We start from the raw sequence: 72,089 nt of genomic DNA on the forward strand, positions 1-72,089 counted from the left end.
AATTTAGGTGAAAAAACCATAAAATATAGAACTGTGCTACTTATAGATTTCTTTCAAAAACAAATAATTCCCTTCTGAAATTACTTTTAATGACCCTAACAGTAATGTTAACTGAACACGCATATTCTAACATTTACTGCTCTCTGATATTAACATTTTACATAATAGGTTTTTACTTAAATTTGGAAGTTGTGTTAGTATTGATTTAACAGCTACAAAACTTCAATCTAAACACTGGCTACCAAATGAATAAGGTAATTATAATGCTTGAAGGTATACTCGCAATAAGAGTTTGATTTTTAAGTCCAAAATATATCATAAAATAATTTTCATTACTTGCTTTATAATATTTGTACACTTACTTCATAATATTTAGCTTTCCTGTTTTAAAACTATAAAAGACAATCGCCATATTGCCAGCACGTGTTTTAACAAACTCTTCAATATACTGACACGAAACCACTTAACTTAAAGTACATCTTTTCGTTAACTAAATTAAAAAATATTAATTCGTAATACACACAAGAATGTTAAAAATATCAAATGAGAAGATCAGCTAAATCACATGGTACAACAAGATTGACCGCCATGTTAATTAACCCAACCCAGATAACATTGTTGCCATTGACAAATATAACAAAATAAACAAAAAGTAACATGTGGAAAATTAAATTAATATTATAAAAGTCCAGTTTATTGTATAATTCTTTTTGTCTAATATTCTTCAGCAGATAAATTAAATTCATTATAATTAAGCAAACATGTATTTTTAATTCCACTTTAACAAAACACTAAGTACAAAATTGCAGCATTGTAATTTGTCTATTATGTCTAGAAATCTTGGTACAATATATATTTCTGTATAAAATATACAAATTATGGTTGGTACACAAAATTAAAATAGTAATGTGAAAGCAAGTTTGAATCTTGTAACATAGAAGCAGCCTGGGAGGGTCACGCCTAAACGTAACGCGGAATGAACTAATGCCAGTTCTAGCACCAACAGCCAAAAAATGTCTATGTGTGCAGGCAAAACTTTTCATATGGGAGTCGACCACAGAACACATTTACGACAGACAGACCCTGGTGAAAAGTTAAGCGTGCGACCGCGGCTACTTAAACTATTCTCAAATCTCTTTCTCGTAGTTTTGTGAGAAAATAGTACAAGTTTTACATAACAATAAAACTTGTATTATTGTGGAGAGACGATGCACAGCATCTGTGAGAGGGCGCTGTATACTTCCCTTTGATTATCCAATGATGTTCACTTCCGGTTGCTGTTTTGGACCAATCAGCGATTCGCCGGAAGTCACGTGGTCTCAGGTGGTAGGGCGCCGGAACGTATAAAAGGCGACACTACGCTTCTTACCTCATAGCAGATTCTCACCAGGAGCCTTAAAATGATGCTGTGCATCGTCTCTCCACAATAATACAAGTTTTATTGTTATGTAAAACTTGTACTATTATTTGGGATGTGACGATGCACAGCATCTGTGAGAGACGTGTTTATAACTCCTGGTGACCACGTACGACACTATGTGATCTAAATCAGAATGATTGTATAAATTGATTCTGATACATTCAGATAAATTGATCTGTAAAACCACAAAAAACATGAGTAACATTGTTTTATTTATAAGCAAACAAAGAATTGTAAATTGCTTAATTTTTTAATTCAATTAATAATCGCTCTGTCGGAAGCTGAGCCAAAACAATCTAACTTCAATTATTAGATTTACTTATAATCTGCTTACAAGCAAATTTTAGATGAAAAGATTTTAGAAAGATGTTTCGCAACTCGCTGATAAGCATGAGTAGGAAAGGAAGCTCTCATAACCGTCTAAATAATAAGCTTAGACGTGCTCACTTCTTTTGATAATAATTTACTAACCTGTTTATATAAGTATCGATTATTATTCCTGAAGCCCTTGCGTAGCCTCCCCTCTAAATTACACAAAATTGTTACCTTTTGTAGCCTGTTTCCGGTGGTCTAGCTAGATTCTTAATGTAGAACCTAGAAAAACATTTTTCTTAGGATGACACCACCGTCTCTAGAGCGTAATTTTCAACAGGTCTCACCTGTTTCACCGAAATATTTCTAAACGAAATATGATATTAGAAGTACGAGCAGGATCGAAATGCCCATGAAAATGTCGTCCGGTCTATTGAAAATTAAATCCGGCTCAGACAGCAGGTCCTAGATAGAACCGGCCAACTCCATACTTTCTTACTACAACTATAATAAATTTATAGTAAGTAGAGACGCGTTCTAGAGTGGATACCACGCCTGATACCAAGCGTAATGTAGGACGTCTTCCCGCTAGATGGGGTGACGATGTCCGCAAAGTGGCGGCAACGTCCGGATGCAGAGAGCCGAAGATTGAGCCCAGCGGAGCGCCATTGAAGAGGCCCACGTCCAGCAGTGGACGAAGACAGACTGATGATGATGATGATGATGAAATAGTTACCCGAGTTAATTTTTACCTTGTAATTGATGCCATTAGTACAACATATTAGTAACACTAGAGCATTTAATAGAATGCTTTACAAAATACTATGTACTCAGCCCAATAATATGTTCCAATTTTTCCAATTTAGAGTTAAACTGGTCAAACCTTTGAACACCTTTGTAAAATTTAAGTCCATCATCACACACTTTGAGTATTATAACTTCATAAAAGCATCAATGAATACTCACCAGAACCGCGACCCGACCGACAATTCATGATGTGAATGTCCTATCTGCTACTTAGGTACAGTTTTGAAGAAAACTGGATTTGACATACGACGCGTTAGAAAATGTGAGTTTATAAGCTCATTAGTTTTTCAACCAAAATTTAGGCCGACTAATGCTTATATCATTCTTCGAAGTGTAATAAAGTTATAAGTAATTGATACTACTATACATTGACATATAAAGTTATCAATTTTATAATATTTCAATTATCGCTTCTTAGCTGTATTTTAGAACTACAATAGTTCACCCTCTGAAATTCGCCTTTAGAAGTAACTTTACAGTGTCAAAATTTATACGATTTAAATACAGATGTACTCAATTCAAACGTCCGATTTCCCCGGACTTGATGTCGTAGACATCCAACATGCTCACCGCCATATTGGAGTTGCGACTACGTGTACACCTCGCTAGCCAGGTTCAGATTATGCAAAACTCAAGGCAATAAGCAGCGGAATACCTACGTTACGCACGCGGATATCGCCCAAGGTCTATATGCAGACATCATATAACAAGACTGTTGACAGTAATAATTAGCACAACTACCTTTACACAGCCCTCATGTTCCATGAAGATATTATTTTCATTAACTTTTCCCAGCTCTGGAACCAAAGTTACAAAAAATGAATGAAACTTTTTGATAGTCTTTTTGCATTATTATTGTGTATCATACTTTATGGTATCCAACAACTTAGTAATAAAAGGTTGTCGTCTGTAATTCTTGGAGACTAATTTCGTCTTGATTTGCCTTCTGAATTATTTAATGGCTTTTCTTTTCCACTTTCTCCTGCTTCTTACCAACATTTCCTTCTATTTAGATGCAAATTTTTACTTCTTCCAAATATTTTCTGCTGGATTACAGATTTCTTATACTACATCAGCTTCAATTCTGATGGTTACTGCGATACACAACAGGTATAGACAGTTTCTAATATATAGTACGTCAGGTATTAAATACTTTTGCCGAGGTACTCATGGGGATGTGCACTCACTGGCACGAGGATAATGCCAAATTAGCCGAAGAAACCTTCGGTGACTTTTTATAATACTTATGTGGACTTTAATTTAGTTTTAGACACATTGTTTCTTTTTATCCATTACTTAACAATCCATATATCGAACTTTTTATTCTTTTTTGATAAACCTTTCGTTATCTATTACAAAATTTCCTATTGGTTTGCTTTATCAGTTGTCGAACGTGAGTCGAACTATTTTCTATTCTTGCTTTCTCGAACCGCTTGAAAATTCTTATTGGATAAAGCCAGAGATAATATGGAGAATGCTCTTTATTAAGTCGAAAAGAGTTTTCAGAGCCCCAAACCATCTACACCCGTCTCCGATATATCCAGAGGCAGCCTCCGTATTTCTCAACACAATGTATACAGAAAGATACAGTGTATCTGTATCTGTTTAAATAAAGTTATTAACAATCATGCAATACCCTTGTACTAAGTTCTGGGCTTGTGTTACCAGTCGGCGGGTTCTCACTCCAAACTACCGATATCCGGTATGCACCGATACCTGAGAATTGCTAATGTATAATTAAATGTGCTAGAGTTTTATACTCAACGCATGCTTCTCAATTTTGATGCATGTAGGGTTGACGAAGGTCTAACTGCTTCAAATAATCTTGGAAAAGGATTATTGGTGGCATGGAGGTAGATGGCTAGATGCATTCCCGCGATTAAACCGGGAAGGGCCTACGGAGCCCAAACCATCAGCCACTGCCTCCGATACGCTCAGAGGCAGCCTCCTTATAACTGCCCCCCTCCCGTACAATTGAGAGCATTCCTAATTAAAATAGTACCGAGATTTTTTAAATTCTAATGTACGGATAAATGCACTTTAAATAATTGGACATACCTTATGTCAAGTAATAGTCCGAGTCCCCCTTAAGGCAACTAAGATAAGGTGACTGGCTAGAATCTTTGCCGAAGAGGCCATACAGAAGATCCCTTGATTGCCAAATACTATGACGCCCACTGCTAAATGTTATGACGTTCATAGCGATGGCAGTAACCACGAATAAGCAGGAAATCCACAATTCCTTTATCCTCTCTCCTCCAGGATTGAGACACATTTTTTAAACACTTTTCCTGCCAGGAGGCTTTGAAATTGTCTTCGAATCCTTGTGTCTAATTCTTCCGAGTATTCGCTTGCAATTGTCAAAAGAAGCTAAAAGAAACTCACACAGATATATCCATTGTTATTCGTTAACTCGCTTAGGATACGCTCCCGAACATTTCAACAACGTTAGTAATTATCCTATTACAAATAAATAAAAGGTGGTTGGGACCGGAGCTTGTTCCGATCCCACTTCCGATCGGTGTCACGTCAGAGTGACGGGCAACGCCATCTAGTTTTGACAACTAGCAACTATTAAATAATCTGCTTCCCTGATATATATGATGAGAACAGTTTTTTCAGAACTCGCTCAGGATACGCTCCTAACGAATTTATCGCATTGAAACGAAGGTAGTATATTAATAGATAATATACAACTAAGTAAACTCGGTGAAAACCGATTTATTTAGTAAACTCCGTTTACATCGCATGATATTATGCTGAGAACGTTCCCAAGAGCGTGAAACAAGCGATGAGTCCTCTTGCTTTTTGCAATGCCCGTTAACTGAATAAAATTGGGCCATAACTGCTGAAAATCTGAGATAACCTAACCTAACCTTATTGTAGGTTATAACACAGCCGTGTTCGGTGAAGCTCAGAATCCACTACTGTATTGGTATATATGATACCAAGCAATAGAACAGAATTACATGCATGTAGATACTTGTTAAACAAGAGGTTCAAATGACTCACCCGTTGTCCATTTTTTACCTTTGATTTTCACAAAAACAAATTCTCTGATGAGGATGAACATCTTTGCTGGAGGCCTTCCCAGGAGTAGGCCCGATGTAGAAATCCGGTTCACGATGTGAAGAAATTCCACCTCCAACACTTACCACGGCACTTTCACTTTTAAACAATGTTACTCTGATGGGAAATAACGACGCTATGAGGTAAGAAGCGTAGTGTCGCCTTTTATACGTTCCGGCGCCCTACCACCTGAGACCACGTGACTTCCGGCGAATCGCTGATTGGTCCAAAACAGCAACCGGAAGTGAACATCATTGGATAATCAAAGGGAAGTATACAGCGCCCTCTCACAGATGCTGTGCATCGTCACATCCCAAATAATAAATTGTTTTTCGCGACGATATAATTTTATCTGGACTATATACGAAGTACAATCTATATTTTTAAGATAATGAGCGACAACGATACATCTTTGTCGTCTTTGCGATGCCTCCACTGCGTCCACGCAGGCAACAAATTCAAATTCAAATTCAAAATATTCTTTATTCAAATAGGCAATTATTATAAGCACTTTTGAATCGTCGAATGAACATATGAACAAAAAGCTACCACCGGTTCGGAAGGCAGTTCTGCTGAGAAGAGCCGGCAAGAAACTCAACAGTTGCTCTTTTCAAAATCAATGGTACAATCTATTACATTAGCTGGCAGCTATCCTGCATTACATTCAGTAGACATTAATTCCATACATGCTTATCCTCTAGATATTCTTGAACAGTGTAATACGCTTTACTTGTTAGAATTTTTTTTACAGATATTTTAAACTTTTGTAGTGGCAAACTAAGAATACATTGCGGAATTTTATTATATACACGTATAACATATATATTATAACATACATAGTATAACACTCAGACCCATAAAGGATTTATTAACTTTCTGGAGGCGAAAACTTGGTGTAACAAGCTTATCTTTATTTCTCGTTTCTATCATATGATTGTCACTGTGTTTACTATGACAATGTATATTTAATGACAACGACGCAGAATACCAAGAAATCGACCTGATTTCTTCACGGACTACAGTGAAGAAGTATTTAAGAGTCGCTTCCGATTCACCAAAACGTCAGTCACATTTATTCTGAACAAAATCAAGCCAAAGTTAGTGCGTAACATACAACGACGGGATTGCATTTCTCCTATGTTGCAGTTATTGATAGCTTTGCGATTTTATGCAACAGGAAGCTTTCAGACAATAATATCTGAGGAGACGTATCACAAACTGTGGCTCACCCCCCCGCTTTTGAATTCTACCAATTTAAAACTCATGACGTGGACTCATGACCCCTTGAAAGTGTTAAGTATTGCGAATGTACGCGCAGTACTCGGAGACAAGGCAGCCCAATGTGAGCTCGTGGTGGTCTCCGGTCGTGAACCAAGCCTGTTGGGGAGAAATTGGTTTCAGGCGTTAGGACTGCAGATTTCAGGCCTGTGTTGGTCCGCCGAGCAAGTTAGGCCTTATAAAGAAGAATTCCCTGATTTATTTATGGAAGGTCTAGGGATGTACAAAGGGCCGGAAGTTTCGTTAAATGTTAAGCCAAATATAACGCCACGTTTCTTGAAAGCACGCCCCGTTCCGTTTCCATTGAAACATCAGGTTGAAGATGAATTGCAACGCCTGGTGCAACGCGTTCAACGGTAAATGCAGCTATAGACACGGATACTTACCCCCTACCAACATCAACTGAGGCTTTCGTGAAACTTAGTGGAGGGCGTATATTTACTAAATTGGATTTGAAACAAGCCTATACTCAATTAAAGGTAGATGAAGAAACTGCGATGCTCTTGACACTCAACACACCTATTGGTCTGACGAAGGTGAATAGGCTAGCTTTCGGTGTGAGTGCAGCCCCGGGTATTTTTCAGAGAGTGATGTCGTCTGCCCTCGCGGGGATGGATGGAGTGGCATGTTTATTGGATGACATTGCCATAGCAGGAAAGACATTACATGAACACAATCAACGCCTAAGAAATGTGTTATTGAAACTTAAAGAGATGGGCTTGCGTCTTAACTTAAAGAAATGTGTGTTTGCAGCTGATAGTATTACGTTTTTGGGACATATGATTGATGCAGAAGGCCTGCACCCATCCCCTGCAAAGGTGAAAGAGATACAAGAAAAATCGGCGCCAACTAACAAAGAAACTTTAAGGGCTTTTCTAGGCTTATATAACTTTTATGAAAAAATTTTGCCAAACAAGGCAACCGTGTTGGAACCTTTATATCGCTTGCTTGAGTCAAAGAGGCCTTGGGGATGGAGTAAAAAGGAACAGGAAGCATTTGAGATGGCCAAGGGGTTACTATCGTCGGATCGAACGTTGGTTGGCTACGATATCAACAGAGAATTACTCCTTATATGTGATTCGTCGGAGTATGGTCTGGGGGCTATCATAGCACATGTCATGGACGACGGTTCAGAAAGGCCGATAATGATGGCATCACGAACGATGCAAGCGCATGAAAGAAGATATGGCCAAATCGATAAGGAGGCACTGGCTATAATTTTTGGATTGACAAAATTTCATGACTACTTAGCGGGCCGGAAGTTCTCTATTGTGACGGATCACAAGCCGTTGATCGGTTTGTTCAACCGGGAGAAACCTATACCGGATCAGATTTCACCGAGAATGTTGCGCTGGTCTTTGAAGCTGGGGTGTTACGATTATGACACGAAATATAGACCCGGGAAGCTGATTGGTAACGCAGACGCGCTAAGCAGATGTACAGCCCCGGATACATCGACAGCGACTAGAGACATGGTTAGAGATGTTTTACTTTTGGAGGAGCAGCCTAGGGGTTGGAATTTGGACGTGCGCAAAATTGCTGAACTCACCAAGAAGGATCCTATATTGAGAAGAGTTTCGTTTCATGTTTTACATGGTTGGCCACCACGTAATAGCGACCCTGTGCTGCAACCATACTGGACGCGAAGAGAGGCTCTTTCACACAATAAAGAGTGTTTATTGTGGTGCAATAGAGTCATTATACCTGCGGCTCTTCAAGACCAGGTACTTAAACTATTACATGCCCCACATGCGGGGATCGTCCAGACAAAGGCATATGCTAGAGGGTACGTATGGTGGGTAGGCATGGATAACCAGATCGAAAGAACGGTGAGTGCATGTGAATATAGCGGTTGAGATGTGATACCACTATTTAATATGATCTTATTTATTTTACACTAAATGAGTAAAATTAAAAATCCAAATTTTGTGGAGAAATTGTCCAAATTTATTTAACTCACAGATACGTGAAGAGAAAATGATCACAGAAGGAAATAAAGAAATTTAAATAAATACCAATAGAAAATACAAGCTAAACTAGCACGTAATAGCAAGAAGTTAAGGTTGAGAATTGAATGCAAGCTAAGAGAGCAATGGATACACAAGTGAATGTCGCAAGCGATTCTAGCCGACTCTTTAAACGTGGCGATGCTAGCTAGCAGCCTACGACACGCATAGCAAAAAAACTCGGAACAGGTTTGAATTGTTCCAATGCGCTGCGTGCGGATGTTTTTAGTAAATGTAGTAATATTAATTTAGAATAAGTAATGTTCCCTACAGTACTCCCCCCCAGAGACCTGGTTAAGGGCGATAGTAGTCTGGAAACTTGACTCTTCTTCCGCTTCTTGTCCGCCTCTCAAGTGTCTGCTCCACGTCAGATTGAGAGATAGCCTTTGGTGCTGTTATTATCTTCTTTGATGCAGGAACGGCCTCTCGCGTAACATATGCGGGTATTTATTGTAGTGCTCACCAATTTAGGGGTCACCAATATAGCGGTTGAGATGTGATACCACTATTTAATATGATCTTATTTATTTTACACTAAATGAGTAAAATTAAAAATCGAAATTTTGTGGAGAAATTGTCCAAATTTATTTAACTCACAGATACGTGAAGAGAAAATGATCACAGAAGGAAATAAAGAAATTTAAATAAATACCAATAGAAAATACAAGCTAAACTAGCACGTAATAGCAAGAAGTTAAGGTTGAGAATTGAATGCAAGCTAAGAGAGCAATGGATACACAAGTGAATGTCGCAAGCGATTCTAGCCGACTCTTTAAACGTGGCGATGCTAGCTAGCAGCCTACGACACGCATAGCAAAAAAACTCGGAACAGGTTTGAATTGTTCCAATGCGCTGCGTGCGGATGATTTTAGTAAATGTAATAATATTAATTTAGAATAAGTAATGTTCCCTACATGAACTATGCCAGGTAGTCAAAAATAATCCACCAGCAGACCCACAAACGTGGATTACCTCAGATAAAGCGTGGAACCGTGTTCATATAGATTTTGCAGAACCATTCCAAGGAAAAACTTTTCTTGTGTTGATTGATAGTTACAGCAAATGGTTTGAAGCTGAAATCATTCCCTCAATGAGTGCATCCACAGTCGTCGTAGTTTTGAGGAAAATATTTGCTGCACAGGGACTTCCAGAGGTTTTAGTGTCGGACAATGGAAGAGCATTTAGCTCTGATGAATTCAATTCATTCTTATCTAAAAATGGAATCAGACATTTGTACTCACCGCCGTATCATCCGGCAACTAACGGGCAGATCGAACGTGCCATTCAGACGTTCAAGAATAAATTAAAGAAAATGTCGTCGTCTGAGATGCCTTGGAGTGAGAAATTGAGTAAAGCTTTATACTATCTTCGTACGGTGCCAAACAGCGTAACAAATAAAACGCCTGCAGAGTTATTGAACGGTCGTAGATATAGGACAGCAATATCATCTCTCCACCCGGACTCAGTACCCTCTACTACTGAGATGCAACTGGAGGCAGCGGCACACAGAACACCCGCACGCACTTTTGCTGAGGGCCAACCAGTGCTAATACGGATGTATGGTCCAGGTGAGAAGTGGAAAAGAGCTACTGTCGAGATGATTGAGGGTCCTAGCTCCTACAGGGTGCGAACGGAAGATGGTGAGCTGCAACGTAGACATGCTGACCAGATCTTAGCACGTACTGTAACATCACCAGTAATTGACCAGGACCCGATTGTTGATGACCGTACTGCTCGCAGCTCAAGATCTGGAACAGCTACACCGGATATGCCTATTGAGATACCACCACCAGAATTGTGGCCAGATATAATTGGAATCCCAAGCACTGATTAGATTAATATTTTGTAATTTATTATTTTGTTAACTGTTTAATTGTATTGTAATGAGTATTTCAATATGTATGGGTATGGGGGAAAGATATGTTATATATAATTTATAGTGGTTACATTGTGTACCTACATTGACATTTATATTTGATAATTGTAGTGTGGGGTACTTTGAAAATAAATCAGTTTTGCTTCATACTTGAAACTTGTGTTATCATTTTAATATATATTTCACATTATATAAGTGTATTATTATTATTAAAAATGTAATAAAATACCTTTTTACATAGATTTGTTACTTGTATGTATTAAAATTATTTTACTCATGCTCTTATGAGTCATGGCTCATTGTATTAGATTAAATTTATATCAGTATAATATTAAGTGTTAAATAGTATTTGTATATAGGTTCTTTGTAATTTTTTAACCGACTTCTGTAAGAAAAGGAGGTTATCAATTCGACTGTATTTTTTTTTGTTAAATAGTATTTGTCTACATAAAAGGCTAATAAATAAAACAATTTTTTACATAAAATTAGTTTTTTTAATCCTAATTAAAACCTAGCAGTCTCAAAAATCACAGATATTGATAATAATAGTATAAAATTTTAACATAAAATTTTCATTTAACATTTAGGAACATATTATTTGTAAATATTTCTATAATAATATCAGTCCACACTAAAATTAAAGAAAAAAAAACTAAACAAAATAAAAAAGAGTAAAAAAATTAACATTTATAAGTATGATGTATTCCTTTAAATTAAATCCTTTTTGGCCTTTTCTAGTTTAATCTTTAATAATTCAATTTCTAATTCATTTTTCTTTTTTTCAGACCTAAACCTTTGCATTTCAGTTTTTTTTTGGTAATAGGCCAACTCAATTATTTTTTTAAAATAAATTCTTTTTAGCGCTTCTGCTGATTGTGTTTTTAATAAGGTAGTTCTTTGCAGTTTTTGTTTCCTTTTCCTATCTATAGATGGATTGGATTTTTGTTCCAACTCTTTTTTTGGAATTTTCTTCAACATTTTCACCTGAAAAAAATAATTTTAATAAATATATCAATATACTTTTTGGTTAATTGTAAAATTTAGGATCTAGGCCTACCAAAATATTCAGCTGCTTCATCATATGGGTTTACATTGGGGTGTATTTGGTTATCCAAAACTGAGAGTATTTAGTACCACCACCTGTTTTCTTAATATTTTTCTGAAAAAATATTGAGGCAGTTAAAAACTATTTTAACATAAATTATAAGCTTGTATTACTATTTATTTGGTAAACATATAAAAATAGGATTTGAACTGGCATGTATTGGAAACTGTTCAACCGCCACAAGAGGTGATATTTTATGTTTCCCAAAATATTTTTTTTTCCTATAACACTTTAAACCTGATCATCAGCACACTTCTTGAAATCTTTTAGTAGATTTTCACTTATAATAATCTGTAAACAAAAAAAATATTAACATGAAATTCCCACAACTCTTCTAAAAAAAATGATCTGTTTAGACATTATTAAAGTTTATTTTATCATTTAAATGAGGTATATTGTAACATTATAGATAGAGTTATATTATAAAAAATATAAATTATTTAATCATTTTAAAGTCTACATACACTTTCATTATTTGCCACTTCAACAACCACAGCTCGGCTTGGCTACTAGTCGATGGTTGTAAAGAAAAGTCTTCATTTGATTGAACAGACAATTGCTCCAAGTATCGTTTTCTAAACATTTATGTAATATTAATAATAATAATAATAATAATAATAATAACTCTTTATTGTACACCCAAGAAAAGACACAAAAATACAATAACATTATCTAAATGTACAAAAGGCGGCCTTATTGCTTAATAGCAATTTCTGCCAGGCAACCTTAAGGCAGAGGACATAGCAAATTAAGATAGGGGTAGGGTGCAAAAAAAATATAATTAAGGGTATAAAATAAATAACAATATATTTACCATACATAACACATACAAAGCATAAGTTACGGAACCCTAACCCTACGAATATGCTGACGTACCAAAGTACTCGCCTGATCTCAGGCGACCACCCAGCGATTTCTTCGAATTGTCCAATGCACCTGTGTTTTAATTCTCGTAATTATAATATCTTATTAGAAGTTAAAAACACTCTTTATTCTCACTTCGATTAAAGCAGTCGTTAGTTTTAAGAATAATTGTATTAATATATAATTAATAAATAATTAATAATTATTCGGTTTTTTTTCAATCCCTCGACTGCCGCAAACGTAATTGGCGCAGTCGGTAGGATTTTCGCGGGCCGGTTCGCGATCGGTTTAAATTAATTACTCGATAATTATCATCGCGTCGCGTGCCGCCCGGGTGGCTATCGAGCACCGTTCGAGAATCCAGAATCTACGGACCTGTGGCAGCCGGGAGTAGAATCCAGCCTTCGATTCAACTGAGAAGAGACCAGATAATGCAATTTATGTGAGTACATAAGAATTGTTCTCGTGTGGCTCCTTCCTATTCATAAGTTACCAAAATTTTCCATCCTAACACATCTAGGACCCGAGAGCCTCCATCTAGGCAAGCCCGTCGGTTAGGTATAGATAGATTAAGAAATATTAATTCGCAAGAAATAAAAAATTTAAATTTAGATTGTAGTTATTCTAATTTAATTAATTTAGTTAACATGTCTCACGATCCGGACACCATATTTAAGGCCCTCCGCCTTGTCCCGGAGTTCGACGGGAACCCAAATATTTTAACTCGATTTATTCAAATTTGTGACCATTTAGCGATCCAATATCTTAGTGAATTACCTGGTAGTGAATTTTCTAACGTATGTTTGTTAAATGGAATTTTAAACAAGATAACGGGCACAGCAGCAAGCAAAATTAATTCAAACGGAATACCCGATAGTTGGCTAGGTATTAAAACACTTTTAATTAATAACTTTTCCGACCAAAGGGATGAGACCGCCCTATACAATGATCTCTCCTTAGCCACACAAGGTAATAGAAGCCCTCAAGAATTTTATGACCATTGTCAAAATTTGTTTAGCATGTTAATGACCTATGTTACACTACATGAGACACTATCCACCACTATCGAAGCAAAGCGCGATTTATATAAAAAAGTAACAATGCAGGCCTATGTTCGTGGTCTTAAAGAACCATTAGGATCCCGCATTCGTTGTATGCGACCACCAACTATAGAAAAAGCTCTGGAATATGTACAGGAAGAACTTAATACTATGTACATGCACAGCCGTTACGAGGTTTCAAAATTTAACAAAACCGTAACGCTAGACCTAACGCTACTCACCACACATTCGCACCACGCACATTTCCACTAAGTATACCTATATACCAAAATAGATCTAACACACAGCCTTTTAAATTTAATAATGAACACCAACACCCTAGACTACCCACGCACACACAAAGAATGTTCGGTGCACCACCTCCGAACTACAACCCTAACAGTCATATGTTTAAGTTACCGCCTCGAAATAGTAACACACAGAAGCCCAATCAAGGCAATGGATTTCCTAGACCTATGAGCGGTGTGAGCCACTTTGTGTCTCGACCACTGCCACCAACACAGCATACACTTACAGGACATAATTGGTTAAAATACGGTAATCCTCCCCCGAGAAATTATTTTAAATCAAGGGAAATAAATTTTAATAACTTTGAAGACGATTACTCGTACGATTATTACACAGACTTTGAACCGTATTACAGTAACGAATACATAAAATACCCCTATGACTATGACTATGACTACTATGAAGCTTATCCCCAAAACTATACCGATAATCCCACTACGTCACAAATAGAAACCATTAATGAGATTACATCTGACGATAATGAGCAGGATTTTCAGAAAATCTCCAAGTCCGACACCTTAAGATAGAAATTAATCTACATACACAACGTCACCTTCCATATACAGGAGCCAATCAATCCTTTTTAAGTCCAACTGTTGTAGAAAAATATCTTAATAATTTTCCTTTAAACTACGATCCATTTGAAGTATGTAATGTTCATGCCAAAACTAGAAGTGACTATTCAATAACTATACCGAGCTTTAATGAATTTAATGACCCGCGTAATATAACATTTTATGTATATTAATTTCATGATTTTTTCGATGGACTCATAGGAACCGATTTGTTAGACAAATGGGAAGCAGTAATAGATTATAAAAATAAAACACTTATTACCAAGACTGCTTCAAACCCCATATACGTACATGACTCCCGTAATGTAAATTTATATGAAGATATAATCCCAGCAGGACAATCAAAATTGTTAAATATTCCTATTAATATACACGATGGCGAAGCATACGTAAAAGAACAAAAAATTTCAAATTGCATAATTAGTGAATGCCTTACGTCCGTTAAGAATAGCAGAGGTATCGTAGAAGTAAAAAATCCTAGTAGGAATGACGTAATATTCTCAATGGACCGAGCCGTCTATGCAAAAATTAATAATATCACTTTTAGATGCAATGAACAATCGCAACGTGTAAAAGACGTTCTGACGCGACTTCGTACAGAGCATCTTAACGTTGAGGAACGGAAAAATCTAGAAATACTATGTAGCCAATACGCTGACGTATTTTATCTAGAAGGCGAGCCTCTTACTTTTACAAATAAGTTAAAACACTCGATTAAAACCACCGACGAAGTCCCCGTCCACACAAAAAGCTATAGATACCCATATGTTCATAGACATGAAGAAGGAAGACAGACAGAAACAAATAGGTCAAATGCTCGATCAAGGAATAATAAGACCCTCTAATTCGGCATGGAGCTCACCTATTTGGGTGGTGCCTAAAAAGGTCGACGCATCCGGTAAAAGAAAATGGCGAATCGTTGTTGATTTTCGCAAATTAAACGAAAAAACAATAGACGATAAATATCCTATCCCCAACATTAACGACGTATTAGATAAATTAGGAAAATGTCAGTATTTTACGACTTTAGACTTAGCCAGCGGATTTTATCAGGTACAAACAGATCCTCAGGACATACATAAAACGGCATTTAACGTAGAAAATGGACATTATGAATTCCTTCGTATGCCCATGGGATTAAAAAATTCTCCGGCGACCTTTCAGCGAGTGATGGACGATGTGCTGAAAGGCCTACAAAACTCTATTTGCCTAGTCTATATGGATGATATAATGGAGAATAATCACTAATTTTAAATTCTAGCTCATCGTATTGTCTTTTAAAAACAAAAAATACTTGTGAAAGAATTATTTTGATACGTCTATTAGTTTTTGAGATATTGTCCTTTAAAGTAAGCGCGCGACGCGAGATTCCGTCGGGCCATATCCGACTCGCGTGACGTCACAGGTCTTGCAAAACTCGCTCGCTCAGTTCGTCTTCGTTCACTCGCAGTTCGCGCTCTTCTTTAGCTGGCGGTCCACCACAAATTTAGTTTCGTTTAATAAATAATATATAGGTATATTTTAAAAATCTTTTCTTTTCACATACATAATGTAATAGCGAGCATTGTATTTTAAGATATTGAAGTTTTGATAGTACTTTGTCAAAAAAACAGTTCTATCCTGCGCGGTTTCATGGCGTGTTGTACCAAAATCTTTAGCTTTGATTATTTTTATTGTAGTATCGATACTAGAAAGCTTGATTTTTTCCAACAACACTTGGCTTGGCTTGCGTTACCACAAACTTAATCAGTTTAACTTTTTACTTTAATGGAGAGACTACTCAGAACTTTGATGGAGGCATACAGGAAAAAAAGGAGAGCTCTGCATTAGATTTGCGGCCTTTTTAGATTTGCAGAAGGCCTTTAACTGTGTGCCTCGTCAATGTATTTGGAGGGCATTGCGATCCAAAGGGATCCCTGAGGCCTATATTGAGATTATCAGAGATATGTACCACGATCCCGCTTTGCGATTCGCGATGGTTAGGATTGCTGTTGGCGACACCAAACCCTTTAGATTACAGTAGGGGGTTCACCAAGGCTCGGCTTTTAGTTCGTTCATATTTATTGTAGTGTACTGTCACGGCTCACATCCAGGACTAGCCTCAATGGCTGATGATGTATGCCAATGACATTACACTCATTGAAGAGAAGCAACTAATGCTGGACCGTAAAGTGAACCTCTGGAAGGGTGCGCTTGAGAACAGCGGTCTTAAACAAAATGTGTCGAAGACCGAATACATAGCCTGAGGGAGCCCGAACTCGAGCACCGTCCTTGTAGGTCCTGAGCCCGCCGTTAAGTTGGAAAAGTTTCAAGTACCTTGGATGCATGAGTCTGGAGGCATCGATCACGATGTCCATGGCTGGATAAGCGCTGCCTGGGCCAAATGGTGGGAGGTTATTGGTGTCGTGTGCGACCGCAGAATACCACCCAAGCTCAACGGGCTGATATATAAGAGCATCATCTGACTGGTTCTATTATTCGGCAGCAAATGTTGGCCAGCACTATCTCGGCACGCTGAGGAGCTTCACGTCACGGAAATGAAGATGCTGCGGTCTGACGCATTCGAGGTAGTCTTGGGGTCCATGACGTAGCGGATAAGCTCCAAGAGCGTGGCTTAAGATGGTATAGCAACGTTGCGCGCCGGCGTAGGAACTATGTCGGATGCAAGTTCCTTGCTATGTCTGTCCTGTCCCTGGAGCTGGACCTCCGAACGCCCAAGAATGCGGTGTTTGGATGTCGTGATGCAAGACATGAGTGCCAATGGTCGAACCACTCAGGACGTTACAAATCGTGTAAAGTGGAGTAGGTTAAGCAGGAAGGCAGACCCTGGCAACACACGCCGGGATTCGACGATGTAGCCCATTATAAATGCCATGGTATGTTTACAATCACCTCTGCTGGCGGCACAATCTTCGCAGATTACGTATAAACTTATTGCTTCTTTTCATTGCATTCCAAGCTGCAATAATATAGTTTAATACGTGCACGGTGTTCTGCTGTAATCTACATTTGGCAATACATACATAACCTACTCTTTTAACTTATACGTACGCAATAGCACGCAATAGTACGCATCACGACCATAACTCTCTCTTGCCGATCTTCAATAATCACAATAGAAATATTATTCAGATATACATACGAGTATATAAAAATATTAAAAATGTACATTAAAAAAAAATTGTGCATGCTCAACTTACTCCATGAATTTAGTTATATTATTATTATATTATTTTCACTTATAAAACAATCTTACTACTTTGAACTTGAATAAAAAGTTTGGTACTTTTAACGCAAATAGCGTTACCTACAATATGAAACTAGTTAGGTTAGGTTACATTACAGTTTTAAATAAATAATTTCAGATTAAATAACGTAAGATAGTTATTATCTATATCTATACCCCAAATTGAATTAATATTACTAGTTAGACAACAAAACTTATCTTCGCATTTTTACTCCTCGCATTTCTGTGGCGACGAAATCACTATTTTCCGATAAATAATCGGCAACCATAAATCTATCTATTACAGGTAGGTTATCCGATTGACATTTTTCGAATCCTTCATCCATTTTAATTAATTGTATTAACACTAAATACAATCGAGTAACAAACAAACAAAGTACTGCGCGAGATCTCCTATCACCGTTGGCAGACCCTGTTAGCGGCATTTGAAATTTTTGCAAACTTCAAATGCCTGTAAAATCATAACTACTTGGTTTTTTTTAATGAAACACAAACTAGTGTATTTGTATACGTAAAAACTTTACTGTAACGAACTTTGAAGTATTATTTCATACCTATTACCATTCCTCATTGTCTATAGTACATCCTTACAGGAGCATATAGTGAATTTAAGTAAAGTTTTTCAGAGACTACGAGAATCCAACTTTAAAATCCAAATGGATAAGTCAGAATTTTTAAAACGAGAGACAGCTTTTCTAGGTCATATTATAAGTGCAGACGGAGTTAAACCTAACCCCGAAAAAATAGCTGCAATAGAAAAATATCCCATACCGAAAACATCAAAAGAAATAAAACAATTCCTAGGCTTAGTTGGATATTATCGTAAATTTATTCCAGACTTCGCAAAATTAACAAAACCCCTTACACAATGTCTAAAAAAAGGTAGGAAAATCATTTTAAATGACGAATACATATCTAGTTTTGAAAAGTGTAAAACAGTTTTAACAAATGACCCAATACTTCAATACCCCGACTTCAATAAAGAATTTAACCTCACAACTGATGCATCCAATGTGGCTATAGGTGCTATTTTATCACAAGGCCCTATAGGATCCGATAGACCAATTTGCTATGCCTCTAGGACCCTTAACGACAGTGAACAAAACTATAGTACCATAGAAAAAGAATTATTGGCTATAGTCTGGGCAACAAAGTACTTTAGGCCTTACTTATTTGGAAGGAAATTTAAAATAGTTACAGACCATAAACCATTGCAATGGATGATGAACCTAAAAGAGCCAAATTCACGGCTTACGAGATGGCGTTTACGATTAAGCGAATTTGACTATACAGTGATATATAAAAAAGGTAAGAGTAATACTAACGCGGACGCTCTCTCTAGAATAGAAATACATGCAAAAGAAACAAATTCATTAATAGACGAAATCGACGAATTAAATTCCCTATTAGGCAATCCGTCCGATACCTTACGCAGGGTATCAAATTCCTCTACGGTATCGGTTCCTGAAAGATTAAACTCTTCAACAATAGCCGCCTCTCATCGATCTAATTCCTCTACGTTAACGGCAGACAGTAGTCACGATAGACCTCTTAATAAATTTCATAGACCTTTCGATCTATTAAATGGACATTTTGACCCCCGAGACTGTCTTGACCTTGACCTCATTCGACAAATGTTACAACAATACTTACAGACCTATAAAGAGCGGATGAAAAAAGAGTACGACATCATTAACTAATCATCCCTTAGTGACTGAACGACCCTTATTGAAAATAGAAATAATACACGCGAACCTGAGATAGAATATGCACCCGATCCATTAGCTGAAAGACAGAAAACAGCCCCTAGATATACACAAGACACTGTCCTTGTCGATTTACCCATACATATTTACACTAAAAAGAAACGTGGTCCTATGGCAAAATCGCGACTAAAGCGAATCCCTAAAGCAGCAAATTTGTTACAGGATCCTAGTGTTTGCGATGCTACCCCTGGTACATCTTCAGGACATTAAATTCGCGGACATTAAATCTAAAAAGATAGCACACACAGTCTACAGAATCATTTACACAATTATAAAAATCAATTACTTAGGTACATGCCATTAGATATTATTCAGTATATGAAATACAGATAAATTACTTGCTTAACAAATTAGACGAGATATTACTTCAAATTAAATCCTTACAACCCACTAGATCTAAAAGAGGAATCATTGATGGATTCGGAACAGTTATAAAAAGTATTACAGGGAACTTAGACTATACTGATGCTTTAAAGTATAACGAAGCTATAAAATTATTAGAACATAATCAAGAGAAAATTACAAATAAAATTAATAATCAATTAAGCATAAGCAAAGAATGGATCACTAAATATAATAGCGTTTTGACTCAACTAGTAGAAAATCAAAGTAAAATTAATAGTACCTTAATGTTAATACTTTCTAACAAAATGAATAATGGTTTGACTTTAATTAAATATGCGAAATTTGGCCAACTATTAGTAATATTAAGTGAAAACATAGACGATTTAAGGAACGAATTATTAAGAATAGAAAATAGTTTAGCTTTTATACATGCATCAAGCATGCACCATTCTATGATTAGTATAGATATATTAAGTTCAATGATAGACAAGCTTAAGACTATCTACGGAAAAGATAGTATTTTAAATTTAGAATTAAGAGAATATTATAATATAATTCAACCGGCTTCTTACTATGCTAATAAGCAAATAGTTTTTATATTCCGATTTCCTATTATTTCTAAGGATATTTTTTTATTATATAGATTAGCAGTAGTACCTAATAAAAAATCACAGGCTCTTATCCCATCCTCTCCTTTCATTGCAACAAACGATAATTCATTCTTGTACATAGAGGCCGAATGCCCGAAACATAGCAGCTGGTATCTCTGCCAAGTAGAACTCAACCATCAGATACGTACAAATTCCGATTGTATCCACGAGCTAATTATTAACCAAATATTGAAAGAATCTTGTCACTTAACTACAGTTAATCTTTTACGAGGATCTATGGAGAAACTAGACGATATGCACTATATTATATCGTTTCCTGAGAATCAAAAGATACAAATATCATGCAATGAACACGAATTTACATCATTAAAAGGCAGCTACCTTATAACTATTCCCCTAGGATGCCAAATTATATCCGAAGAATTTACGTTAATCAACGACAACAACGAAATAAGAGGACAGCCCTTAAAATTGATAAAGATATCCGATGAAATTGCTCACCTAGATACAACTATTAATATATCATCTATAAATCTTCATGGACTCCATAGACTCAAAGATAAAATTGTGATGCAATCACCGCTACACATTGAACACGAAAAAGATACTACAGTATATCATACAACCATACCAGTATACGCAATATTATTCAGTGCAGGTGCACTTATCATTTTATTACAATATAAAAAGTATAAGAAAACTATTGGAAAGAATGAGGAAAGTTTGGAAAATGGAGATAACCCAGAAGATCCTAAGGAAGCGTGTACTCCGGCAACTTTTTCACTCAACATTCTCAAATAGTTGCCTCTCTAGGGGTGGAGGAGTTATGGAACCCTAACCCTACGAATATGCTGACGTACCAAAGTACTCGCCTGATCTCAGGCGACCACCCAGCGATTTCTTCGAATTGTCCAATGCACCTGTGTTTTAATTCTCGTAATTATAATATCTTATTAGAAGTTAAAAACACTCTTTATTCTCACTTCGATTAAAGCAGTCATTAGTTTTAAGAATAATTGTATTAATATATAATTAATAAATAATTAATAATTATTCGGTTTTTTTTCAATCCCTCGACTGCCGCAAACGTAATTCATACATAAATAAATATAACCGTATCAATATACATACATACAAATACATACACACATATATATATATATATACTACATACATACATAGATAAAGATAAGAACTAAATGGTAAGAATAAAATGTAAAATGGCAGAAAAAAAAAGGAAAAGAACCTAAGTCTGGTATGGTTCTTTAAATCTGGCGTTCCGAGCACGCCAGTTGAGCACATATCACTTCGCCAATGTCACGTTGTATGGAGAAGACACGAAGGAGGTTGTACGGTAAAAAATAGACAGTGTTACACGATAGGAAAATGCATGTAGAAAAAAAAAAGATCCAGTTAAAATTGCCTTCACCTACAAATAAAGTTAAAATTAGTATAATAAATTATATACATAACACAGAGATTAGTAATAAGAAATATAATACAAAGGTTAGCTTATAATTTAATTTTGTTATATCTAATATATTTACATAAAAATTTACAAAGAGGACTAAACACAAACATTAACAAACATTGAACATTAAGAGGACGGGGAACTTTATGAGGAAGGACGTCGTATAAGGGACGGATTAGCTTCGGGCAAGTGAAAAGGATGTGAGGAGGGGAACCGTCGTCTAGGCCACATTCACACAGTGAGTGGTCCCTGACCCTGATCTTAGCTAGGTGCACAGGCGTACATGCATGTCCTAGGCGCAAGCGACAAATAGTTGATATAATCCTCCGTTCAGTAAATCTTTGGGAGAAAAACCAAGATCGCCTGGGGATATTAGGTTGAATAGCACCATAGAATTTACCTTTCTGAGATTTTGACAATTCCCAGAATTCAGACCATGACACATCCAAATGAGTTAATGCAAGAGACAACAGATCCTGGGCCGAAATAGAAGAGTGATCTGAATTACCACACTGGACGGCCAATTTTGCGCACGAGTCTGCAGATTCATTCCCACTTATTCCAGAATGACCTGGAATCCATGCCAAAGTAACATCCAAACCCTTTAAATAACATGAGTACAGTTCTTCAAATATTCCTTAAAATAATTGAAGACCTTAGTTTACTATGAAATGGATTTCCCTTTATAGCCAATATGCAACTTAAAGAGTCAGTACAAATAACAGTCTGTTTAAAGTCATGGGAGTCTGTGAAACGGATTGCTTCTAACAAAGCAACAGCCTCTCCAGTAAACACAGATGATTCGGGAGGACATTTAAATTGTAATATAATTTTGAATTTTGGTATCCAGCAAGCTGCACCAACACAGCTTTCTTTTGAAAGCTTTGATGCATCTGTAAAGATGAGGATGTGATTTGAAAAATTTTCATTTACTATGGATTGAAATTTTGTGTTGGTGTCAGCAGCTCCCTTGGTTAGACCAAGATTAGTGATAACAGAAGGATGGTGCACTAAAGCTTTATAAGGTGTACAGAATAAAGGATTAGATGGAGAAGAGGACAAGGGATGGGGAAGAGAAGTAAATTTCAGGAAACTATTGAGCAAGTAGGGTAGGGGCCTGCCCGGAGGAATGAGGTCCGCTAAATCAGATAGCTTGGACCATAGAGGGTGGGATGACAGCTGTAACATTTTACCAACAAACCGATCACACAGGAATTGGCGACGGATAGGATAGGGAGGATCAACACACTCAACCTGCAGTGCGTTGGTGGGAGAAGACTTCATTGCACCTATAATAATTCGTAGGCATTTGTATTGGATTCTATTGAGTTTTTCAGTAGCAACTTTGTTAAAGGGGTCTAAAACAAATAATCCGTGGTCAATGTGACTACGGATAATGGCATTGTACAGTAGTTTGAGAGTATAAGGGTGTGCACCCCACCACACACCAGACACAGCTCTTAAAGCGTTGATGCCGTTTTCACATTTTTTACTGACATGTTCAGCATGGGCAATTCCGTTCAGTCTTTTATCGAGAATCATGCCTAAGAATTTAACATTTTCTGCTAATTGGATAATATTATTACCGCAATAAATTTGAAAATCAGGAGTTACTCTCTTTTTGGAAAATACTACCGCCCGGCACTTTGCTACTGATAGTGCCAAGCCATGATCAGAGAGCCATTGGTTTAAATAGTGTAAAGCAGTATTCAGACGATAAGTTATGTCCTCCACAGATTTTGAGCTGTAGTAAAGGACGATGTCATCAGCGTATTGAAGAATGTTACAAAAACTATTGACAGACAATTCAAGGTCATGAGTGTATAAATTATACAACAGAGGACTTAGAGCAGAACCTTGAGGCAAACCTTTCCAGACAAGTCTGGGAGGTATAGTAAGAAGTGGATGTTTCACAGATATTGATCTACCGGTCAGCAGATTACATACGAAATGAGCCATCCTCGGCGGAATACTCAGCTGGTGCAATTTTTGCCTGAGTACCGGAAGAAGAACATTATCATATGCAGATGCAACATCTAGAAAAACACCAACCAAATACTCTCCTTTGGCATACGCTCGTCGAATGTCTGTAGTAAAAACACTGAGACTATCTGTGGTACTTAACCCCTTTCTGAAGCCAAACTGAGAGGGTGCTAAGATATTTCTGCTCTCCACTATCCACTCCAAACGATTTTTTATAAGCCGTTCCATAATTTTTGATAAAGCAGAAGCTAGAGCAATGGGTCTGTATAAATTAGGATCAGAAGGAGATTTTCCAGGTTTTAGGATGGGAATAACATTTTGGAACTTCCAAGATTTGGGGATGTTACCTGATTGAAATATGTTATTGATTAAATTTAAAAAGTGCCTCTTAGACTTCTCATTTAGTCTAGCAATAAAAGAGTAAGAGATACAGTCCTCACCTGGACTTGTATCTCTTAAATCCGTTAAGACATTTTTGAGTTCTTCGAACGAAAAATTTGCATCCATTTCATCCGAAGATTCAATCAGTTGGGATACAAATAAATCATAAGATGGTACAAAGGGAGGAGCAAGTTTGTTAGCAAAATCATTAAGCCATAGAGAGGGATTATTGGAAGTAGGACTGGAACTATTGTTAAGAGAACGACGAAATCTCCTAACATTCGTCCATACAAGTGAGGAAGAAGAACGAGGACTAAGGGATTCACAAAAATTAGTCCATCCAAGTTTTTTCTTTTTCCCAGTTAAGTTTCTAAATTTCGCATCTCTGCGCTTGTACTCAATGTAATTCTCCATAATCATACAGGCAGCATATGATTCTTCGGCAAATGTTCGCCGATCGACAGAATCAGAGCATTCCTGATCCCACCAGGGATTGAAATGCATCCAATTCTGAATGGAGTGTTTTTTAGGGATATGCAAGTCAGCTGCAGACAAGATGGCAGAGACAAAACGATCATAGCAAAGAATGATATTCTCAAAATTACCGAATTCAGGAAGATTGCCCAGCATGCAATCCACAGAGTCGGCATACTCATTCCAGTTAGCTTGTTTTAAATTATATTTAGAGGAAGAATTTAGAGGGGGAGCAGGGGAATGTCTATTATGTATAGAGAGGAGTATAGGGAAGTGGTCACTACCATGGGTAGAAGGAAGAACAGACCATGATAGCTGGGAAGCAAGAGAAGGAGAAGATAAGGAAAGGTCAACAGCGGTCTTAGGATTCTGATTTGGATTAACCCTACGAGTCGGAGAGCCATCATTGAGAATGCAAAGAGATACATCATCAATCATGTCTACCAACGAAGGAGAAAATCCATCACAGTAATAACACCCCCACAATGAGTGATGAGTGTTAAAATCACCCAGGACCAACACAGGACTAGGAAGAGAAGAGATAATAGACTTTAGCTCAAGGAAAAGAGAGGGAGAGGTGTGAGGGATATAAATCGAGAGGAAGGAGATATTGAAAGCCCTCACAGCAACAGCATTAATCTGTTGGCTGTGAAGAGGGATAGGGATAAGGGTATAAGGAGAGGAGTGCTGGATAAGGATAGCACAACCTCCATACCCGTCACTTCTGTCTTCCCTTAAACAGGCGAAACCTGGTACCCTAAAACGGGAGCCAGGCACCAACCATGTTTCCGAGAGGGCAATAATGACAGGATTATACAGAGAAATAATGTTAAGTAATTCGTGCTTTTTGGCACGAATACTTTGACTATTCCACTGTAGGAAGCTCAGTGGCTCCATTGTTTAGTATTTTATAAATTGTTAGTAAATTCTGGGCAACGTTGGACGGTATAGGAAGTTCATCAGCGGTTTGGAAGATACTCACAAGGGTTTCAGTTAGTGCAACCAATAGATCTTTTCTAGATTCCATTGGACTGTCAACACCTTGGTTTAAAGCAGAACCATTAGGAAGGGAAGAAGGACAATTGGCAATTAAGGCTTGATGAGCTTGTCTATTATATCCCTTTGCTAAAGGAGCGCGGGGACGGGGAGACTGGAAAACTGTCTTTCGGTAGGATTTATATGGAGTAACAGGGGCAGATGAGTTTGGTGATAAGGTGTTAGAAAGTGTGGGTGGGGAGGATATTTCCTTAGCCATATCGGCATAGGAATTGCGGACAGGAGGGAAACGAGCGGAAGCCTTTATATATGATATACACTCCTGAGACATTGTAATTTTGATGGACTGTTGCCTTGCAAACTCAGGACAGTCCTTGTCTGAGGCAAAATGTTTGCTCTCACAGTATAAACAATAAAAATTTTCCCTGCTTCTGTCACATGCTTCACCATTGTGGGACTCTGAACACTTGTAACACCTTGGCTTTGATCTGCACTGTGATTTTACATGACCAAATCGAAAACAATTTAAACATTGGATAGTAGGGTATCTATAGGGTTCAACTGGGAGGGATGAATGATATGAAAAGACCCTTTCAGGCAACATTTGACCACGGAATGTGACTACAACCGACTGAGTCGGGACCCATGTAGTCACACCCTCACTGACACACTTTCTATTTAAACGCATTACGCAACGTTTAAGAGGGAAACTCCAAGGAACTTACAAATTCATCTAGTGAAAAATCGACTGGGACATCCCTTACAATACCCATTCTAGTAATATTGAACGTTGGGATAACAGCAACATATTTACATAAGCTGAGTATGGGATTGGATAAAAACAAATTCGCTGCAGTAGCTGTTGAGAATTCAACGCTAATTTTGTTGCGACCAACACTTTTCACACCATCGCTGGTGATATTTGTTATTTTATTTATGTGAAGGAATTGGCCAAATTTAATGGGTTTAATGGAAGTCCCAGCTGCAGGGTCTGGAGTTTCCCTTGACACATATACTATGAAAGGGCCTTTGTCCGTATCAAGGTAGGACTTAGGACTTTCAGATAGGGAAGGGTGGACTTATAAATTTTGAATGGATGGAGTCGCAGTGGCCGGGTTAATAATTGTTTTTTTAATGGCTTCATTGTTATTAGTAGGTGTATCATCACCTTGTCTTTTGCGGGAAATCGATTGTAAACCACCTATGCCACCTCCAGGGTCAGGGGGATCGGGTGGATGCTCTGCATCCATTTTACAACTAACTAACCTAACTTACCTATTAATATATTTTATCTAACGACAAAAACAACACAAACACTTACACAAACCTACCACCTTAACAACACAGATCTTTTATTTAAAAAACTGCAATTTGTACTAAAAAATTATGAATACTATACACAAAAATAAGATACTCTCACTACCACGTGTGTCAACCATAACAAACGTCAGCGAAGCTCTCTACGAATAAATGTAATTTTTTCAGAACCTAAGTCTTAAAGTGACATAAAGTGTAGTGACATAAAGTAATATTAGTTTTATAATATTTTTGTTGTTTTTTCTATTAAATACAAATGTTTGCGAAAATGGGTATTCTGATATAATTTATTATTATTACTTACATTTTTGATTGCAGAATCTTTTCTTGCGCGATGCTTAATATTGTTATAAAAATGTTTAAGCATGTGTTCATCTCTTGGCCCAATCGTACATATGCTGTTGTATTCCATAACAACGGATTTCCAGGTTGCCTGTTTCTGTTGCACAAAATATGCTCCTGTCCTCTTACAATCTATAACGTTTTGGTATCTGAAGCATAGTAATAAAAGTAGAACTAAATATACAACAATATTAATGCCATATACTTATATTGAGAATAGTATTATTGAACATACTTACTTTGCTACTATTGAAAGCAGAGTGTTTTTTTCTTCTAAAGTGTAGTTAGGTGCCCGCTTAGTTTTTTGTTTATTATTCATTTTAGATCTTATTAGAAATAAAGTAACACTCTGTTGTTTATATTTATTTTCTGGTTGACATTAATAATCCGTTTTATTTAAACATGTGAAACACGGTCAATTACTATAATTATGAATATTTTAATATTTGAAATTATTAGTTTTAAAAAGCACTTCTACACGAAATAATAATTACACAAATACGTTATACAATTTAGGAATGTTAATTTAGTTTTACACTCAACTTAATACAAAATTTAACAGATTACCGATAAGTATCGGTTTTTATACGTGTATGGGAACGCAACAGCCGTGCTCAAAAGTATTTGAGCAAATGATCAGTTGATTACAGTTTGACGAAAGTACGTTTTGAAGTGTGAAACGTAAAAAACTTAAGTGCGTGCTCAACCATTTAAGAATACTTAGTTGAGATTTTGTACTATACTCAATTCAGAAACCGGCCGTTAGTGTTCAATGTTTATATTTAGTCCTCTATGTAAATATATTAGATATAATAATATTAAACTATAAACTAACTTATTTGTAAAAGACTATTTATTACTAACCCATGTCCATGTATATATTGCAGTAGGCAGTACTTTAACTGGACCTCTCTTTATAATTTTGTTTGTTTTTTATTCTCCTATTGTGTAATATAATCTCTTTTTTACCGTATAACCTCCTTCGTGTGTTTGAGTGATTAGTGTTCATGCTCAACTGTATTATTTTAAAATAATACATTTGTTTAATACTAATTAACTTATTACCTAATGCCTTATTAAAACAACTAGCACCTTTTAATCGCTATTACATCATTTAAAAGGTATGTAATAAATTTGAGTTTCAATAAATAAACATTTATATTAGATCACTAATAGTGATAAGGTCGCCCTTGCATGCTACTCTACGTCTTCTGTCTTACTATATAGTTATGTGTTTGTTTATGTATGCAATAAAGAGTTTTATCTATCTATCTATCTATCATTTTTATCGAATGTGTTAGAAAAATTATAGTAGATAATATAAATAAAGATAAATTAGAATAATTGTCGGAATATATAAGATGATTGTCGTGTGGAACAAACATCAGAAGGTTGGTAACTGTAAGTAATGTTATTTTACCTTTTAAATGATGTGAAGCTTGGAGTAGTGCCATGGACTTGTGACCATAATTGTAGGCTTAAGGGATCCCTTAACGTTATAACAACACTTGCCTTTCACTGCTCTAGCCCAGTACAATTACATATATCTTACCTGTACTGTAGTTACCACATTTGCAATTACAATAATAATTGATTATATGAACGATAAATCTATTAACATTTATAATGAAGATAGCCGAGGATATATAATACATTTTCAATAATACTATTATAGCGGTTGAGATGTGATACCACTATTTAATATGATCTTATTTATTTTAAGATAAGATAAGATAAAAAGTCTTTATTGCACATTTACAAGAGTTAAAATTATAATTTTAAGACATAAAATGCACAAAGGCGGCCTTATCACTAAAAGTGATCTCTTCCAGGCAACCAATCCAAGGATAGAATACATCTAAGAGTGAGGGCAAAATGTGGTGCAAAGCTTGAGTAAACTTAATAAATATATAACCTGTACATACAATACATAATACATATAGACACATACATATAGTTATTCATATATATACAATACACATACATAAATATATAGATAATATACATACACATATACATTAAATATATATAATATAATTGGGAAAGAGAAAATAAGATAAAATAAATGATAAAAATACAAATAGGTATACATATACTACATCCGAAGATAATGATTCTTAACTTTACGCTTAAAGATATTTATAGACGTAGACCGTCTCACGTCTCGTGGTAACGCATTCCATAATTTCACTGCTTCTACAGTAAAAGATTTACTGTAGCAGTGAGTGCGGCACTGCGGGAACTCGAGCACGTTATCACGTTTCGAGCGGAGACTGAAAGGAATACAGGAGTTAGAGCCAAGGAAGGAAAAGCGTTCCTTAAGGTAGGAAGGAGTATCGGGATGGAAAAGGATGGAATAGAGGAGCGTGACAGTGTGGAGGTTCCGACGGTTTTGTACAGAAAGCCACCGCAGCCTATCACGATACTGGCTGATGTGATCAAATTTCCTCAGTCCGAAGATGAATCTAATAACCAGGTTTTGTAGGCGTTCAAGTGTATTGAGCAATTGTTGCGAAATGTCCAGATAACAGGTGTCAGCATAGTCTAATATAGGCAGCAAGAGTGAGTGCGACAGGGAGATCTTGGTTTGTATGGGCAAAAGATTTTTCCATCTCTTTAGCCTACCAATAGTGTAGTACATCTTACGACTCAGCTCAGAGATGTGAGGAGCCCAGGAGAGAATGCTGTCCACCTTGATACCCAGATTTTTAACAGTGTTACTGTATTCCAGCTTACAATTGTCAAGGGTAATATGAGGATAGGAAGAGAAATTTAATATAGCTATTTGTTGGCGACTGCCTAGGAAACACACCTGTGACTTTTTGGGATTTATTGCCAAACCAAATGACTTGCTCCAGGTACTGATTGTATGCAGGTTGGAATTTACTAGATCAATAGCTTTCGCAATGTCATTCACGTCCGCGGTCAAATAAATTTGCAGGTCATCGGCGTATAAATGGAAGGAAACGGATAGGAGCTTGGTAACGGAGTTAATGAAAATGGAAAAAAGGAGAGGAGAAAGGACGCCACCCTGCGGAACCCCAGCACTAAGACGACATACGGATGATCGCTGATCGTTAATACGAACAGTTTGCTCTCGTTCATGTAGATAGGAGTAAAACCATTCAATAGCATCAGAGGATACATTAATGGACTTAAGAATTGCTAAGAGGATATCAAAATCAACAGTGTTAAAAGCATTCGAAAAGTCCAGTAGTACAAGAATAGTAATTTGTTGATTATCGATACCCAACCTAATGTCGTCATTTACTTTATTTAATGCCGTAACCGTGCTGTGCCCAGGTCGAAATCCAGACTGGAAGGGGGATAGGATTTTATTTAAAGCTAAGAAGGATGAAAGTTGTTGATGGACTATACGCTCTAACACCTTTGACAAAAATGGGAGAACGGAGATAGGGCGATAGTCAGAAAAAGATAAAGGATTAGGTACCTTAGGAATAGGAGTTACTATAGCTTGGCGCCAGGCATTGGGAAAAGAGTTTGAGGAAAGGGAATGATTAAAGATGTGGCATAGGACAGGGAGTACAGGGTTGAGCGTTAAGAGAATAATCTTCCGACTGATTTGATCACTACCAGTAGCATCGGATTTAATGGCCAGCACATGCTTCTTCACGTCATCAGTAGAAACAGAGGAGAAATAAAAAGGAGAAGGGCAGGAGATATCGGGAATTGACTTAATAGTGTCCGCTTTAATTTCTTGGTTCAGTAAGTTAACATTTGAAAAGTGTTTGTTAATTTCATCAAGATTTACACTAAATGAGTAAAATTAAAAATCCAAATTTTGTGGAGAAATTGTCCAAATTTATTTAACTCACAGATACGTGAAGAGAAAATAATCACAGAAGGAAATAGAGAAATTTAAATAAATACCAATAGAAAATACAAGCTAAACTAGCACGTAATAGCAAGAAGTTAAGGTTGAGAATTGAATGCAAGCTAAGAGAGCAATGGATACACAAGTGAATGTCGCAAGCGATTCTAGCCGACTCTTTAAACGTGGCGATGTTGGCTAGCAGCCTACGGCACGCATAACAAAAAACTCGGAACAGGTTTGAATTGTTCCAATGCGCTGCGTCCGGATGATTCTAGTAAATATATTAATATTAATTTTGAATAAGTAATGTTCCCTACACTATAAGTCAAATATTATCGTAATTCCATTGTTTTCTATCACCAGCCAGCAAATCATAGGCAGATGTATCAAACTACAAATCCTAGACAAGTGTCAAATATCAATTATAAAATATTATTTATTGTAATTATCATATATGTATTATTTAATTACCATTAACTTTATAAATCTATTAAATATAATCATAATTCTATAGTAATCCATTACTTAACTACCAAATCATAGGCCATAGTTTCAGGATGTTCTGTTCTGTTCTTTCTATTATGGCGTTCTGAGCGTGCCAGTTGAGCACAAAATCACTTCGCCAGTGTCACGTTGAATGGAGAACTCACGAAAGAGGTTGTACGGTTAAAAAAAAAAAAGTTATAATATTATACAATAGAAAAATGCATGTTTAAGAGAGATCCAGTTAAAATACTGCCTTCACCTATAACAATATATATATATATATATATATATATATATATACAATATATAAATAAAAAGGGGTTAGTGGATAAATAGGATTCAGAAGGATGGAAAAATAATTCACTCGCAAGGGTGGTCAAAGGCTGCGAGCCTTTTAATAACAGATTCACAAGAGAATGACAAACATAAACGTCAATAGTGACAGATTATTAACAACTTACAAATAAAATGTTGCTACTTAAAATATGTTAATTATAATGTATAATAAAGTTAATTATTTAAATTAAGAAAAATAACTATTATTTTAAAATTATTATTTGGTCTTGAACAGTTAGTAATATCTACTATTTAACACAAATGTTAGTTTATAGTTTAATTTTGTTATTCTTAATATATTTACATAAAAATTTACATAACGGACTAAACACAAACATTAACAAACACTGAACATTAAGGGGGCGGGGAACTTTATAAGGAAGGATGTCATATAAGGGACAGGTCAATTTAGGACAAGAGAAAAGGATGTGAGAAGGAGAACCGTAGAGTTTCAGGATATTTTAAACGCCAAATCAATGACAAGTGTCAAATGTCAATTACAAACATTATTTATGATAACAATTGAATTGTGCTCAACTGGCACGCTCGAAACGCCATATATCGAGAAATCAATCTATGATAACAATCATATATAGTTGGTATGGTATGGTTCTTTAAATCTAGCGTTCCGACATATATAGTTAGGAGACTTTCGTGCTACAAATGTCAACTGTCAAATATAGTACTGCAATGTGTCAATGTCAAAATGCCCGCTCTTTTCATTTTGTTATTGGGAATTTCGCTGACGTTTGTTATGGTTGACACACGTGTTAGTGAGAGTATCTTATTTTAGTATATTATTTTAAAGTGAAAATAGTTGCAAGTTGTTAAAAGATCTATATTAAGAAGGTGTTGGATTGTAGTGAGTGTTTGTGTCGTTTTATTTGTTAGATTAGTGTTATTTAAGGTAGGTTAGACTATTTAGTTTTAATATGGATCCTGATCGTCCACCTGATCCCCCTGATCCTGGTGGTGATATACAATCATATTCCAGGAAAAGGCAAGGTGGAGACACAACTTCTGACAATGATTTAATTAAAAAAACTATTTTTGATCCCTCAACCGCTACACCTTCTATCCAAAACCTATATGTCCATCCATCCCTATCTGATATCCCAAAAGCATATATTGATTCTGACAAAGGCCCTTTCTTAGTGTATGTGTCAAGGGAAACCCCTGACCCTGCAGCTGGAACAACAATTAGAGCTATTAAATTTGGTCAGTTTCTACACAAAAATAAGATAACTGATATTACCAAGGATGGAGTTAAAAATGTTGGACGTAATAAAATTAGCGTCCAATTCTCAAATGCTACTGCAGCGAATTGTTTTTTATCAAACCCCATTCTTAGTCTATGTAAGTATGTGGCAATTATCCCAACTTTCAACATTTCAAGAATGGGAATTATAAGACAGGTCCCAGTTGACTTTTCTTTAGATGAATTGGTTGAATCTTTGGAATTTCCCTCTGGATGTGGTCAGGTTTTGAAAGCGAGACGTTTGAACAGAAAGTGTGTTAGTGAGGGTGTGACTACATGGGTCCCGACTCAGTCGGTTGTAGTTACATTCCGTGGACAAGTGTTGCCAGAAAGGGTCTTCTCATATCATTCTTCCCTACCTGTTGAACCATATAAATATCCTACCATCCAGTGCTTAAATTGCTGTAGATTCGGACATGTTAAATTACAGTGTAGGTCTCAGCCTAGGTGCTACAGGTGTGGCCAAGCTCACTGTGGTGATACATGTGACATACCTAAAGAAATGTCTGTATGTTTGTTTTGTGATAGCAAGCATTTTGCTAATGACAAAGATTGTCCTGAGTTTGCAAGACAACAATCCATAAAAATTACAATGTCACAGGAATGTATTTCCTATATGGAGGCATCCTCTCGTTTCCCTCCTGTCCAACGATCCTATGCGGATATCGCAAAACAACTTTTTTCCCCTCCTACTTACTCATACTCCCAACCACAAAAAGTCCTAGCCCCAGTCACTCCTTACAAATCTTACCGCAAGACTGTTTTCCAAACTCCTCGTCCCCGCGCTCCTTTAGCAAAGGGATATGACAGACAGGCTCACCAATCCATAATTGCAAATTGTTCCTCATCTCTTCCTAATGGCTGCGCTCTGAATGAAGGTGTTAATCAAGGTGTTGGCAGCTCAACAGAATCTAGTAAGGATCTGTTGATTGCTTTAACTAAAACCCTCATAAGCATAATCTCAACAGCCAATGAACTTCCTATACCGTCCAACGTTGCCTCTAACCTACTCAATATCCTTAATACTCTCAACAATGGCGCCGTTGTCCATTCTGCAGTGGAATAGTGGTAGTATTCGTGCTAAAAAGCATGAATTACTTCATATTATTTCTCTGCACAAACCTGCCATTGTTGCCCTCTCGGAAACATGGTTGGTCCCTGGTTCCCGTTTTAGGGTGCCGGGGTTCTCCTGTTTAAGGGAGGACAGAAATGATGGGTATGGAGGCAGTGCTATCCTTATCCAGCACTCCTCACCCTACTCCCTAATTCCTCTCCCCCCTCATAGCCAACAGATTAATGCTGTTGCCGTGAGGGCTTTCAATATCTCCTTCCTATCAGTCTATATTCCTCATCCCTCTTCCTCTCTTTTCCTTGAGCTTAAGTCTGTTATCTCTTCGCTTCCTAGTCCTGTGCTAGTCCTGGGAGATTTTAACACTCATCACACTTTGTGGGGGTGTTATTACTGTGACGGAGTTTCTCCTTCGTTGGTAGACATGATTGATGATGTATCTCTATGCATTCTCAATGATGGCTCACCAACTCGTAGGGTTCTTCCTAACCAGAATCCAAGGACTGCTATTGACCTTTCCCTATCGTCCCCCTCTCTTGCCTCCCAGCTATCATGGTCTGTTCTTCCTTCCACCCATGGTAGTGACCACTTCCCTATTCTACTTTCCTTGTACCATAGACTTCCTCTTGCTCCCATCCCTAATGCTCTGCCTAAATATAACCTTAAAAGAGCTAACTGGAATAAGTATGCTAACTCTGTGGATTGCATGCTTGACAATCTTCCTGAGTCTAGTAATTTTGAGAATATCATTCTTTGCTATGATCGGTTTATCTCTGCCATTGTATCTGCAGCTGACTCTCATATTCCAAAAAAACACTCCATTCAGAATTGGATGCATTTCAATCCCTGGTGGGATCAGGAATGCTCTGATTCTGTCCTTCGGCGAACATCTGCTGAGGAGTCGTACACAGTCTGTATGACTATGGAGAATTATATTGAGTATGCACGTAACGATGCGAAGTTTAGAAGAATGATTGGGAAAAAGAAGAAACTTGGATGGGTCAATTTTTGTGAATCCCTTGATCCCCGTTCTCCTCCTTCCCTTGTGTGGACTAATGTTAAGAGATTTCGTCGTTCTCTTAACAATGCTCCCAGTCCCAATTCCAATAATCCCTCTTTGTGGCTTAATGATTTTGCTAACAAACTGGCTCCTCCTTTTGTTCCATCCCATGATTTAATTATATCCCCTCTGATTGAATCTTCGGATGAAATGGATGCTTGTTTTTCATTTGAGAAACTCAATAATGTCTTAACGGATTTGAGAGACACTAGCCCAGGCGAGGATTGTGTTTCTTACTCTTTTATTGCTAGACTAAATGAGAAGTCTAAGCTACATTTTTTAAATTTGATTAACAACATCTTTCAATCAGGTAACATTCCCGAATCCTGGAAATCCCAAATTGTTATTCCCATCCTAAAACCTGGAAAATGTCCCTCTGACCCTAATTCATACAGACCCATTGCCCTAGCATCTGCTTTATCAAAAATTATGGAACGGCTTTTAAAAAATCGTTTGGAGTGGACAGTGGAAAGCAGAAATATCTTAGCACCCTCTCAATTTGGCTTCAGAAAGGGGTTAAGTACTACAGATAGTCTCAGTGTTTTTACTACAGACATTCGACGAGCATATGCCAAAGGAGAGTATTTGGTTGGTGTTTTTCTAGATGTTGCGTCTGCATATGACAATGTTCTTCTTCCGGTACTCAGGCAAAAATTGCATCAGCTGAGTATTCCGCCAAGGATGACTCATTTCATATGTAATCTGCTGACCGGTAGATCAATATCTGTAAAGCATCCACTTCTTACTATACCTCCCAGACTTGTCTGGCAAGGTTTGCCTCAAGGTTCAGCTCTCAGTCCTCTGCTGTATAATGTATACACCCATGACCTCGAATTGTCTGTCAATAGTTTTTGTAACATTCTTCAGTATGCTGATGACATCGTCCTTTACTACAGCTCAAAATCTGTGGAGGACATAACTTATCGTTTAAATACTGCTTTGCACTATCTAAACCAGTGGCTCTCCAATCATGGCTTGGCACTATCAGTAGCAAAGTGCCGGGCGGTAGTGTTTACCAAAAAGAGAGTAACTCCTGATTTCCAAATAGTTTGCGGTAATAATACTATTCAATTAGCAGAAAATGTTAAATTCTTAGGCATGGTTCTTGATAAAAGACTGAACGGAATTGCTCATGCTGAACATATCAGTAAAAAATGTGAAAGCGGCATCAATGCTTTGAGAGCGGTGTCTGGTGTGTGGTGGGGTGCACATCCATATACTCTTAAACTACTGTACAATGCCATAATCCGTAGTCACATTGACTATGGATTATTTGTTTTAGACCCCTTTAACAAAGTTGCTACTGAGAAACTCAATAAAATTCAATACAAATGCCTAAGAATTATTATAGGTGCAATGAAGTCGTCCCCCACCAACGCACTGCAGGTGGAATGTGTAGATCCGCCTTTTCCTATCCGTCGACAATTCCTATCTGATCGGTTTGTTGGTAAAATGTTACAGCTTTCTTCCCATCCCCTATGGTTTAAGCTATCTGATTTAGCGGACCTCATCCCTCGAGGCAGGCCTCTCCCTTACTTGCTCAATAGTTTCCTTAAATTTACCTCTCTTCCTCATCCCTTGTCATCTTTTCCATCTAATCCTTTATTCCGCACGCCTTATAAGGCTCTAGTACACCATCCTACTGTCATCACTAATCTTGGCCTAATCAAGGGAGATGTTGACACCAACACAAAATTTCAAGCCATAGTAAATGAAAATTTTTCAAACCATGTCCTCATCTTTACAGATGCATCAAAGCTTTCTAAGGAAAGCTGTGTTGGTGCAGCATGCTGGATACCAAAATTCAAAATTATATTACAATTTAAATGTCCTCCCGAATCATCTGTGTTTACTGGTGAGGCTGTTGCTTTGTTAGAAGCAATCCGGTTCACACTCTCCCATGACTTTAAACTGACTGTCATATGTACCGACTCATTAAGCTGTATATTGGCGATAAAGGGAAATCCATTTCGTAGTAAATTAAGGTCTTCAATTATTTTAAGGATTCGTGAAGAACTGTACTCATGTTATCTAAAGGGATTGGATGTTACTTTGGCATGGATTCCAGGGCATTCTGGAATCAGTGGGAACGAATCTGCAGACTCTTGCGCAAAATTAGCCATCCAGTGTGGAAATTTAGATAACTTTTTTATTTCGGCCCAGGATCTGTTGTCACTTGCATTAACTCATTTGGATGTGTCTTGGTCTGAGTTCTGGGAATTATCAAAATCTCAGAAAGGTAAATTTTATGCTACTATCCAACCCAATATCCCAAGGCGACCTTGGTTCTTTTCTCAAAAATTTGCTAAACGGAGGATTATATCAACTATTTGTCGACTGCGCCTTGGGCATGCAAGTACACCTGTGCACCTAGCTAAGATCAGGGTCAGGGACCACTCACTGTGTGAGTGTGGCCTGGATGAAGGTTCCCCTTCCCACATCCTTTTCACATGTCCCAAGTTAATTCGTCCCTTGTATGATGTCCTTCCTTTTATAGTTCCCCGCCCCCTTAATGTTCAATGTTTGTTAATGTTTGTGTTTTCTCCTTTGTGTGAGTTTTTATGTAGATATATTAAATATAATAATATTAAAGTATAAGCTAACAATTTTGTAAAATATTACTTAGTACTAACCCTTTATTATGTATATATTGTTATATTTGTATATATATAATATCTATTCTTTTTACTTATAGGTGAAGGCAGTATATTAGCTGGATCTCTTTTTAACGTGCATTCTCCTATTGCGTTATATTATCTGTTTTACCGTACATTCTCCTTTGTGTGTTTTCCATTCAACGTGACACTGGCGAAGTGATTAGTGCTGAATTGGCACGCTCGGAACGCCATAAATAAAGAGCAACAACAACAACATTTTGTTATTAAGATACTAATTTTGACTTCGCTAACGTTTGTTTTGGTTTACACACGTGTCAGTGAGGATTGTATTTAATTTAGTGTTGTTTATTAGTTTAAGTGGAAAAGTTTAAGTTTTTAGAGGTTCCATATTATCAAGGTGTTTGGTTTTAGTAAGTGTTTGTGTTGTTAGTAGTTAGATTGGTGTTATTATATATATTTAAGTTTGTAGGTTAGGATTTAAAATGGATCCAGACCCCCCGCCTGATCCCCCTGATCCGGGTGGTATAGAAGCACAGATAAACAGAAAAAGGCAAAGCGTAGATTCTCATCCTGATGTTGATATGGTTAAAAAAACCATAATCGATCCTTCCACTGCAACTCCTTCAATTCAAAATATTTACACTCACCCCTCCCTTTCCGAAAATGCTAAGTCATACCTTGAGTCCGATAAAGGCCCTTTCATTGTGTATGTGTCGAGGGAAATTCCTGACCCGGCAGCTGGTACCTCTATTAGAGCTATCAGATTTGGCCAGTTTCTGCACAAGAATAAAATTAACGACATCATTGATGGTGGTATTAAAAACATTGGTCGCAATAAGATTAGCGTTGAGTTCTCAAATGCTACTGCAGCGAATTTATTTTTGACTAACCCATTATTGAGTCTATGTAAATATGTTGCTGTTATACCAACCTTTAACATCACTAGAATGGGTATAGTAAGAGATGTTCCCGTTGACTTCTCATTAGATGAGCTAGTTGAGTCCTTGGTATTTCCCTCTGGGTGTGGTTTAGTATTGAAAGCCAGGAGATTGAATAGGAAGAATGTAAGTGAGGGGGTAACTACATGGATTCCGACACAGTCGGTTGTAGTTACGTTCCGTGGACAGATGTTGCCTGATAGGGTCTTTTCCTATCACTCTTCCCTCCCTGTAGAGCCCTACAAGTTTCCTACCATTCAATGTTTAAATTGTTGTCGGTTTGGCCATGTTAAAGCACAGTGTAGGTCAAAGCTTAGATGTTACAGGTGTTCCCAGTTGCATACTGGTGATGCATGTGACATAGCCAAGGAGGATTCTAAATGTATGTATTGTGGTAGTAAACATTTTGCCACTGACAAAGACTGCCCCGAATTTTTAAGACAACAGTCAATCAAACTTTTAATGTCACAGGAGTGCATATCCTATATGGAGGCGTCATCACGTTTCCCTTCTTCCCAACGCTCTTATGCTGATATGGCAAAAGAAGTGTTCTCCCATCCTATCCCCTCATACCAACCAATTCCTAATAATAAATCCCTTTTACCTCATTCCAGTGTTCCAGTCGGTCCTAACAAATCCTACCGTAAGACTGTGTTCCAATCTCCCCGTCCCCGCGCTCCTTTAGCAAAGGGATATGATAGGTCAGCTCACCAGGCAATAACTGGTAATTGTTCCTCTTCCCTCCCTAATGGTTGTGCTCTTAATCAGGGCATTGACAATTCAGCAATGTCAAGAAAGGATCTGTTAGTTGTTCTAACAGAGACCCTTGTGAGCATAATCTCTTCCTCTGATGAATTTCCTTTACCGTCCCACGTTGCCCAGAACCTTACTAAAATTTATAATAAAATCCTTAATAATGGATCCATTGAAGTTCCTCCAGTGGAATAGTAACAGTATTCGGCCCAAAAGGCATGAATTACTGAATATTATTTCACTTTATCAGCCTGTCATTGTTGCCCTCTCGGAGACATGGTTGTTGCCTGATTCCCATTTTAGGGTGTCAGGTTTCTCCTGTTTACGGGAGGACAGAAGTGACGGGTATGGGGGTAGTGCTCTTCTTATCCGGCACTCCTCTTCCTATTCCCGTATTCCTCTTCCACCTCACAGTCAACAGATTAATGCTGTTGCTGTGAGGGCTTTTAATATCTCCTTTCTTTCCGCTTATATTCCTCATCCTTCCTCTTCCCTCTTCCTTGAGCTGAAGTCTATTATCTCTGCGCTTCCTAGCCCTGTGCTGGTCCTGGGTGATTTTAACACTCACCACACTATGTGGGGGTGTTATTACTGTGATAGATTTTCTCCTTCGTTGGTAGACATAATTGACGATGTGGATCTCTGCATTCTCAATGATGGCTCACCGACTCGCAGGGTTAATCCTAATCAGAATCCTAGGACTGCTATTGACCTTTCCTTATGTTCTCCTTCCCTAGCTTCCCAACTATCATGGTCTGTACTTCCCTCCACCCATGGTAGTGATCACTTCCCAATTCTGTTATCCTGCAATAATACACACTCTCCTACTTTTAATCCCTATTCGACTGTTAAATATAATTTAAAAAAAGCAAACTGGTCTGAGTATGCTGACTCTGTGGATTGTATGTTGGGCAATCTTCCTGAGTCTGATAATTATGAGAATGTCGTTCTTTGCTATGATAGGTTTATTTCTGTCATTTTATCTGCAGCTGACTCACATATTCCTAAAAAGCGCTCCATTCAGAATTGGATGCAGTTCAATCCCTGGTGGGATCAGGAATGCTCTGATTCTGTCGATCGGCGAAAGTCTGCCGAGGTGACATACGCGGCCTGTATGTCAATGGAGAATTTTATTGAGTACCTACGCAGTGATGCGAAGTTTAGAAAATGCATTTGTAAAAAGAAAAAACTTGGCTGGGTCAATTTCTGTGAATCCCTAAGTCCCCGCTCCTCTTCCTCTCTTGTGTGGACAAACGTTAAGAGATTTCGCAGATCACTTAACAATGTCAACTCTCCGAACTCCAATAATCCTTCCATTTGGCTTAATGATTTTGCTGACAAATTGGCCCCTCCTTCTGTACCATCCTATGACCTTTTTATATCCTCGCCGGTTGAATCTTCAGAGGAAATGGATTGTCCTTTTTCCTTTGAAGAGCTCAATAACGTCTTAACGGATCTAAAGGACACTAGTCCAGGAGAGGATGGTGTCTCTTATTCTTTTATTACTAGATTAAGTGAACAAGCTAAGCGCCATTTTTTAAATCTGGTAAATATTATATTTCAATCAGGCAATACTCCCATCTCATGGAAATCCCAAATTATTATTCCTTTACTTAAACCAGGAAAATGTTCTTCCGATCCTAATTCCTATAGACCCATTGCTCTTTCATCTACTTTATCAAAAATTGTTGAACGGCTTTTGAAAAACCGTTTGGAATGGTTAGTGGAAAGCAGGAATATACTAGCGCCCTCTCAATTTGGTTTCAGAAAGGGGTTAGGTACCATAGATAGTCTCAGTATTTTAACTACAGACATTCGACGGGCTTATGCCAAAGGAGAGTATCTAGTTGGTGTTTTTCTGGATGTTGCATCTGCATATGATGGTGTTCTTCTCCCGGTACTCAGGCAGAAACTTCGACAGCTGAGTATTCCGCCGAGGATATTGCATTACATATGCAATTTGCTGACCGGTAGAACGGTATCTGTTAAGCACCCGCTTCTTACTGTACCTCCCAGACTCGTCTGGAAGGGTCTTCCTCAAGGTTCGGCTCTGAGTCCTCTGTTGTATAATTTATACACACATGACCTCGAACTGTCTGTCAATAGTTTTTGCAACATACTTCAATACGCTGATGATATCGTTCTCTACTACAGCTCAAAATCTGTGGAGGACATAACTTTTCGTTTGAATACTGCTTTGCACTATCTTAACCAATGGCTTTCTGATCATGGCCTGGCATTATCAGTGGCTAAATGTCAAGCGGTGGTATTTACAAAAAAGAGACTAATTCCAAATTTTAACATTTTATATGATAATATTCCCATTAATTTTTCGGAAAGTGTAAAGTTCTTAGGTTTAATACTCGACAAACGATTGAACGGAATTGCACATGCTGAGTATCTCAGCAAAAAATGTGAAAAAGGCATAAATGCTTTAAGAACTGTGTCTGGTGTGTGGTGGGGTGCACACCCTTATACTCTTAAATTATTATACCATGCAATAATTCGTAGTCATATTGACTATGGTTTATTTGTTTTAGACCCCTTTAACAAAGTAGCGTCAGAAAAACTCAATCGAATTCAATATAAATGTCTCCGAATCATTTTAGGTGCAATGAGGTCTACTCCCACTAACGCACTCCAGGTAGAGTGTGTTGATCCTCCTCTTCCTATCCGCCGTCAATATCTCTCCGATCGATTTGTGGGCAAAATGTTACAGCTTGCTTCCCATCCTTTAAGGTCTTTTTTTTTTTTTTTTTTTTTTTTTTTTCGCAGGGGAAATCTTCAAAAGATATCAAATCCTTGGGGAGGATCAGATTATGTAGGATTTTTACCCACTAAAACCCCTGCGGCTGCCGACTTCGACACAATGGGAGGACCCGGGAAATTGGTAGAACCGCGTCCGTAGCCCTCCTCAGATGACGCGCTCCTCTACGGAGCTCTCTTATATTTTAAAATTAAATTCACCAACAGACCAGAATATGGTGCGCAGATTCCCCACACTGCACACCAATGGTCTAATCTAATTCATTGAGGACTAGGAGGGACCAGGACGATTGGCCCTCTCCCGTTCTCGTCCAGCAGCCTCCTTCCGTGACATGACCGTCTCACAGAAGGTGACTACGGCTGTCCACGCTGATTCCCTGCGCAACATTTTTCTTATAAGCACAGGAAGGGAAAGATTACGTCCAACTTCCTGCACTAAAGCCCGCCTTTCCGTGTCCCACGTGGTACACGATTCAAGGGTATGTTGGGCAGTATCAGAGTCTCTGTCGCAGTGAAGACAAATCGGAGATGTCTGACGTCCGATCTTAAACAAATAATCACCAAAGCAACCGTGCCCTGTGATTATCTGTGTAAGACGGTACGTAACTCGACGTTTTCGTCTCATCCAAGCCTCGAAGGAAGGAAGTATCGCTTGAACGACACGCTTGCGAGCATAGCGCTCTTCGCAAAGCCGTGTACGCCACGTCTGGAATGCAACATCGCTTTCCCGTCGTCTGATATCAAATGTGCTCAGAGGTGAAGATCCAGCTGTCTCTCGAATCCGACTGTATATTCTCGCATTCATAGATGCCAGAATATCTAAAGGCGGAAAATTTGCCAGTAATGTAGCTGCCTCATAGGATATCGTACGGTAACCATGTACTATTCTGATAGCCACTCTGCGCTGTAGACTACAAATTTTAGTTCTACAGCGCCGAATTGACAGTCTGTGGGACCAGACAGGTGCACCATAAAGGATCATTGATCGAACAACACCAGCATAAAGCAAACGAACTTCCTCTGTCGGTCCTCCAAGATTAGGTAGTAGACTGTGCAGGGCACCCACTACTTTGTCTATTCGAGGGACTAGGCGGTCAAAGTGTTCTTCAAATCCCCAGCGACTGTCTAAAGTGAGCCCTAAGTATTTCATATGCCGACCGACGTGAACCTGATGATCACCTACACGAACATACGTGTCAGGCGGATCCCTACTTCTCGGCAGCTTGTGAAACCATAATGCTTCAGTCTTGTGAGCCGCTATGCGCAATCCCAGGTCATATATTTTTGTGACGATCATTTCAACACCGATCTCTGCAAGCCTTTTAGTGTCCTCAAAAGTAGGCCCAGTTGCCAACACCAACGTGTCATCTGCGTAACAAATAACTTCGACATCCCTAGGGAGTACTACACGTAAAACAGCGTCGTAGGCAAGGTTCCATAAAAGTGGTCCTAGGACAGATCCTTGCGGAATCCCACAAAACATTCTTCTATGGATTCTGTAACCGTTTTGATTCGTGTATGAAATGTATCTATCTCGCAAATAATTCCCAATAATCGCCCGCAGGTATACGGGCATCTGATGGTAATTTAGTGACTCGCTAATCGTATCCCAAGGGATAAAATTAAAAGCATTGACAATATCCAAGCTTACCGCAAGAGATATTCTACCCTGGGATGTAGCTTCCATTGTAAGAGAGCGGACACGCAGAATAGCCTCCATAGTGGAGCGCCCCTGTCGAAAACCAAACTGATTATCCGATATATTAGGACCGTCGCATGAAAGATGTTCATTGAGGCGATTGGCAATAATCCGCTCAAAGAGCTTACCAACCTCGTCTAGTAAGCATATGGGGCGATACGAAGAGGGTGCACCCTGGTTACTAGATTTCTTCTTAAGTAGCACCAAATTTGCCTCTTTCCAGGCCCTAGGGAATGTAGCAGAACGAAGACAACTGTTAAATAGTATTCTTAGCCTGCTTCCCAGGGCGGGTAGGGCCAAAACCCAAGCTCTGCCGGGTATACCATCAGGACCTGGTGCAGTATTACGAGCACTGAGACGGCGTACAACTTGCTTCATTTCCAGGTCAGTTACGCACAGCTCGTCAGACCAAGCCTGAGGAAAGAACACCACTGGAGAATGTGACCGGATCACAGGGAACAGAGTATTAATTACACTTCTTAACTGATCCGTGTCTAGAGTTTCTGTCAAAGGCGGCATCCATGGCCGTAGTTTGCCCAGAACCATACGGTATGGACGCCCCCATGGATCTCGATCCAAACCATCAAGGAGCTCTCTCCAGGACCGCGCTTTTGCCTCTGAAATGGCCACCTGAAGCGCCTCTGTGGCCTCTCGGTACGCCTCATAATCGCGGCTTGTCTCTTCTGGGGTGACTCGCTGACGTCTTCGGCTCCTGGTGTACCGACGCCAAGTACGCAAGCAAGACTCACGTAGCTGGGCGATCTCCGATGACCACCAGTATTCTGCTCTATAGTTGACGTGTTTGATTCTGGGCATCGCCGCGTCACAAATCCACACCATTGTACTCCTGAACCAAGCCACTTCACTCTCGGCGTCAACAAAAGCTTCTTCAGTATTTTCTGGCCAAGAAGCAACAATGGCAGCAGCTTGGAAATAATCCTTATTTAGCCTCTTAAGAGACCATCGATGCAATGCACTGCCTGCTCTACGTAAATAATTAGAGCGGTTGAATTCGCGACGGATGGACACGTCGAAAATTATATGGCGGTGGTCAGAAAGCGTTACCAGTTCTTCTGCTACACGCCAATTCGACAGGAAGCGAATGGCTGCAGGAGTTGCCCAAGTTAGATCAACGATGGACTCTCCTTGCCACCGCACACAAGTGCTTTCTGTCCCTCGGTTTAAAAGCCGTAAATCTAGACTTGCTGCCCATTCAAGAGTTACTTCTCCTCTTGCGTCATCTCTATTATTTCCCCACGCCCTAGCATGGGCATTAAAGTCTCCCAAGACAATCAACGGACGGGGTAGGCATCTGTGAACGCAGCTGACCAGTCTATCTAGATACTCCTCGTAATCGGAAAGAGGTATGTTAGGGGAGATATAACACCCTACTACTGCCAAAATACCCCACTGTACTGCTACATATCCTTGACCTTTTTCTAGAAGTGAACAAGGTGGAACCCGTTCTCCAGCACCCCAAAATATACCTACAGTACCTAATTCATCCCCAAACCAGCGAGGGTGATTGGGTATATTGTATGGTTCTGCAACCACAGCAAGCCCAACAGACCACTCCCTAATACTCTGCATAAGGAGATGCTGAGCATTACGGCAGTGATTTATGTTGGCTTGGAAAACTCGTATGGGTGTCATTGTTAAGCCTCCATTATCTCTAACTGCCTGGACTCCGATGATCCTTTAAGGTCTAAGCTATCCGAGTTAGCCGACCTTATTCCTCGTGACAAACCCTTACCATATGTACTTAATAGTTTTCTTAAATTTACCAATCTTCCTCATCCTTTGTCCTGCTCTCCATCTAACCCATTGTTTTGTACATCATACAAGGCTTTGGTTTATGCTCCTCGTATCATAACAGATCTTGGCTTGATCAAAGAAGATCCTGGCACCAACACAAAGTTTCAAGATATAATTCAACTCAATTGGTTTGATCATCTTCACTGATGCATCAAAGCTCTCTAAAGAGGGCTGTGTTGGTGCAGCATGCTGGATCCCAAAATTCAAAATTATTTTACAATTTAAATGTCCTCCCGAATCTTCAGTGTTTACAGGTGAGGCTGTTGCTTTATTAGAAGCAATCCTGTTTGCACACTCCCATGACTTTAGACAGACGGTTATTTTTACTGACTCGCTAAGTTGCTTAATGGCGTTAAGAGGTAACCCATTTCATAGTAAATTAAGATCTTCAATTGTTTTAAGGATTCGTGAAGAATTGTACTCATGTTATCTAAAGGGTTTGGATATTACTTTAGTCTGGATTCCAGGACATTCTGGAATTAGTGGGAATGAATCGGCAGACTCCTGCGCTAAGTTAGCTACTCAGTGTGGCACATTAAATCACTTTTCTAATTCGGCCCAGGATTTGTTGTCCCTTGCATCTGTCCATCTAGATGAGTCCTGGAGCAAACTCTGGGAAAGATCAAAGTCTCTGAAAGGTAAGTACTATGCTTCTATCCAACCTTCTATCCCAAAGCGACCTTGGTTCTTTACTCAAAAATTTACTGAACGGAGAATTATATCAACAATTTGTCGTTTGCGTTTTGGGCATGCATGTACGCCTGTTCATCTGGCTAAGATCAGGGTCAAGGATCACTCTCTGTGTGAATGTGGCCTCGACGACGGTTCTCCTTCTCACATCCTTTTCTCTTGTCCTAAATTGACCCGTCCATTATATGACATCCTTCCTTATAAAGTTCCCCGCCCCCTTAATGTTCAGTGTTTGTTAATGTTTGTGTTTAGTCCGTTATGTAAATTTTTATGTAAATATATTAAGAATAACAAAATTAAACTATAAACTAACATTTGTGTTAAATAATAGATATTACTAACTCTCTTTATTTATATATTGTATATATATATATATAATTATTTTTTTTAATTGTTATAGGTGAAGGCAGTATTTTAACTGGATCTCTCTTAAACATGCATTCTTCTATAAGATAAGATAAGATAAAAAGTCTTTATTGCACATTTACAAGAATCACAAGTACAATTTTGGGACATAAAATGCACAAAGGCGGCCTTATCACTAAAAGTGATCTCTTCCAGGCAACCAATCCAAGGATAGGACATCTAAGAGAGAGGGCAAAATGTGGTGCAAACCTTAAGTAAACTTAATAAATATATAACCTGTACATACAATACATAATACATATAGATATACATATATATACAATACACATACATAAATATATAGATAATATACATACACATATACATTAAATATATATATATAATTGGGAAAGAGAAAATAAGATAACATAAATGATAAAGATACAAATAGGTATACATATACTACATCCGAAGATAATGATTCTTAACTTTACGCTTGAAGATATTTATAGTCGTAGACCGTCTCACGTCGCGTGGTAACGCATTCCATAATTTCACTGCTTCTACAGTAAAAGATTTACTGTAGCAGTGAGTGCGGCACTGCGGGAACTCGAGCACGTTATCACGTTTCGAGCGGAGACTGGAAGGAATACAGGAGTTAGAGCCAAGGAAGGAAAAGCGTTCCTTAAGGTAGGAAGGAGTATCGGGATGAAAAAGGATGGAATAGAGGAGCGTGACAGTGTGGAGGTTCCGACGGTTTTCTACAGAAAGCCACCGCAGCCTAACACGATACTGGCTGATGTGATCAAATTTCCTCAGTCCGAAGATGAATCTAATAACCAGGTTTTGTAGGCGTTCAAGTGTATTGAGCAATTGTTGCGAAATGTCCAGATAACAGGTGTCAGCATAGTCTAATATAGGCAGCAAGAGAGAGTGCGCCAGGGAGATCTTGGTTTGTATGGGCAAGAGATTTTTCCATCTCTTTAGCCTACCAATAGTGTAGTACATCTTACGACTCAGTTCAGAGATGTGAGGAGCCCAGGAGAGAGTGCTGTCCACCTTGATACCCAGATTTTTAACAGTGTTACTGTATTCCAGCTTACAATTGTCAAGGGTAATATGAGGATAGGAAGGGAAATTTAATTTAGCTATTTGTTGGCGACTGCCTAGGAAACACACCTGTGACTTTTTGGGATTTATTGCCAAACCAAATGACTTGCTCCAGGTACTGATTGTATGCAGGTTGGAATTTACTAGATCAATAGCTTTCGCAATGCCATTCACGTCCGCGGTCAAATAAATTTGCAGGTCATCGGCGTATAAATGGAAGGAAAGGGATAGGAGCTTGGTAACGGAGTTAATGAAAATGGAAAAAAGGAGAGGAGAAAGGACGCCACCCTGCGGAACCCCAGCACTAAGACGACATACGGATGATCGTTGATCGTTAATACGAACAGTTTGCTCTCGTTCATGTAGATAGGAGTAAAACCATTCAATAGCATCAGAGGATACATTAATGGACTTAAGAATTGCTAAGAGGATATCAAAATCAACAGTGTTAAAAGCATTCGAAAAGTCCAGCAGTACAAGAATAGTAATTTGTTGATTATCGATACCCAACCTAATGTCGTCATTTACTTTATTTAATGCCGTAACCGTGCTGTGCCCAGGGCGAAATCCAGACTGGAAGGGGGATAGGATTTTATTTAAAGCTAAGAAGGATGAAAGTTGATGATGGACTATACGCTCTAACACCTTTGACAAAAATGGGAGAACGGAGATAGGGCGATAGTCAGAAAAAGATAAAGGATTAGGTACCTTAGGAATAGGAGTTACTATAGCTTGGCGCCAGGTATTGGGAAAAGAGTTTGAGGAAAGGGAATGATTAAAGATGTGGCATAAGACAGGGAGTACAGGGTTGAGAGTTAAGAGAATCATCTTCCGACTGATTTGATCACTACCAGTAGCATCGGATTTAATGGCCAGCACATGCTTCTTCACGTCATCAGTAGAAACAGAGGAGAAATAAAAAGGAGAAGGGCAGGAGATATCGGAAATTGACTTAATAGTGTCGGCTTTAATTTCTTGGTTCAGTAAGTTAACATTTGAAAAGTGTTTGTTAATTTCATCAAGATTTATTTTATCGCTTATATTAATAGTTTTCCGTGTGCGTCCAATACCCATTGCATCTAGGAATTTCCACACTTTAGCAGGGCTGTTATTTTCAATAGTGGAATGGATAAATTTACGTTGTGCATCTCTGCAAGTCTTACTACATCGATTCCGTAGTGTTTTGAACCTAATAAGGTTTTCTTCAGTGCAATTTCTTTTGTATTTAGACTTAGCAGAGTTCCTCTTTGCCATGAGTTTCTTAATATCGTCTGTAAGCCACGGAGCGGGGAGATGTTTAAGTTTTACGGGTCTAAGAGGAGCATAAATATCAAAAAGTTCAATAAGAAGAGAGTTAAATATGTTAATTTTGTCATTGGTACTTGGAGCATTGAACACACTATCCCAATCGATCTGGCTTAAGCTTTTCATGAAACTCTCATTATTGAAATTCTTGAAGCTTCTACGCATGATAACCGTGGGCTTGATTTTTGGTGTGCGAATCTTATAGGTTAAGTATACGAGATCATGATAAGAAAAGGCTTCAGCACACAGTTGGCCGAAAGTGACGACACGTTCATGAGAAGACACGATCATTAAGTCCAGTTGTGAAGGAATAGTGTTTGGGAAAAAATGGGTAGCACTGGTAGGAAGAAGGTTGAGGTTTGCACTATTCACTATATTTTTAAGTCGTTTAGTACGCCAGTCATTTTTAATTATGCATGTATTAAAATCACCCATAATAATTGTGTGGTCGAAATTCGGTACATACTTGTCTAGCAAATTTTCAAAGTTATCAAAATAATTTATGTGAAGCGATGGGCTGTAGAATACTCCTAATAAAAGCTTTATGGTACCGAAAATGACTTCAATAAAAATATGTTCAGAAGTATTTGAGTACAATGTAGGGGATTTGTCAAGAATAGAAAAGGGTATGTGGCTACGTAGGTAAATGGCTACTCCACCGCCACCTTTCCCTGTTCGATCATTGCGGATTAAATGGAAGCCACGTAGTGCGTAGGATGTTGAGGGTAAGCATGGTTTAAGGAACGTTTCAGAGACTAAGATTGCATGAACGTTTTTAACATCGAAGGAAGCCAAAAGATCCGGGTAGTGGGCGGGAATGCTTTGTGCATTTATGTGTATCACATTAAAGTGCTTGTTAGAATTAAGAAATGTCATGTCCAATTTAGTATTGAGTTGGGAGAAAGTGCTGTGAAAACTATTATTAGACGACGTAGATGAACATTGACAAAATATATCCTCATCGGAGCTGTTACCATTTAAATTTGCGTTATTGAGCATACCGTTGCATAAAACTATATAGATAAAATAATATAAAAATAAATATATACCTGGATAAAATAATATAAAAATAGATAAAAATAATATAAGAAGAAATATATTTCCTATATATAAATATATATAAGAAAGTAAATAGATAATATAAATTAAGAATTAATAATAAGTTTATGAATAATATTAATTATAAAGTTAAGTTAAGTTAAGTTATAGTAATAGAATTAATAAATTTGCATCACACCCATGCCAGCATTCACTTACAATTATAAAATAATAAACAAAACATATATACAGAGAAAAAAAAAAAAAAGATAAACAAAATACAAGATAATCGATTCCATAATCTAAAATTTATCGTTGAATTTAACACTTAAGACAGCGTCATAGACACTGATCTGTGACAAAAACCACAGCCAATAATAGACTATTCTAGATTGATTGATTTCTCGAAATATGGCGTTTCGAGCGTGCCTAGACTATTCTAGCCATTGACAAGTTAGACGTCAGTAAGCCGTCAAAACGTCAGCGAAAAACTATACATTATAATAATAGTAAATGTTAGGTTGAAAATAGTGGGTAAATGTCTATTTTGTGGAAATATTAGTAGTTTTAAACGATACTAGCACTTAAACTATTGTACATAAGAATTAAAACATTATTATAACAGTACTTGAGACAAAATAGGACCTACAAAACTGCTTTAGTTTACTTCTTAATGATTCTCTTCGCTCGCGAGGCCTATGCAATTGGCTTTGTCCTGGAATCACTAGCAATTGAGCTCGCAGCAGGTGCTGTAAGAGTAGGTTGAGCCTCAGCCGCGTCACGGATGTTATCCAACTCAGTGCATGTAGAAATAGTATGGCGCTTCCCATCAGGTCCAATAACAATGATATAGCCCTCCTTCGTCCAGCATTTGTTAATGCCAAGACGTTTCCGGGCTGCCATGAAGGTCTCATGCCTGGATTTGGTTAGGAATTCCGAAAGAGTAACTCCCGAAATTTCACAAGAATGGGTCTTGGCTTATCTGCTGCCACGGTACCCAGGCGCTGACATCGGCTAATGTCACTAAGTTCCAGGTCAGGCATTTTAAGGTGATTGGATAGGACTTTCACTGCAGCGGCAGAATCACTCAAGTTTCTGTCCTCTGGCACACCATGCATCAACAGTATCTTTTTTCTGCTCCTCATGTCAAGAAGGTCATACTGTTTTGACAGAATATTTACCTGCAGTTGTAAACCCTCCAGTGCACTTAACACAAAAGACCGGAATGCACTGAACTGCGCAGCAATATGTGAAGTGGGGCTTGCCGCAGGGATAGCAGAACTTAAATTTCTATTGTATAACTTTTTTTACCGTACAACCTCTTTCGTGAGTGCTCCATTCAACGTGACACTGGTGAAGTGATTTTGTGCTCAACTGGCACGCTCAGAACGCCATAATAGAAAGAACAGAACAGAAGATACTAATTTAAGCGGGAAGACATATTTGGCCCTCACATACTTGAAGTTACACGTGTTGTAGTCGATGTGATTTGTTACTAGGTTATTAATAGCTCATTATTAGCAAGTTATAAAGTAATTTAAATGTTTTAATTAATAAATATTGTGAATTGGTTAAAAGAGCTGCTATAATTAACATTGAGTAAATACCTATATGGGTCATAATCATAAAAAGTGTACATTTTGTGTCTTTTCTTGTCCCGCTACTTTGAATGCGTTTTAAAAATACAATTTTAAAGATAATTTAAATATTTTGCCATTTACGATAAATTTACTTATTAACTTAAAGATTTTTGTAATGTTTTAAATGTATTAAGGCTAATAATAATATTTTATGTTAGTTGCAAAAAACTTTTCAAAATGCTCCCATACAATTTTTCGTGTCCCATTCACCACTTTACTTTTTAAAAATTGATTTGTTACGAATATTTATGGTTTTATTTGATTTGATTTGATATCTGAAATCAAATAAAACCATAAATATTCGTAACAAATCAATTTTTAAAAAGTAAAGATATGTTTATATTATTTTACTTTATGCATAATATTAAGTAGAACTATTTTTATTGATACATTATTTAATAAATAATATATATTAATTAATTAAATTTGTCCCAAAATATTGTCTTTTTGTTACTCAGGGCTAGTAACGTACAATTAAAATATGAACGCAATTATTTTGGATGGTATTTAATATTAGTTTTTATTGTGGCACCATACTTCTAAAAGTCAATGCTATCGTAGCTACAACAAGTAGTGTTCTCCCAGCAGTTGAGGGGTTCAAATGTTTTAAGGGGAATGCCTAAAGATACATCTCAGGGTTATAAACGGCTTTTACTTTGGTAAGTATTCTATAATTTCATTTTCTTGTTTATGTTATTTGCTTCTTTTTACAAAATCTCAAAAAAGTACTTCAGTGCTTGCACATGCAACACGTGGCTTATGAGCAAATATTTAAAAAGGTTAGAATTTCTCAGACTTTATTCTCAATTTTGTTATATTTTGTTACGTAACGAAACTGAGAAAATATGAAGCCTAGTTCATAATTAAAAATAAATTGTTGGCATATGGAAAAAATAATTGGTGACTTTCGATAACGTAAAGTGACCAAAAATAATGATTTTTAAGTTTTTTGCCTGTTTGCTTGTTTGTCTATGTGTTTGTGCGCGTAAGCGTGCGCTTATCTCAGAAACGGCTTAACCGATTTAGTAAAAAACATTTTTTTATTCTTCCTGAAATTAGTTGTGATTTTGTAATTACTATTTTTTTCTCTGGAGATAGTGAATTAATAAATATGTAGCTCAAGCGGGCGAGGCTTTTATTTAAAAACAAATACGTTCTGTACTAGCGTTCTTAAAGATCTAAACAATAAACATGAAGTATTATTAAATACCTATTGATACATATTTTTTTATTTTCAGTAAGCGCCATGGCTCCTATGTCATATGCTGAAAGACAATAAAGATATAGAAAACGTCTTAAACAGACCAATCCTATTAAATATGAAGATATGCGGAATAAACACTTACAAAGAATTAAACTTAATTCCCGTGATAACAACTCAAATTTTGATATATTTTAAAGTGGATTTAATTTTATCATTAACTTTGTGATCTTTAGAAATATAAGTATATTACGTTACGAACTAGCATTATTATATTGTTAATATTGTCACTTTGTTATGTTTTCTTACATTTATAATCTGTTAATTCAACGATTGAATCTTTAAAATTTTAATTTGTGTCTCATTAAATAAAAAAAAAACAATAGTTTTATTCATATAATATATATTTTGTTGTGTATAATGCCTTATGACATCAGTTTCGTAACAAACATTATCAGTATTGTTACTTATCAGTTACGTTACGAATTCGAAAATGTCCACTTTTCTGATTATGACCCATATGTGTTTTCGAATGTTGTTGGTGTTTTATATAGGTTTCTAGTTATTTAAACTTCAGTTTATAGTTATTTTGATTTTTAATAAATGTAAAAATGTCAGGTGCTAAGTATAATAAAATACTTAATAACCACAATTTATTGTTCCTCTTTAACATATACACACTTCTAACACTGTTTCTATATAACACTTTACACTTATACACGTTTTAAAACGCATAGTTCCAACAATGACACTGATTTTAAATACTTGAACACTGTCACAATTTTACACCTTACGACAGGCAGAATAACGACTGCACTGACTCAATCCTTCAAAAACGTCACTTTTTATAGCCGTTCCCTTCCTCTTTTATAAATAATTATGTGGGTATTATTATTTTATTTTCTGTAAAATTGCCCTCACACTGACAATTGTCTTACAGTTCGGCCGTCCTGCACCGAAACACGACCTCGTGTTTCCAAAAAAAACAAAACAAAAGGAGAATAACTATGGTTCATAACTCTTACACAATCGACTGTAATAATGTCTCTTACAAAAATGATTTACAGCTTTCACAAACAATATTTAAAGGCAATCTGCCATGTTAAACTAGGGCCAATTTTTACCCACGTAACCTGGGTCAATCTGCCCACCTGAATCTAGAGCAATCTGCTAACCTTAACCTGCGGCAATCTGCCCACTTTAAGTAGCAGCAATCTGCCCATATTAAACTGCGACAATCTGCCCAACTAAACCTGCAAAATCTACTCACCTTAACCTGCGGAAAACTGTCCACCTTTACTAGCGGCCATCAGACTATTTTAAACTGCGGCAATCAGCACATTTTAAGCTGCAGCAATCTGCCCATTTTAATCTGTGGCAATCTGCTCACCTAAACCTGCAAAAATCTCCTAACCTTAACCTGCGGAAATCTGTTTACCTTAACCTGCGGCAATCTGTCCACCTGAACCTGCGGCAATATGTCCCTCCTCACAGTGCTCCTCCTCGACTCCCACTGGCTGCGAGCCAGCGAAGATTAGAATCTTCCGTGAAACGTGGCGGCAGAAGCTTGCTAGGCACCTTACGGAGTCAAAGATGATGTTGTCACCGTTGACGGTCTGCTCGAGGTAGCTCGCAGCAGCTACCTGCGCGTCTTCTTGGCCCAAGTTGGTAGGTGATCAGCTTTGCGACAATCTGTCCCTCCTCACAGTACTCCTCCTCGACTTCCACTGGCTGCGAGCCAGCGAAGATTATAATCCTCCGTGAAACGTGGCGGCAGAAGCCTGCTAGGCACCTTACGGAGCCAAAGATGATGTTGTCACCGATGATGGTCTGCTCGAGGTAGCTCGCAGCAGCTACCTGCGCGTCTACTTGGCCCAAGTTGGTAGGTGATCAGCTTTGCGGCAATTTGTTTACCTGAAACTGGGGCAATCTGCCCATATGAAGCTGGGGCAATCTGCCCACATGAAGCTGGGGCAATCTGCCCACATGAAGCTTAGGCAATCTACCCACATGAAGCAGGGGCAATCTGCCCACATGAAATTGGGACAATCTGTCCACATGAAACTGGAACAATCTGTCCACATGAAAATGGGACAATCTGTCCACATGAAACTGCTACAATCTACCTAACCGAAACTGGGGACAATCTACCCAACCGAAACTGGGGCAATCTACCCAACTAAAACTGGGGACAATCTACCCAACCGAAACTGGCAGCAACCTGCCCAACTGAAACTGGGGCAATCTACCCAACTGAAACTGGAGGCAATCTACCCAACTGAAACTGGACGCAATCTGTCCAACTAAAACTGAGTCAATCTGCCCAATTGAAACTAGGGCAATCTCCCCAACTGACATTAGAGGCAATCTGCCCAACTGAAACAGGGGCAATCAGCCCAAATGACCCTGGGGCAATCTGCCCAACTGAAGCTAGGGCAATCTGCCCAACTGAAGCTAGGGCAATCTGCCCAACTGAAGCTAGGGCAATCTGCCCAACTGAAGCTAGGGCAATCTGCCCAACTGAAGCTAGGGCAATCTGCCCAACTGAAGCTAGGGCAATCTGCCCAACTGAAGCTAGGGCAATCTGCCCAACTGAAACTAGGGCAATCTGCCCAACTGAAACTAGGGCAATCTGCCCAACTGAAACTAGGGCAATCTGCCCAACGGAAACTAGGGCAATCTGCCCAACTGACATTCATTATCATCATGAGTACCCAATTTGGCTTGAGAATCACTATCGTCTGAAAGATCTTTATCTATGGCCACTATTGCTTTATAAACACCCCTACACTTTTGTACTTGGGAGAAGATCTTAAATGTCATATTTGTTTTTTTTGTTAAAAACTTGTAACCTTTTTATTACGAAAAACTAACGAAAAATTCGTTTTGGTACTTACACGGCGGTTCTTTTATGCTATTATATATTTGACCCCCTTTTCTATAAATACTTCATTTATAATTTTATTACGAATTGTTTCTCTATTTTATTCTTTATATCTACGCTTAATGACTTTAATATAAGACTATCAGAGTTGCTACTCACATTTTAAACCTCAGTCGGCGTTCAACCGATTCCTTTATTATGAATATTATTTAACAACACAATTATTGTCCGCAATTGCTAACGATTGAATTGAAGTAAGTATTAAACAGCACTAGCAATACTAAACAGAATATTTCTATTTATTATCGTGTACTTTTCTATACATCAAAAGGGTTTGTTATAATAATAGTAATGACACTTTAAATTAAGTAGATTCATTTACTATATAAAAAGTACTTGTAACACCGTATTCTATTTCCTATTGTATAACTTTTATTCTAAGATCTCTAAACAGTCTTATACTCAATTCAATTATAACTAATAATTAATGACACCTTGATTTGTAAATAATACTCTGACAAATATATTTACTTTCTATATTGTACAAATTTAAAATATAAAAGTAGCTCATTCGATAAAAAGCTCGAAAATATACAAATAAACAATTTGTTTAGCCAAGAGAGTCCAACAGAACATGACGCTGCTCGCCTTACTATTCTTATATTCAAACCACTACTGGAACATATTATTATCCTCCTCCGATTATATCCACCTGCTCATTTGATAGTGGAGTAGAGATTACGGTAACAATAGGCTTAACACGTAAATCGTGTTTTTAAATGTCTGTCTTATAAGTCAACTATCTGGTCAGTCTAACTGGAGTAGTAAATATAAAATATAACATTTTATATTGTAATTACATAATTAGCATCTGTTCCTCTAACTGGTTGTATTATTTCATAGTTTAGGAAAATATGTCAATGATTCACAACAATTAACTATTTTTATTACTAATCTTTGGTTGGTTTTGCATCAGGTGCCTTGTGATAAACACAATATAAACATAACCGTACGTATTTTTTTGCACTTTGTTGAATTTACTTGAAACATAAATAACTACATCAGTGTTCTGTTTATCATTTAAAACTGGATTAAAACTTAAAACATCCGCGTGGCTCATTTTACTAGCCATACTGTTCTACTATGTACAAATTACATTATGGAATCTGGCGCTAGCAGCGAGAAACTCGAGGAATTAACACGTTTTTCAAAAGTTGCCCGCAATGAATACAATAAGCCACCAAATTAACTTTGAGACCAGTAAATAAAATCTAAAGCGCCATAACGCAGAAACTACCGCACTAATATCAATTCATTTAATTTGCTGGATCACCACCTAATTCTCTTGAATCAAAAGCAAAACAATTTCAAAATGTATTCCTTTAATAAAATATCTATATTAACACTTATTATTTTTTTTATTCATTTTCTATTTCTAAGTTACTTTAAGTTTGGGTCTGCTTATTTAAATTACTATTATTACTTTTATAATTATTGAAACACATAACTATATTTTAACAGCTTATTTCTTTTTGTCTTCAACAAGTTATTTTAGAATAAGTTTACCATTTTTATCGTTAAATTCATTTAATTCTTATAAAACAAAATATTCTTTACACGTCTATAAGTTTATTACATCTACCCTAACACATATGTATACTGTAATGGTATACACTAACCATTGTTAAACCGTTGTTTGATGCTTTGACTTTATAAGACTTTTTTTTCTTCAATTCTACTAAATGATAATACTGCGGGAATTATAATTTTATTTAGCTATTATTTTAAAAGTATCGTAAGTCTTAAACATTATAAATGTTTGTTCCGTAACAACATAACCTAAGTAAATATTCAGTAGACACTAAGCACTTCCGTTATTGCCAAAATGCCATCAATAATAATTAAATATCATAACTATCTACGGGTGTAACTGTCGAGTTACCAAAACCTATTGAAGGCTCCATTTCATCCTTATTTCATTTAATATACTTCTGACCTTTTATTTCACTTAAAGTTCTTCCTAGTTTAATGAAAGAATTCAAAACAATGCCGTTTACTGAGAACACGTTACTGTTAGTTGTATTACTTTTTCTTTCGATTACATTTTCACTTAGTTCATTTACGCGATTTACTTTTCTACAGACTTTAACCAAGTAAACTAAAAGATGACCTTTAGCACACTGTTAGATTTGTTATAAAGGAGACTTTAATTATAGCGACTACTTTGACTTTTGCATCTTAATATCTTATTAAAATTTTGTTATCATATTGTGCCGCTTCTGCACTTCTACTTGATTAATATTACTGTTACTATTAATAAAATGCTCGTACCTTCATAACGATGCTTACTTCAAGGAAGACGATTTTCATTGTCTTCTTTAGAAGAGCCATCTGCACGGCTGTCACGCTAGCGGCAAACATACTGTTCACGCTTCGGCTTATAAACATGGTCACTGTTGCTTTGTTGAACACTACTACGGGCACGCCTGCTACCACGCACCTACCTTGTTCCTCACGTTCACGTCTTCTGCGATTTCGACTGTACCTTCTGCTACTTGGACGGCGACCATAACTATGCTTTTGACTACAACTTCGGTTATCCCGGTTGCTGTGATCGCTTCCGCTTATTATCTCCGCGTCTATTCTGTCTACGATCACCGTCGCAGACGTACCGTGTTCGTCGTCGTGCGCCGGTTGGTCTGCTTTGGGCGTAGTAACAACACCAGTTATCTTTAGGTGTTGGATCCCACTTCTGACATTTGTAAAAATGTCAGGTGCTAAGTATAATAAAATACTTAATAACCACAATTTATTGTTCCTCTTTTACATATACACACTTCTAACACTGTTTCTATATAACACTTTACACTTATACACGTTTTAAAACGCATAGTTCCAACAATGACACTGATTTTAAATACTTGAACACTGTCACAATTTTACACCTTACGACAGGCAGAATAACGACTGCACTGACTCAATCCTTCAAAAACGTCACTTTTTATAGCCGTTCCCTTCCTCTTTTATAAATAATTATGTGGGTATTATTATTTTATTTTCTGTAAAATTGCCCTCACACTGACAATTGTCTTACATAAATAAGATTGTATTTGTAACAATAGTGTTGTATACACATTCCCAAAAATGAAAAAGTTATTTTTTCAAACAAAATAATAAGTCTTTTATTTCGTTTGATTTCTCTTTTAAGTTCTATTTTGTGTTAAATATGATTATATACCAATGTGTGATAACTAATAAAAGTATGTGATTGTTTTAATTATACGAATACAGTATGAAATTTGCATTTTTTTACTTAATCTACCGTTTTCTCCTGATTTTTTTTATGAAACTACTGTTTTCTCGTTTCTCGGGGTTGGCAACACTGCATAAGCTAACAAAACTCTGAGCGAATGAAATGGACGTTCAAAATTCAAATAAAATGGTGAACGATATTTACATTTAATAGCCTCATAAAGCTAATGGTAATTAAATAATAAATAATTGAATTGAATTGATATATGGCGATAATAAATAATACATATAATTAGGTTTCAGAAGTGAAATATCAAAAGAAAACTATACAACACTTCTTCCTGGCATTAATCCCGGCTATTACCAGGGTCTGCCTTCCTACTTAACCTACTCCACTTTGCACGATCTTTTGCGTCCTCGGTGGTTAGACCATTGGCTCTCATGTCCTGCATCACGACATCCAACCAGCGCTTCCTTGGGCGTCCGGGAGGTCGCGCCCCAGGAACTGGTATAGCAAGGCACTTGCGTCCGACATAGTTCTTAGGCCGGCGCGTAACGTGGCCAAACCATCTCAAGCGACGCTCTTGGAGCTTATCCGCTACGTCATGGACCCCAAGACTACCTCGAATGCGTCAGACCGCAGCATCTTCATTTCCGTGACGTGAAGCTCCTCAGCGTGCCGAGCTGGCCAACATTCGCTGCCGTATAATAGAACCAGTCAGATGCTCTTATATATCAGCCCGTTGAGCTTGGGTGGTATTCTGCGGTCGCAGACCACATCAATAACCTCCCACCATTTGGCCCAGGCAGCGCTTATCCAGCCATGGACATCGTGATCGATGCCTCCAGACTCATGCATAACGGATCCAAGGTACTTGAAACTTTTCCAACTTAACGGCTGGCTCAGAACCTATAAGGACAGTGCTCGAGTCTGGGCTCCCCCAGGCTATGTATTCGGTCTTCGACACATTTTATTTAAGACCGCCGTTCTCAAGCGCACCCTTCCAGAGGTTCACTTTACGCTCCAGCATTAGTTGCTTCTCTTCAATGAGTGTAACGTCATCGGCATACATCATCAGCCATGGAGGCTGGTCCTGGATGTGAGCCGTGACAGTACACTACAATAAATAAGAACGAACTAAAAGCCGAGTCTTAGTGAACCGCCTACTGTGATCTAAAGGGTTTTGTATCGCCATCAGCAGTCCTAACCATTGCGAATCGCAAAGCGGGATCGTGGTACATATCTCTGATAATCTCAAAATAGGCCTCAGGGATCCCTTTGGATCGCAATGCCCTCCAAATACATTGACGAGGCACACAGTTAAAGGCCTTCTGCAAATCTAAAAAGGCCGCAAATCTAATGCAGAGCTCTCCTTTTTTTCCTGTATGCCTCTATTAAAGTACTGATTAAGTTTGTGGTAACGCCCAAGCCAAGCCAAGTGTTGTTGGAAAAAATTCAAGCTTTCTAGTATGGATACCACAATAAAAATAATCAAAAGATTTTGGTACAACACGCCATGAAAGCGAGCAGGATAGAACTGTTTTTTTGTACAAAGTACTATCAAAACTTCAATATTTTAAAATACAATGCTCGCTATTACATTATGTATGTGAAAAAAAAAAAGATTTTCAAAATATACCTATATATTATTTATTAAACGAAACTAAATTTGTGATTGAACGCCAGCTGAAGAAGAGCGCGAACTGCGAGTGAACGAAGACGAACTGAGCGAGCGAGTTTTGCTAGACGTGTGACGTCACGCGAGTCGGTTACGGCCCGACGGAATCTCGCGTCGCACGCTTACTTTAAAGGACAATATCTCAAAAACTAATAGACGTATCAAAATAATTCTTTCACAAGTATTTTTTGTTTTCAAAAGACAATACGATGAGCTAGAATTTAAAGTTAGTGATTATTCTCCATTGAAGCTGTCATTCTTACACAGGGATTTCCCCGTGCATAAAAATATGACTGTTTAATCTGCCCTTGAATTCGAGGTAATGTCATCGAAGCACAGCAAAAGTTAATATTGCCATATAGTAGTTCTTGCATTTTATTGTGGACAGTGGTTAACAAAAATATTTGCATATTGTAGGTGGCGCAGAACACTAGTTGAAAAACAGTTAAATTTTGGAATGAAACAGAAAACAGATAACAAGAGGCTTTTTTGTGTAAATATCAAATCTACTGTTCAAATCAAACAGTAGGGTCGGCAACACTGAGCTTATGTCACCAACAGTGCTGCCAACCCTACTGTTTTAACAGTAGATTGACTATTTTTTGCCTTGTATCAGGGATACATTTTTTTTTATTTTCTGTTTAAGTCCTCATATCTACTGTTTTTTGAAAGGCGTAAAAATAATTATGATTGTAGTGCAACAGGAACTTTGCTTATTAAAGTTGACAAATGTGTATAAGTTTGCACTCATTTCATAACTTCGATGTATTGTAAGTTTTCACTTTTAGTCAAATTTCAGAATTGTGGACCTCCACAGAAAGTACCATAAAGAGTTTGCACGAGGTGAATTTTATACAAAATGCAGCAAAAACTATAATCACTCGTATTTTTAGATTACATGACTTTTCATTTTCTGAGCTCCAAGGGATTCAATTAGATTCGTAATTCTGGTTATTTGATATTCATTTCAGCTTAACATATCCGATACTCGATCTTGTGGTAACCAGCTTAGAGAGAAATTTTATTTTACTGTTTTCTACTGTTTTTTTAGTTCCATAATATGCTGTTTGTTGGTTTCCTGAGGTTGGCAACACTGGTCACCAACATAATAAAATATAATTAGGTTTCAGAAGTGAAATATGAAAATAAAACTATACAACACTAATGTTACAAATACAATCTTATTTATTAAAAATCTAAATAACTATAAACTGAAGTATAAATAACTAGAAACTTAATATAAAACACCAACAACATTCGAAAACACATATAGGTATTTACTCAGTGTTAATTATAGCAGCTCTTTTGACCAATTCACATTATTTATTAATTAAAACATTTAAATTACTTTATAACTTGCTAATAATGATCTATTAACAACCTAATAACAAATCACATCGACTACAACACGTGTAACCTCAAGTATATGAGGGCCAAATATGTCTTCCCGCTAAAATTAGTAACTTAATAACAAATGAAATAAAAAAAAAATAAAAAAAATAAAAGATATTTATTAACAAATAACATACACAATTTTTGTTACTTCTGGTGGTACCCACACTAGGTATTCCTGTATCGTGGGTTCCAATATATGACTTAACAATTTACGACTAATGTTGACACTCGTTTAACAAGAAAACAGTAAAGAGGTAAATAATCATAACAAAAATAAATTTAAATTTTAAAACAGTTAAATTTTGTTTTTTTTTTTTTTTTTTTTTTTATTGTAATTTCAGTTAGTATTAATAAAATGAATAATGATAGGTACTATTGTATATGTGATAAAATATTTTCAGTGGTTTTATAGTCTAAGGTAGCGAGCCATGACGAAATTTTAGTTCTAGCTTTTTTTAACGAGCAAAGCTTAATATCACAAGCACTAGCAATTTTATTATAAATAAATAATTCAACGTAAGGACTGAAACGCCTAGCAAAACAAGACCTTATTCTAGGCAGTGGAACATTAAAGTTTCTACGATTAATCAGATCATTATACTCTTCTGAGGACGCTATTCTTCGATGTGCTTTCAGTGCCATTTTTAAGTAAAATAATTGACGTACGGTAAGGACGTTACTTTCCTGATAGAGCATAACGGTTGGGTAAATGAAAGGTTTATTAAGCATCACCTTGAGTACCGATCTTTGAGCTCTTTCGAGCTGAATCAAATGAGATTTTAAAGCACTACCCCAGGAGCTTATGCAGTAGACAATTATAGACTGACAAATAGCATAATATACACTATATAAAGTCTTAAGAGATGCTGATTGTTTTAGCGGGCTTTTTGATATTGACAGTGACATTGACATATTGCAGTACTATATTTGACAGTTGACATTTGTAGCACAGAAGTCTCCTAACTCGGCCATTCTGACCCTGCGTCGTCCCCGACGTAGCTGATCCAGTTGCCTGATCACATGCTGGTGCATCCCGACTAGCCCCAAAGTCATCGGCGTCGTTTCATGGCTGTATTGATGAAAATTCTACAGTAGTACCATATTCGCTGTCTTCATCATCTAAAATTTAAAGTTAATAAATGTCTAAACATTACAACATAAATGAATAGGCAATCAAAAGGTACAGACAAAAGATATAAAAATAAAAAAGTTTTGAGAGCTCTCATTTTTAACCCTGTAAAATCTTCATATCCAAGTATGTTCAGTCCGGTGCAGCAAACTCTGGAACCTGTGAACAGAACAGTCAGAAGGCGTCCCCTCTGTCTGCCAGGACCAAATGTCCACATAGACGTCACATGATCCACAAAGACCAAACGTCAGCAAGGACCAAACGTCCACAAGGCCATAATGTCAGCAAGGACCAAATGTCCACCTTGACCACAAGGACCAAACGTCCTTCAGAGCCACATGCTCTTCACAAAATCTTTCAGGGCCACACACTCGTCAAAATTTCTCAGGCCATATGCCTCATCAGACCAAACGTCTGATACAAGTCAAAGTCAAAAGTCAAAGTCAAAACACCCAACCCAACCCCATGTCTGTGCCCAAAGGGACCACACATCCAATTGAACTCAATAAACAAACTGCCACATTACACCAGTATTGTACACTAAGCCCCACCGTGGTTGTCAGACAAAAATTAAACATTTAGAAAAAGAATTAATGGAGGAAGAGAAAAATAAAATGTCGGTCTGTATGTATGTAAGCATGTAATGATTTAGAAAGAAATTGTGCTAGACAACAAAGCAAGAATTAGTGCAATACAGTTAAAATAACTTGACAACAAAAAAGGCAGTACAAATTTCCAGTTACTAATCCCCATGCCATTGTACCATGTAGAGCTCCTCGAGTGGTTTAACTACCACCACTCAATAATTAATTGCCTCAGTCTTATAGAAGCTCGGCCTAACCTGACCTCTATTTATAATTCAACCAACATGTTCAATTTCTGTTGAAGTAATAAACATATTCGAAATTTTATGGGAAAATCGGTTTTTTTTTTGTTTGAGTATTAATAGTAACTGAATCCCATCATAACGCATTATCAACACGTCATCAACATATTCTAAAACATGACCACATTCAATATGTGTTTACATAAAATATGACAACATTCAACATATGTTTACATAAAATATTCATAACCACCACCACCACCAAATTATCCGTGTGTGATCATCAATCAAAGGGAGAAGATAGCTTCCTCCGACATTCAACCCTTTCAGTGCCCCACAATCAACACATATCCAGTCATACACACTTTGGATTGCACCCTCCAACACACATACTACACTCCTCTCTTCAAGATAGCTGACAATTTCATGTACTTTAAGCTTTTCCCCACCCCATATAGAAGATAAGCATTTTCCCATATTTACCGTTGTTTGCACATTTAATGGTACTGGCGACCGAATAATGTGAAAATTTATTTATTATGTACATAAGAGAATCCAGCTAATAACTTAAGTGGTACATTAATGTGTTGCCAAACGCTGAATGTGCTGACAGACACTTCAATACAGACACACACTTCAGACACATTTCACACTTCAGACCAGGACAGACACTTCAATAGACATTCCTAGGCATTGTTTACTCCTCACTAATTAAGTTGTCTGAAATTGTCTCCTATATCATAAACGATAAATTATTATTTACTATAAACATTCTTCTGGTTTCAATTTCCCATTTTAATTTGTTTAAAATAATTCAAACTCCTTAACCTCATAATAGCAGCGTTTTAACTGAAATAAAACGTTTATTAATTTACTTACCTTATTCGAAGCTTATTAAATGAGATAGGCACTACGTTTCCCGCCTGTACTTCCTTCTTAGGCCACGCCTTTTTCCCCTGACGTCACTTCCACTTGGCAGCCCCTTCCTTTTGACAGCCGTGTGTAAAAATATTCATTGCGTTTTAGTAAACACCAGGTAGCGATTAATCGTAAGCTTCGAATAAGGTAAGTAAATTAATAAACGTTTTATTTCAGGTAAAACGCTGCTATTAATTTGACTGTCCCTTATTCGAAGCTTATTAAATGAGACGTGTTTGTGATCGCCTGGTGGAAGTGACGAACGCCAATGTGATAGCAGTATAGATCACTTGAAGACTGTAATACTAGAGTAGTACATAGTATAGGTATATTGAATGCAATATAAACTAGAAAATGTCATAAGGCGTATTCTAACAAATCTACTTTTATATGAAATCACAAACATTGAACTCTGTGTGAAAGCAAATTTTATGAGAAATAAATAAAAAGAAAAATTGTTATTATAAAACTTTCTCATTTTAATGAGAATTTTTTATTACAATTATTCATACATTTATCATCAAAATATAATAAACATAATTATTCAGGCAATAAATCACCTAAATTTATCAATCACACGATAGGATCAAACAATTGTGTCACTGATTCTGTATTTATGATTAGATTTTTCAATCGCAAATAATACTATGAAAAGTACTATTAGATCGCAAATTTCCTTAAGCTAGAATTTCGTTGACGGTTCAATTGTCAAACCAATTTTTTGAAACAACCGCAGATCTAATGCTTTCGGAGATAGCTGACACTCCCGCATCCTTAAACAAGGATTTGACCTAACCGCCTATTAATGTACGTGACGCGGGTCTGGGCTCACCTCCAATATTGATAAAAAGGTTAAACGATTGCCTTCTCCGATGTTCAAGTAATGATTTTGTTAATTTTTTCTAGAAAACGGGGTCCATTTTCTCATTTTCCTTATTAGCCAATAATTTACATCCTGACTACAGATTTATTACGTACAGACACGTAATAGAATCGGATTTGACCCAAATGGTGGCCAAAAAACTATAGAATTATCGTCAAGGGTGTAATTGTCTGAACCTACTGTTAACAAAGTCAAGTCATGAATTCTTCCTCCTGAACAAAGTAATAGCAGAGCAGCTGTATGTCTTTGCACTTGGAAAACATTAGTTTTGTCTCTATTTCAAATTGGGGCCTTCATATGACTGATAGCTTACACGCGCTATTGATTTCAAAATGTGCTTTACAAGTTCATGGGAACTAAGTTGACCTGATAAATTCGGATGAATTGAAATGATGAATTCGGATGCGATTTATGAAGCAAAACAGAAGTATATGATAATTTGAAGATTAATGATGTAGATCTGACAAAAAGACTAGCAAATTCACTAATTTAAGCAAAACTTAAGGTGATTTATTTTGTAAGATCTACACTAAGAAATCTTATCGTTTCCACGCGATATGATAGACCTTACGTGTTGATGAACGCCAAGATTTCCTCAGAAACTTCAACTGGTTAAAGTTCCTTCCATCTAGTGCCGCAGACCGCCACACTATCAGACCTCCATTGTCATTTCGAACAATTTCGGAGGAGGTAAGCTTGTGATCATGTCTACGAGAACTTTGTCCAGGCGAGGAATCATGCATGGTCCTGCTAGGGAATGAGCTTTGACATCCGGGTGCCAAGATATCCGTCTCCGGCGAGGGACTATAAAAAGATAGATTCCATGAGCCTGGTTAGATGACACAGTATCTTGGGAATAAGAAAAACGGTGGGATAACTACGCTAGATTGAAGTTCCAAGTCCGGGAAAAACGCCTCATGAAAAGCACACCAAGCCTGATCGACGTTTAGATCCAGTGAGACGTAATTAGTCACTACATGAGCTCGACTGAATGCGAACAGGTCTATAAATGAAATTCCCCATTTATGAAAATTCTGTCCGTGCAATCGTGTGTCAATTGCCACTCGGGTCTCTCTTGCAGCCTTGATAATCCATCAGCGTGATTGTTATAAATTTTAGGAATATAAAATGCTTTCATATGAAGATATTCATTCTGGTGAATATAAGAAAGATAATCACCAAATGCATATGCATCTGGTGAATATCTAGAATCAGAAACACATCGGGTGTTTCTTATTCTAGATATTCACCATGTTAGATTCATGAGAGATTCTAATTTTGTTCCCCCTGCATGACGTAGATGCGCTATCACAGATCTGAATGAGAACAGTACTGCGTTCCATTTCTTTTTGATTGCAATGGAGACGGCGCTCTGTTTGTAACCATAAGCCGGCAAGAGTTATATTATTTAGGCAGGCTCCCAATGCCACATCCAACACATCGGTAGTGAGAAAATGAAGGGGTGGATCGAAATGAATAAATGTTGACCGCCTGCAATTTTATAGCCACCAAAGCAGATTTTCCATTCCAGTCAAAGGAATAGCGTGAAGTGTTTTAGTTCATAGCCAAAAATTTTGCTCAAGAATTTCAGAAGTGCGCGATAGTTGAGCTTGCCCCTGGGTACTGGCAAAATTGAGAAATCTCGACAAACTGGCAAAATTGAGAATCCCGACAAACTGGCTAACAAACCTTTGAAGATTTCTGAGGCTTGTTCGTTGATCCGTCAACACTTCGTTTATTGCTGATACTAAAGGGGTAATTTGTCTGCAGATAGACACTTTGTTTGTCCAGGGATTCCAATGAATCCCCAAAAACACTAAGCTCCTCTCTGCAACCTTGGACGATTTTTCGAAATTTATCACCCATCCTAGTTTCTTTAGAAAAACTATCATTTTCTGCACATGCTCCTGGATGTGGAGAGGATGTTTTTGTCCTGGTTGGCTGACAGAAAATCGCCCAGTAGACGATAATTCTTATTGCTTGCTCTCTGAGAATTTCGAGTCATCCAATTCGTTATTGCTGCAAACGTTTGTGGAGCCATACTCAGCCCGAATGGTAAGCAGGTCATCTCCAGGGGATCCTCGGTATAATAGAGACGCAGAAATCTCGTGTGACTTTACCCAATAGGAAGGTGAAAATAGGCTTGTGAGATGTCTATTTTGAACAACCAATCTTTCGGTTGTATCAAATCTCATATGCGCTGAACATTTACGAGCTTGAAATAGCGCGTCATGACATATTGTCTTAAAGCCTTTAAAATGAAAATTGGTCGATATGAGCCGTTGCTTTTGGAACCAGAAACATTGATGATAGAAAGCTTGGAGAGCGCTTTTATCTTGCTTATGATCTGAATCATGTTAATTGATTCGGGCACGTGTCATTTTGAATTGACGGTACCGAGGTACACCAGAGGTGGCTTTAGATTGAAAGGTATGCGATACCTCAATATTATTTTTAGGACTAGGTTCGGAGCCCCTAGACAAGCTCATTGATCTCGACAGTACGCCAGAAACTAAGTCAGAAACTCTGACTTTTATTGTCTTTACTTTGAGGAGACGGTGATAACGGTCGTTTTTGTCCAACCTTACCTTGATCACGTTGTCTCGTGTTTTGTCGAAGGGAACTTCCCTTATAACAACTTTGAAAATTGCGATTATTCGGTGCGGCCGAATTGAAATGAGCAACAAGGTAGCATGTAGCTGGTAACTTGACAATCACCTTGCGGAGGGGCTGCATGAGAGCAATGTGGATGCGGGTAACTGCGGTTACACCAAGCTAAACCCTGCGAGAGCTAAAAATTTCGATTGAGCCCCTGCAAGGGGCCGTGTGACTTTTTAGAGCTGCCTTCGAGGCAGAAGTCACATTTGTTTTCTGGGCAGGCTGCATGAGGGCAATGCGGACGCGGGTAACTGCGGTTACACCAAGCTGAACCCTGCGAGGGCTTAAAATTTCGATTGGGCCCCTGCGAGGGGCCGTGTGACTTTTTTAGAACTGCCTGCGAGGCAGAAGTCACATTTGTTTTCTGGACAGGCCAGAAACACTTCTTAATTCCACCAGCACGTTCTAAACTACAGTAAACTTTTCTGCGCTGAAAAAATTAGTAGCTGACGGAGGAACCTTGCGAAGACCGGATTTAGCAGCCAAATCCTCAGCCGACGGCCACAGATTAATTGAATTAGATCTGTGGAGCTTTTATGAAAAACGCCAGATGATCAAAGAGCGCTTATTTAAACGTCATAGTTCGACAGGACGCAATCTTTCGCCCACGACAGTAGATCCCGTAAACCATTTTGTAAAGCTTCCATTTGCTTAAAATATATACATGGTTAAGACAGCATATGTCTTGTCGGCGTGATTGAGATTCCGAGGGGTTTCATAAGAACCTGTTTCAAGTTCCGTAAAGCCCGGAGAAAAATTGTACAATTTATTGACAGTCCGCGTATCTGACATCAGACCAATCATCTTTATCCAAATGTGGATGATCAATAAGCATTGAAGGCCGTTGAAGCCTTAGGAATTAAAGAATTTCAAAAGGGAGAGTCAAATCTTTCTTACAATTAACAGATCTTCCAGAATTATCATGAACGATCTCATCATCGATACAGTATAAGCGTACCTTGCCATAAGCGATGTGACACGATCATTAAAATCTGCACTCACTTAAAATCAGCACTCACGTGACAATGGCGATTTCTTTGGAACACGATCTTTCCACATTCTATTCTTTATATTTCTACGGTGTTTACTCTTCGAATCATTTGACGACGAAGAACTACTTGAACTTAAGGACCTCCGCCACTGCTGATTCGGTGAGGAAGAAGTTCCCGGAACCACTGACACTATATTGTTTTCCATGCTAAATTCCAATACACAAAAAAGAAACACTATCCTCCGAAAAAGATGAGAGAACCATTAACTTTTATTAAATTTATCAATTAGTCACATGAAACAAAACCGTTAACATTTACGAAAGTAAAACGTTAATAAAATATAAAATTAAAAAATGTGAAGGTAGATTAACAAATTATATCGGCCTACTTAGCCATATAATTTCACTATTCAACTAAACATTTAATAAATGAAATGTGAAATGAAAAGAAAAAATATACATTATTATAATAATGTAAAAACTTACTTGTATAATATCTTTGAAGAGTCGGAATAAGTAACTCGGACGACGACCGACTCGGCGGGAAAATAAAACGCCAATGAATATTTTTACACACGGCTGTCAAAAGGAAGGGGCTGCCAAGTGGAAGTGACGTCAGGGGAAAAAGGCGTGGCCTAAGAAGGAAGTACAGGCGGGAAACGTAGTGCCTATCTCATTTAATAAGCTTCGAATAAGGGACAGTCAAATTAATAGTAGTACACAGAAATCTTTTGCTACAATAATCCCTCCCGCTAATTATTTATATAGCTATTAATAGAGGTAAGTCTAAATATTGTATCCTCAGTTATATAAGTAATAGTTGTAAACTTAGTCTTAGCAAAAATTATTTATGTAGTAATCTTAATGAACTTGATGTAATCGATAATCTTATTTGTGAAACTGAAATTATGTCTATGTACGTTATGGCTTTTAATTCACTTCCTACTATTTGTAAAACAAATTTTATTTTAGGAAATTTACATTTTTGTCAATCACTAGGTAATAACTGATGGGTCTTTATTTATTCAAATCTACTAAATTGCATGTTAATTGTAATAACAATGATTTCAATGTAACTTTATTTGACACTGGTATTTTAACTTTGAAGCTGAATTTATTTACTCAGATGTTACCTACAACATATGTTACAGATGTAATTAATTAATTATTAATATTTAGTCTCCATATACATTCTACCATTAGGCATGAAAATATTACATTTGATTTTATTAACATAAAATTTACAATTTTTATATTTACTTGTTATGTAAAATTTATTAGTTCAATTAATCCAACAATTAAATTAAATTCTACTCATTCTGATTTCAATCTTATAGCAGACAATTGTTGCAATTGCACGTAAATTAAAAATATTAATAATCCTAATTTGTTTAATTTAATAAATCCTAAGTTATATACAAAGTCTGCACCCTTATCTGCAGCATTGCATCACTTCAATACTATGCATGCATTAATAAGTCATTAGTATAAAACATAGTTAGTCTACCTGAAACTCTCCTAACAGCCACACATTTTTCTATTTCCACTGTGACTCAATTCTATTTGTTTTATGATTGAGACTAATTAATATGTTTTAAATTATTACCAAATCTCTTTTTAATTGATTAATCTTTTTTTTTTTAAAACAACTTAAAGCCAAATGTACATAACAGCACACACTTTCTACATACAATAACATCAGCATCCAAAATAACTAGAACAGGTGTACAAATCTCGGAACAACTATCAAGTCAGCTCCAAGCGAGAGCTCATCAATAGCCAAGGAAACAAAACCATTTCCTCCCATCAAAGTAACAGTATTACTCACCCTCTAAGGTACAGTTTATTGATTCTCCCTCACACAACTAACATTTCAAAACAAACAAAGGTTACAAGTCATACTGCTACCATTTCTAGG

General features: G+C 37.4%; 4 protein-coding genes across 6 annotated transcripts in view; 2 read left to right on the forward strand and 2 right to left on the reverse strand.

The window, feature by feature from the left end:
* Positions 1-11,258: 11,258 nt before the first annotated feature.
* LOC146526420 (myb/SANT-like DNA-binding domain-containing protein 3) lies at positions 11,259-28,394 on the reverse strand. Of its 2 annotated transcripts, XR_014879413.1 has the most exons (5): positions 27,834-28,336; positions 27,557-27,743; positions 12,338-12,448; positions 11,826-12,164; positions 11,261-11,752 (listed from the first exon to the last, which is right to left on the reverse strand). XR_014879413.1 is itself a non-coding variant. In XM_085207148.1 (4 exons), the coding sequence occupies exons 1-3, from the start codon at positions 27,911-27,913 to the stop codon at positions 11,856-11,858; spliced, it is 339 nt and encodes a 112-aa protein (XP_085063274.1). In that variant the 5' UTR covers positions 27,914-28,394; the 3' UTR covers positions 11,259-11,752; positions 11,826-11,855. The 2 variants fall into 2 exon arrangements, 1 of the variants encoding a protein (XP_085063274.1); XM_085207148.1 differs by lacking the exon at positions 12,338-12,448 and having other exon boundaries at positions 11,259-11,752; positions 11,826-11,927; positions 27,834-28,394.
* Positions 28,395-33,168: 4,774 nt separating this feature from the next.
* Positions 33,169-35,806, forward strand: LOC146526421 (uncharacterized). The gene has a single exon (XM_085207149.1). It carries the CDS (start codon positions 33,184-33,186, stop codon positions 34,573-34,575), a length of 1,392 nt encoding a protein of 463 aa, XP_085063275.1. The 5' UTR covers positions 33,169-33,183; the 3' UTR covers positions 34,576-35,806.
* Positions 35,807-38,541: 2,735 nt separating this feature from the next.
* Positions 38,542-40,164, forward strand: LOC146526422 (uncharacterized). The gene has a single exon (XM_085207151.1). The coding sequence runs from the start codon at positions 38,739-38,741 to the stop codon at positions 40,140-40,142; it is 1,404 nt and encodes a 467-aa protein (XP_085063277.1). The 5' UTR covers positions 38,542-38,738; the 3' UTR covers positions 40,143-40,164.
* Positions 40,165-62,533: 22,369 nt separating this feature from the next.
* The window catches only part of LOC146526423 (uncharacterized), an 18,603-nt gene continuing 9,047 nt past the window's right edge, over positions 62,534-72,089 (reverse strand). For both annotated transcript variants that reach the window (XM_085207153.1, XM_085207152.1), the window contains exon 2: positions 62,534-63,885. In XM_085207153.1, coding sequence (XP_085063279.1) covers positions 63,830-63,885 — 56 coding nt within the window. In that variant the 3' untranslated portion in view covers positions 62,534-63,829. The remainder of the gene's footprint in view (positions 63,886-72,089) is intronic.

This window comes from Heliconius melpomene, unplaced genomic scaffold (assembly GCF_056956725.1).
Source record: "Heliconius melpomene rosina isolate 202511_hmr_F unplaced genomic scaffold, ASM5695672v1 ptg000045l, whole genome shotgun sequence".
In the NCBI taxonomy this organism is placed as follows: Eukaryota; Metazoa; Arthropoda; class Insecta; order Lepidoptera; family Nymphalidae; genus Heliconius; species Heliconius melpomene.

What these genes read in the sequence shown, in the direction of transcription:
- LOC146526420 (XM_085207148.1), bottom strand. Translation starts at nt 27,913, where the DNA reads ATGAATAATAAACAAAAAACTAAGCGGGCACCTAACTACACTTTAGAA. An exon ending in CTGCTTTCAATAGTAGCAAA is followed by an intron (nt 27,744 to 27,833) that starts GTAAGTATGTTC and finishes ACTATGCTTCAG; the next exon opens with ATACCAAAACGTTATAGATT. An exon ending in AAGATTCTGCAATCAAAAAT is followed by an intron (nt 11,928 to 27,556) that starts GTAAGTAATAAT and finishes ATATTTTTTCAG; the next exon opens with AAAAATATTAAGAAAACAGG.
- LOC146526422 (XM_085207151.1), top strand. Translation starts at nt 38,739, where the DNA reads ATGGATCCAGACCCCCCGCCTGATCCCCCTGATCCGGGTGGTATAGAA.
- LOC146526421 (XM_085207149.1), top strand. Translation starts at nt 33,184, where the DNA reads ATGGATCCTGATCGTCCACCTGATCCCCCTGATCCTGGTGGTGATATA.